At 36.2% G+C, this 72089-nt stretch overlaps 4 protein-coding genes across 4 annotated transcripts; 2 read left to right on the forward strand and 2 right to left on the reverse strand.

Moving 5' to 3' along the window:
• Window positions 1-6934: 6934 nt before the first annotated feature.
• Window positions 6935-11129, reverse strand: LOC126714739 (protein SIEVE ELEMENT OCCLUSION B-like). Its single transcript, XM_050415021.1, has 7 exons — window positions 10316-11129; window positions 9924-10031; window positions 9344-9792; window positions 8969-9078; window positions 8644-8786; window positions 7977-8459; window positions 6935-7825 (listed from the first exon to the last, which is right to left on the reverse strand). Exons 1-7 carry the CDS (start codon window positions 11051-11053, stop codon window positions 7166-7168), a joined length of 2691 nt encoding a protein of 896 aa, XP_050270978.1. The 5' UTR covers window positions 11054-11129; the 3' UTR covers window positions 6935-7165.
• Window positions 11130-17399: 6270 nt separating this feature from the next.
• On the reverse strand, window positions 17400-18062 carry LOC126702371 (probable WRKY transcription factor 33). Its single transcript, XM_050401067.1, has one exon. The coding sequence runs from the start codon at window positions 18060-18062 to the stop codon at window positions 17400-17402; it is 663 nt and encodes a 220-aa protein (XP_050257024.1).
• Window positions 18063-29782: 11720 nt separating this feature from the next.
• Window positions 29783-37770, forward strand: LOC126702383 (serine/threonine-protein phosphatase 7 long form homolog). The gene is made up of 5 exons (XM_050401074.1): window positions 29783-29908; window positions 30509-31272; window positions 34405-34492; window positions 35149-35547; window positions 37498-37770. Exons 1-5 carry the CDS (start codon window positions 29783-29785, stop codon window positions 37768-37770), a joined length of 1650 nt encoding a protein of 549 aa, XP_050257031.1.
• A 12611-nt stretch (window positions 37771-50381) lies between these two features.
• On the forward strand, window positions 50382-52346 carry LOC126702393 (uncharacterized). Its single transcript, XM_050401081.1, has one exon. It carries the CDS (start codon window positions 50382-50384, stop codon window positions 52344-52346), a length of 1965 nt encoding a protein of 654 aa, XP_050257038.1.
• Window positions 52347-72089: the final 19743 nt, after the last annotated feature.

Genomic DNA, 72089 nt, shown 5'->3' on the forward strand with positions numbered 1-72089 from the left:
CACCAATCTGCTTGTCTTTTAGCTTGCAAAAGTCCTTCTCCACTTGTAGGCTCTTCTCCTAGGCTACCACACGTTCTTTGTCATTTTCAGCTTCGACGATAAAAATGGCAACCTTGTTCTTAAGCATCTCATTCTCAGCAGAAAGGGATTTGATCATAGGCTCAGACGTGGCCACCCTCTTCTCCAAATCCAGAAGTTTCCCAGAAATGAACAGGGACTCCCCCAAAGCCTACAAGAAATCTCTCTTAGCAAAAGCAAAGTCAAGAAAAAAGAAAGAGAAAAAAAAAACCTACATTATCAACATATACCTGCACCAACTTCTGAATATGAGATGATATCACCTCACTGGACGACTTCGCCATTAGAGGACTTAGCTCATCCACAAAGAATGCCTCGTGGGCCTTCAGAGCAGCAGCATCAGCATCATCCCAGAAAGTTGGGAGAAAAGACTTGCCAATCACCCTCTTCTTCTTCTTGATTTCTTCCTCTAAGGCAATCACCTTCAGAGACGAGGTGCGAGAGGTAGGATACTTAGCAGGTGAATGGGCAAGAGGAGGAGTCACTACGGTATCATCCTTGGAAATGTCACCTACCTTTGAACACTTCCTTGAAAGGAGACCACTGATGAGGCCACCTTTGGCTTTCTTCTCTTGAGCCTCGGCCAACTTTTGCTTGCTAAATCTGGTCATCATTCCTACAAGGTAGGAGAAACTACATAAAAATAAAATAAAAAATAAAAAAGAGAGAAGAAGGAACACTTACTCTTTTTTACAACTTCAAGATTTCTCCAGACCTTACTCGACGGTTCTAGACCCAGGAAATGAAGGAATAGTGATTGGGGAGAAACGAGCTCGTCAAAGTCATTGACGGTCTCCAAATATTCCTTTACCTTTTCAGCATAACGTTGATACCTCTTCTTCAAACAAGGACGTTGGGAAACTGCAAAAAAAAAATAAATAAATAAATAAATAATATAAAAAAAATAAATAAATAAATAAGAAGAAGAAGAAGAAGAAGCAAGTATGTCACATCCCAACATCACTTACAAAGAATGAAAAATAACAGAAAGACGCATCAAACATGGGGGTTCCCCAACTAGAAAAAAAATTTGGGGTTTCATCTAGGTCCTCAAGGACGAACTCCCAACCATTGCCAAAAATAAAAAAGAAGTTTGGTTTCCAATTGCGGAGAGATGATGGGTAATCAATTATTAACCTAGAAGCCCTATCCCACAACTTAAATTCATAATAGCCAAGGTCTTTTGATTTTCTCAGACGATAAAAATGAAGGAATTTGTCTTTCTTGATGACATCCTGTCATTGGCGGACATCCACACCACCATACAAGAAATGATGATCCACCAAGAGTTGGGCACTAATTATGTTGGAGCAAGATGCAAGTACGCAAAAAGTTCCCTAACAAAATGGTGAACAGGAAGACGAAGACCGCTAGTAAAGTCTGCCTTGTAGAAACAGACTTCATCAGCATTAGAGTGACAGGCCCTATCCTCATCACTCAAAATTCTAATCCTGACCGAATCAGGAAACTAAAACCTATCCCTAATTCGCTTCTCATCTTTTTCTAGGAGGGCACATGGGATGCTCCAAGCTTTGTAAGGAGTGGAAGGGGAGATAACCTTATGGATCACATGATCATCAGAAGAGGATAACCCCATCTCTAACTCACTGGACCTAAGCTCCCTAGACATCTTTGTTAGGACATATGTGTTTCACATGTTAAGAACATATGTCTTGATTTTATGTAATTGGCTTATCCTTTGACAAAACACACTTTACTTGTATTGGGGTAGATTTAGGATGTTTTAAATACTTCAAGAAACTTTGTTTCAAGATCACGTATTGAAGCTTTCAAGTCTGTTCAAGAAAACAAGTTCAGAGTGCAAAATCATTAAAGCTCGACAACTTGTCGACAGCTGCATCTATTGAGCTTAAGGAAGATGTTCTTCATTTAGTGCGCTCGACACCTGCTCAACACCTGTTATCTGTCGAGGTTTAAGATTTTCAGAATTTCAATATGATTTTCTTGGGATTCGTGAATATGTCTTTGGGCCTTCTTTTCTCCTAAACCTAGACATATAAAAGGATCAGTTTAAGGGCCGTCAAACAATTCACAAGTTGCACAAGCTTTGAGCAAACTCTGTTCAAACAAATTGTGACCGGAGACGAAGTTCTTGCCCTAGTTTATCTCCTTTTCTTGAAGAAGTTGCTGTGTATGTGCACCGTAGGGTTTTGTGACCAAGCATCTTCTTGATCTTCATCGTTTGGATGAATTGAAGAACTTTGCAACCAACAACCTTCTTAGTTGGTGATTGAAGTCACGTACTGGGATCCGCGCAATTGGTTAGTCACGTACTAGGAGTCGTGCATCAGAAAGGGGAACTATCACTACAGAACAAGTCCAATTGGGTATTGGGGTAAGAGTTCAACTGTAGGTTGGTAAGGTACATGAATTCCTTTACTTGTAACCGCTTGTTGTGATAATAGTGGAGTTTCGAGAGTGGTGACCTGAAAATCACCCGATGGGGTTTTTGCCTTTAGGTTTTCCCCATTCGTAAACAAATCACCGTGTCTTTTATTTTCCGCTACATATTTAGTTTATTGGTGATTTGTTTGTGCTACTAGGGGTGTGCATGGGTCGGGTTGAGGGGATTTTTTGACCCAACCCACCATGGTGGGTCAAAAAAAATTCAACCCGACCCAACCCATCATATAAGTTCAACCCAACCCAACCCAACCCACATGGGTCGGGTTGGGTCGAGTTGAACCCATGGGTTTGACAAATTTTTTTAGTATTATTATTAAATTGAGTAGAAAAAAAATATATATTAATATATTAAAAAAACCTAAATATTAGTATCAATGTAACTCTTTAAAGACAAACAATACTAATAACAAAACAACAATAGTAATTTATTAGGATTTGTGTGAACTAATTGACTTTTATATAAGATAGGAAGAACTGGCTATTTGAAAAAAATTTATTAATTATATAATATATTTTTTATATATATTAAATTAGTATTAGTATGAGGAATTGAGGAAATGCTGCTCTACAGCTGTTTTTTTTTTTAATTATTAAATATAATATATATATATATATATATTAATATATATATATATATATAAATATAAGTGCCCTACAATTGATTTAAAAAAAATTATTAAATATAAAATATATTTTAAATATATATTAAATATGGGTGGGTGGGTCGGGTTGGGTTTGGCGGATTTGTAATTTTATGACCCAAACCCAACCCGACCCGCCATAAAAATTTTTTTTGTAACCCAACCCAACCCACCAAGCCTTAAAAACCGACCCAACCCGGCGGGTCGGGTTGGGTTGGGTCGGGTTTGGCGGGTCGGTGGGTTTTCTGCACACCCCTATGTGCTACCATGCGTTTGCATAATTAAACTGATTAATTAATAACTTGGCTAATTAATTAATTAATTTCTATCACAAGGGGTCATTCAGTTTGTGGCCTATCAATCTTTAATGACCTAGCTACCCTAGCAGAATGGGAAACCAGAGGAAATAAAGAAGAAAGGACAAACTTGTGTGGACAGTCCTCCCCCATGAAGGGACTGACCCACTTGAGACACTCTCCCTCTACAACCTCAAGTAAATAACCTAAGTGAGCGAAAAGAAAAGCTACTGAGGGACAATCAACCCTAACAAAAGAATAATCTACCATGGAAGAACAGGAAAAGAGAAAGGAGCACGAGGAACTTACCAGGAAACGTAGAATTGAAAAATAAAACTTGAAGGAGAGAAAAAAACCTAGAATGCCAACTGAACAAGGAAGGAGTATGAAGAAAAAGGAACAGGAGGGAAAAATGCGAAATAAAAGGCCAAAACGTGCACGGGAAAACCAAGAAAAATTTGCATGTTGAAACCATCCTGACCATACACGTGGCACTCAACTGGTCAAACATTAACTTGTCATAAATGCGCGGTACATAGAATATGAAGCATCAAACGAATATGTTCTCATCTCATCTAACAGACGAAAATTCGAACAAGGGGGCAACTAATGAGTCAAAAATTTACGATCGTCACTAAGTTGAAATCGTCATTAACCAAGAGACAATGTTACGCATTTATTACGCTTATTGATGACAAAGCGTAATGAACTGAGCAACAGTCGTAGAATGAGCTGTGAACTTCTGACAAAGATTTTGTAACACACTAGCCGTTAAGCATACATTGCCCATTAATGAGGCACACAACTATAAAAGAAAAAGCAATAGAAGTGAAAGGGACACATAAAGACTCTACAAAAATCACTCTCCAGTCTATTTCTCTCTAAAATCTTTCTCCCTTACTAACTTAAGTATCAGAGGCGATTTGTCTAATGCCACACTGGCGTGTTACTCTTCCACCCAGTTTACAGGTTTTCCTCCAACAGAGACGACCTCAATCACAATTTCCTCCATCCGCTACAACGACGAGCTCAACTACTGATTTTTTGCATCATCACTATTTACTAAAACGTGGATGCCAAACTAATTGTAAGTGGGATAGTTCTGGGAAAAAAAATTGGAAACGAGATAACTGAATAAGGGGATTATAGGAGAAAAATTATTGGAACTTGGAAGTCTAAAACTAAGACTTGAATTTAAACAGCTCTAAAAAAAACGTGGATTAAAGGAAGAAACTGCCTTCTTAAAATTTAGAAGTACCGTGTTTTGATAGGAGTGATTATAGCATATTTTGAATTCCTATTTTGTAGCAGTGTTTTATGTGGAGTTGGAGATGTATTTTTATTAAGAAATGCTATGTCCATAACATTTTCACAACAAATCTTATGTGGCAAGTTGTTACAGGTTGTTATTGGTAGAGTAGAAAAGTAATTTCAATGATAGGTTCAAATTAGAACCAGTAACAACTAACCACCTATGATTTGTTGTAAAAAAGTTGTGGACGTAGCACCTCTCATTTTTATCAGGTTATTTCCAAGTTTTGCCTTACTTAAACTTAGGGGTGTAGAAGTATTTATAAACCACATAGAAGTCCAATTCAAGAAAATGAATTCTATAGGGAATCTTGTGACGTTATTGACCCTATTCTTAAAATATTTGTTAGAGGAGTCATTAGATACTGTGTGAAGTATTTTTGAACTTTAGAAAAGTTCAAATCAAAGAAGAGAATCCTATTATAGATAGACAGATAGATAATATCTCCAATAAAAATATGAATTTAAATAATATGACAATATAAATATATTTAGATTCATAAAGTGTTAAATATTTATCTTAAAATTGACTCTCATGAGTTCTAAGAAAATAATGATTTCAAAAAAAAAAAAAAAAAAAAAAAAACCTCTAAGAAGATAATGATAAATATACACTTCATCTAGTTAATTTTATAATTTTTTTTACTTTTATACTTTTATCCTCTTTTTTATTTGAAAATAGAAAAATACATTAAATAACATATAATTAATTTTAGAAAATAAAATTTTAGACTTTTGAGAAATATCTTTTTTTGCTTCTTAATATCAAAGAAAAGAGATATGCAGAATGTGGTTTTGTTTTTTTTTTTTTTTTTAATGTTATATCAATTTTAATTTTGTCCTTAATTTTTTTTATCATAAAGTGGAAAGGTCCATTATACCACTTATAATTAATGAAAAAAAACTAAAAAAACAAAATGTTCTCTTAAAAAAGAAAAACCAAACGTTTTCAAAAATAAAAAACCAAACGTTAAATGGCCCCGTGAAAAACCGAACTAAGACCTTCAAATTTACAAGACTCTCTCTCAACTATATTTATGAGTTATGACTCATTGATATTAAAAGTATTATTTCATCTATTTTCCGTCTCGTGAGTTCATGTCCTTCTGCATTTCTTTGCTATGCATTAATAGCTTCTATATATTTGATAAATAAAACAAGTTTTGGGCTTGACTGCCTTCTCTTTCGAATCAAAGTTGATTGGGCCAATTCTTATTTTGTTTGGACTTACTAAAATCAACTCCAACAAAAGTTTATTTAATTTTCCTTTAAATTAATTAAGTGAATACTTCGAGTAAATCACTGTGAGATTTGCAACTAGGAGATTGTTCTCTTTATCCATTGAAAATGAGAATTTAAGGCAGTCCACACAAATCGCAATTCTCACAATCAAAAATAAGAATTATAAGAAAATAATTATATATATCTTATAGATAGTTTTTTTGAGGAAGATCTTATAGATAGTTAGTTTTATAATAAATTTTAAAATTTGTCCACAATTTTTTTATTTGAAGATATTTTGAAAATCTATGAAATAAAATATAATTTATGGAAAATAAATTAAAAGAATTTTTAGACATTCAAGAATTATCTTCTTTTTCTTTTTTTTACTCCAACATCAAAGAAGAGAGATGTGGCACCCTTTTAATAGAGGGAGAAATTAGCAATAAATACTTCTTTACTTAACTTTGTACAATTTTAATTTTGTCCTTAATTTTTTTTTTTCTAAAAGTAGAAAAAAGTGCATAATATCACTTATATTAATGGGGAAAAAAAAAGTTTTCCGAACAAAAAGAAAAAGAAAATCATATGTTATATGCCACAGGCAGGATTAAACTATAAACCTTCAATATACAAGACTGACACTCTACCACTAAGTTATAAGTTATTGGGGGCAAATGCTGATGATGCTTTTGCGGAACCATTTTTTTTTTTTTTTTTAATTAGCCTTTTCTTTACCAAATGTGTAGCTCCTTCAGGTCATATTCGATTCAACCTCCGTGGGAAAATACCAAATCAAGAAAAAAAAAAAAAAAAAAAAAAAAAGATTTGAAAGGAATGAAAAGATATGGAAGCAGTGTCATCAATTTGTCATGCAAAGAAAACACTCAATTGGTTTTTATAATCGTAGTGTAGTTTACCGTATAATAGTCTTCAATATAAGTACATAATCATAGAAGATTATTGCAACACACATAACTTTTATTTATTCCTTCAAATAGGATACATAAGCCGCTAGAAAGTGGCAACTGAGAGGACATCTCACACTCAATTCTTTTACATATAAAAGATGAAAGAAGAAAAAAATAAATAAATAAATAAAACACACATCATATATATATTGTTCTCTTATTTAGCACCAGCAGCAAAAGCATATAGCTGCTATGGTAATTAAGGAAAATGCTACTAGGTTTAAGTATTAGTAGTTAGTGCAAGTAAGCTTGGAACAATGCCTTCATCGTGGCAGCAGAGGAAAGTGGTGTATTTCTCCATGTAATGGTGACACTCAGGACACTTCATGCTTTCTGGGATTTTTCCAGCATAGTGTGAGAACTCAAAGCGGCAACAAGGGTGAGAATTACCACGAAGCGTGGCAACATAGTTTTGAAAAGCAACGTCAAAACCCTGCAGTGGCACATTTTCTTTCCATTGATCATACTCAAACAAGGCAGACCAGAGAAGGTTTCCATGCTCATTAACCAACACACTAGACCCTCTGCTAAGCACAGCCCATGTACCCTCTCTGTCAAAGCTAAGCACCCTCTTGATTTGTTGCATCACAAGGTCATGTTCCTCATCCTTGCCTAGCTGAATCTTTGAGAACAGCATGCTCTCAAGCCTGGTCCAAAAGAACCATATTGTGGCTGGGTCTTGCCAGCAGGTACTGAGCTTTTCCTGTACAATGTTCGCTATCACTCGCTTTACTTGCTCCTTTTTTGCGGCTTTTCCTACGTACACCATCTCTAAGGGTATGCGTGCAGCCGCTGCAATGGCTTTCGCTTCCTTTGTAAATTTCCGAATCCACTCCATATCATCCCCTCCGTACACGAAAATGTATTTTCCTTCTTTAATCTGTTCAATGAAAAAGAGGGAAATGTGAATTACTATGATAAATCATTATTATCCAAAAAATTTAAACTGTTAGGAAATAGTTAATTTAATTATTTCATTTTTTCTTAAAGAATGTGTTTGCGTACAAACACAAACGCATGTGTATAATTACCCAGTTCAATATAGTTGCATCAATGCCATCCACCAATAGCTCAAGCCTCCAAGCCTCTTCTCTCCAAAGAGTTTCTTCTTTCAAGGTAGTGAAAGGGAAAGCATGGCTCCCCCAAATCCACATCATGTGAATTGCATTGGGGGAAACCACTCTCCCCTGAGGGTCTAGGACTACAAGGATGGGCTTGTTCCTGAAGTTCCACTCCTCCCTGATGAACTTGACTGATGCCTTTGATATTATGGAAGGGTGGTACACTGAGTACCATGTCATTGGATTCTGCAGCTCCTCAAAATGCCTTTGCTTGGCATCAGTCAACTGATCCACAATGGGGATCCACACAACCTCATATGGACTCTGAAGCCTCATTTCATGGACCCTAGACTCATTATAACTTTGTTCAAGAACCGACAACTCATCTTGGGTGATATCTAGACTTGAAATGAGCAATAGCACATTCTTCCTCCTAAGAACATCAAGGTTAACCTGGTTTTACCAAAATGAAACAATCAAATATAGATAATCATATAACTAATTATATTATCACAACTTAAAAATTAAGACCAAGTGTGTATATATATATATATATATGCTATATGTTGATAGTAGAAATTGTAATGTCGATAATTGTGCAACAACAATGATAATGATATGTGTTAGAAGAACCGACCCTTTTCTTGGTGTTACCATCAACAAGTGCCAACACATCATCCCTAGGGCAAATCAAAGCCTTGAGAACTCTCATGTTGTCAATGTGGATCATTTTGAAGAGTTCAACAAGCATTTTATAAGATTCAACATCCCTCCTCTCCTCTGCATTGAATAGGAGAAGTTCAGCGTATATGAGCGGTATCTTATGTAACGGAAATATATCAAGTCCATGTATGTGCAAAAGAGTGTTGTACCAATTGTATGCAATTGTATAAGATACTTTTATGTATTCATTTTTTTATATGGCATTGCATGTTCTATAACGCAGGATAAAACTGGCTTACCAATGTATCGAATGCATTCGTCCATCTTCTTCTTAAGATGTTCAAGTATGGTTTTGAGCTTGTGAGTCAGGGTGGATAGCTCCCATGCTTCTGAGGTGGATAACGCAAACCTGCAATCAATATCCATTTTGCATTGTTAATGTTAAATGCCTTACTTTTTTTTTCTTTTTTCTTTTTTTGCTGAGAATGTTAAATGCCTTATAAACATTTTAGTATTTACACTACTTATAAAACAATTTTGATCTTTCTTTTTATTAGTGTGTACAAAAAATTTCAAGAAATGCTTAACAAACCTTTTATAGGCCATACTGTATCTAAATTTAAAGATTTGCACGAGAATAATAGTAAATTGGGATGGAGAGGAAAACGGCATACTCGTAACCAATGGTAGTGAAACTAGAAATCTGAGATGCGCAGGCCACAATGCTCCTGATAGTCCAATACACGGCAGTTGGAATATGGGTCAAGGCTGAGGCTAATGCTGGGACGTCCGTTGTTATATAAATGGATGGTAGATCTCTAAACTCAATGACACACCAAGTCACTTCTAATATGGTCCTGATTAGCTCATTAAGTGCATCGAACCGGGGTTTCAGTGGGACTGCGTGCTCAATGATGCCAGGCACTTGTTTCAGGATTGCCATTGCCTTGGCAAGTTGGTTTGTCGAGTAAATCTGTGCAAGAAGCCAGAATTCTCCATAGTTCAATCCAAATGCCGCTAGGGCCAACACCAACTTTGCGTCCCATCCATAGTGAGATACCATGTTAAATATTGCCACTGTGGTTTGGTGTGCATCTGTGCTACCCAAAGCCTTGTATTGAAGCTGAAAAAAAAAAACAAAAAAAAAAACTTTTAATTTATTTATTTTTTGATAATCAGAAGATTCTAATTTCTATTATTAAGTTGATGTAAATATAGATGGGGCAAGATTTTGTAATCGTGATTTCTTATAACCTCGCAAGCAATTCGGTCAATGGTATATGACAGAGCTTCCAACATGGCAAGAAAACTGGTATGGTGAGTCTTGTCATCAAAGCCTGGATCAAGGTATGTTTGGGAACCCTGTACAAAAACACAAGCAATAATTAGAAAATGAAAACAAAGAACAACTGGATGCTTTCAATTCAAATAAATTACATATATACATTTCCAACCAAAAATTACTTGTATATATATATATATATATATATTTGCTGCATCATGCTTGATGGTGTGAACCCGCATACATATAAACTTACAAATGAATGTAATGAGTTTATAAAAATATGATTGGTATAAGTTAAATAATATAATAAATGAATATTTGAATTTTTTTTTTTTTTTATTGATGACACTTCAGTTTATACCGTTGTTAAGAGGGCGTCTGGAGTGAGAGTGGCGCGTCTAAGAATGTCTTCAACAAGACGAAGAAGGGGTTTGACATCAACGTCTCGGCCATCTGGACTATGGGATCCCAGAATATGACTGACCAGAACATTGTCATCAGACAATGTAAGCATGCTTCGGTCACCTCTGATCAGTTGGTTCATAGCACTAGGTGCCAGCTTACTGAGCAGGCTGGATGGCTGAGAAGAACCCAGTGGGTTGGGTTGGTGCCATGTGGCTCCAAGGTTGGTTTGTGGGGTGGGTTGTTGCCAAGCCCCAAGATTGGTTTGTGGGTTGGGTTGCTGCCAAGCACCGAGGTTGGTTTGTGGGTTTGGCTGCTGATAAGGAACAAGGCTGGTTTGTTGGTTGGATGGCTGAAATGAAACTTGTTTGGTTTGTGGGTTTGGTTGCTGTACTGCACCATAATTGGATTGTGGGTTTTGTTGCTGCAATGAACCATAATTGGTTTGTGGGTTTGGTTGCTGCACTGCACCATAACCATAATTAGCTTGTGGGTTGGGTTGCTGGTATGTACCAGCTGGGTAGCTGGTTTGCTGCTGAGAACCCAAGTTGGAGGTTGGCTGCAAAGGACCAAATTGTTGGCCAGGTTGCAACAATGGATTAGCTTGTAATAGCATATTGCTAGTTTGGCTTGGTTGCTGGGCAGGAGTGGTGGCATTTGGTTTCTGCTGAGGACCAGTTACTGCCTTGGTATCCATGTTTCAGAAAAAAAAACAACAAAGCAAAAGAAGGTTGGAAACTCTTGGATAACGGTAAAGGGAGAGAAGATTGCTTGTGTGTTTGACATCAGTTTTGGCTGGCCTATATATAACCTTGAGAAAAAGAATAAAGCGCAGCTAGCTGCATCAACTTCCTTGCTTCCATTGCGGTTAAAACTAAACGTTATGTGGAAGTTTTAGCTTCTGTGGTCCCAAGTTGTCGCACCTTCATTTATCTTGACCCTGAATTAGCAACATTAAAAAAGTAGGAACCAAATCTGGATCCAGACCATTTTGGGTTCAAGACCATTTTACCATGGGTCTAACACTATTTTACACTTTATTATTACTCGGTATGTATATACATACACATATATTGTTTCCAAAAAAAACATGTTTTTGGAAATGGAAGAAAAAAATATATATTAAGAGTGACAAAATTCGAAACCACCCGCAAACTTAATACGACACAAAATTAGCAAATTATGAACTGAGCCTTAATGGGTTCATGTTGTATTAGGGTTGATATGACTGGTCCATTTAATAAACGTGTTGTGCTCTTATCTAACTCACAGAATTCATTTTTCTCATTTAACTAAATTTCATTTTACCAATATAATCTTCAAAACTCTAAGTATATAAATTCATTTTCTTTTGTATTGCATTCTCCCAAACCTCATGGCTGCCTCTCAGTCTCAGATCTCAATCTCATCTCACCTCACCTCACCTCACATCACCTTATTTTCTTAGTTATCATCACCCTTTTATCACTGCAGTGTGAAGCTACCACTACCCCCATCCTTCACTTCTCTCTATCACTCAAAATCCTAGTCGCTATTGTCCTTTACTCTCATTTTTTTTTTTTAACTCTCTGCACCATCACATCATCGATGTCGTCCTTTACTTTTACCTTTATCTATTTTCTTTAAATTGATTGCTAGGATATGACATTAGCCATTAAAGTTTATTTTGTTTGACATATTATGATTAATTATTTGTATATTTAAATATGTTTTAGTTTTGAATGATTATTTGTAATGCATATACTCTATTAATTTTGAATCTTATATTAAAAAATCTTTCTTTTTTCATAGTTCAAATCAATTGAATTAATACTATTTCTCTTTTTTTTTTGACTTCGATAAAATCTAATAAACGGCTTGACATGATTGACCAATTTAATACATAGGTCGAGTTAAGATTAAGAAAATCTAACCATGTTTAATAAATATGTCGAATTAATGTCAAATCATATAATCAAATACTCATGAATTGATATAACACAAATTCAACATATATTTTGTTTATGGAATGGAATGTTTTAATCAATGCCAACCAATAATTAATAATAAAATTGTTGGACATTCCTGGATCAAGATAAGACACAGGTTCGGACCTTAGGATTTGTTAAAAGTGGGTCGGTTTTGACCCATTTTCCTTGGCTCTGTAATTTAAAAGCATGGCATGCATCATGCGGTATCTAAAGCAAGATAGAATATACAGTATAAAGTATAACTATTTTAAAAATGATCTTGGCCGTTAATTGTGACCAATGGCAATGAGAAACATGTAAAGGGTTTCTGTCACCTGTGGTCCGCTTCCTTGCTTGATTCTCTTTCCTTTTTCTTTTTTTGTTTTTTTTACTTGTAATGATAGTTGAGAATTTTTGTCCATTAAACACAACGTGAAAAGGACAAAAGTAAGATTTGATTCTTTGCTTTTGTCTTTTGCGTGATTAAATTAGAGATTTACTTAAACGTTAAAGTAAGATTATATTAACAACCAAATTCACCTTTTTAATTATCAACTAGACCCCAGCTAGCATTTTGAACATCCAAAAAAGAGACTGTCATACCAAACTAATATGCTTTTTGGTCATACCCAAATATGGAGTTCGAAACTGCTTTGAATAACGTCCTCTTTAATCTTTATTATCAAAAATAACACCCTCGTTAAACTTTCATGCTCAAAGGGTCTCAGGCTAAGAACAAGATCACATCAATTTCAATTAAAATAGAGAAAATTTATTTTATGCTTAAGAATTTTATTTTTTGAATTCTAAGTGCCACATCATTTAAAATTTTAAATAATGCAACACTAAATATACATTTAGATTTGTAAAATTAATCTGAATTATGAAATAGTGCTATTTCATATGAAGAAAATCACACTCCGTTTTGTACCATTTAATAATTTGAATTCCCAATCCCCAACGATAATAAAATATGGTTGGATAGAACCTTGTCTTAAGAATCAAAGTAGGAGCAACTCAAAAACTGTTTGAAGTTGTGCTGAATTCATCGTTGAATAATGATATTCGGTCACTCTTTTACCCAAATCTCCTCAACCACAATGAAATTTTGAGTGAAACATATATTTCTTTAGAAATTAGACATCCATAGCTTCAAAACGGACATAAATTTGATTCAATTTGGAATTAAAGTAAGGGAGATATGATTATTTGAAATTAGGGCAACTAATTTGTCACAACTATGAGTGAACTTGATATGCTAAGGACAAAGTTGGAGAGAGAATCTAGAGCTGAACTTGATGAAGTTCTAAATTCTCAAAAGCATGTTTATGATAAGCCCGGTTTAGGTTACATTGAGTTGGGAATAATATGTACCTCCTGAACCTCAAAGTCCCCCACTCCTAAATACAAAATTGTAAATGTACCCCCAGTTGATAGTACTGAGAAAAAGACTAATTAAGCTAGGATAGACAAGGGTAGAAAACTTATAGATAAAATTCCAAGAGGATTCTGGCCTTTTGCCCTTTCTGGGAAACATATTTGGCATAATGCCCCTGTTTCGAAACTATATAGGGGCGTGCCCCTGTTTGGATACTCGATCTCCGTAAAGGCGAGTTACTTAAGTAACTCGATTATGAAGAAACCGAGTTGTGGCCAGGTTCTTGCCACGCTGGTGTTCCAGCTTGGCTTTTGGGGAATAAAATATTCCCGCGTTACTGTTTGGAACTCGTCAATGGGGAAAACGAGTTATATGCGGAATATGAACCAGTTTTTAAATGTAACGTCTCTAAAACTGTTTGTCTTCCTTCCTCTGCAGTCTACAGTCTCTCTCCCTTCCTCAGTCCGATCAGTAGCCACCGCCAGTCTGTTCAGTAGCCACCGTCAGTAGCCACCGTCAGATTCTCCTGTTTCTACCCGCACCCAAACCAAACCGTTCAGTAGACCCTTTCCGAAGTTGAATCGAAACCCATACCCATACCCATACCCATACCCACACTTATTCAATCTCACCACAGCCGAAACTCAACCCAATCTGTCTTCGGAGTTAAAGGATTACAAACGTATTAAGGTAATTTGTAAATGCTGAGTTCAAATTTTAATTTTTTCCCTTTGCATGTAATCTGATTTGAGTGTGGCTTCCTAAGTTTTTCGCTGTTAGATTGTTGTCTATCTGTATTCATAATTATTGTTGCTGTTTTAGCTTTGTTGGGTTTGGTTTTGAAGTGGGTTTGGTTTTGAAGTGTTTTATGACGCACATCTAGGGCAGAAATTCATGTAAAATACAGTTAGCATGACAACGGTGTTCATTGTTAGGGGAAATTGGTTTGTAATTCATATAGTTTGAAAGTGTATCAAATCAATCTCTATTTTTTCCAGAAATTATGTCACAAGTTATGTCATGATTTTGAATTAGGGAAAATTTCTTTTTAATTCAATGCTGAATGATGTTGAATTGAGAAGCTATTGGTTTTACAAGCTTCAAAGTTACTGGCTTTTACAAGCTTCCACTCTGTTTAGTTATTATTATAATAGATATAATATGTGTATAATGGATATGCACGCATATATCTACACACAGACCATGGACATCCTAAAACCTTTGCTGCCATTTACTCTGCTTACGGCTGTAACTGTGCCATATTGTTTTTATTCAACATCTAAGTTTTGGTTTGTAATTTTTTTTTTTTTTCATGTCATTATCCTTGTAATATCATATGGGAACATATAAACTTACTTACCACATCAGTTGAAAGTCACTTACATTTTGTGTACAGATGCATAATTGATTGTCTTAAGAGACTAGAATTGTCTTAGAAGTTTAATTACTTTTTTTTTTTTTTTTTTTTTTTGGTTATTAGTATTCCTAGCCTTTGTAAGAAAGGATTTAGAAGTAGCCTATATAATGAACATTCCAACTTTTTTCAATCGCAATTGCTATCTCGTACCTAAATGTGAGTGCTTAGGAAAGCCTACGTGTGATTGGCCAATGTTTTATCTTTGTTTATTTGATGTTCTTTTTATTGTTTAAATACCAAACAGCCATCAACACAATCAATATGTTATCAAGAATCTAGTTTAGTGTTGAAATTCCTAAAAAGGTTACATCAAATTTGGTATTAAAGCCCGTTCAAGCTCCTGTCTTGTGTCAGATTAGCAGCTTCTGTGGGTTATGTTTGTTGACTAAGTACATCGAATTATTATTATTATCATCTATTACATTTGGGGTTGAAAAGGGAAGTTAGTGGCCTTAGTGGCCTTTTAGGGTCACCCAATCCTTTCATAATAGGTTGGGTTAGGTTAGGGAGCATTGAGATTTGTGGTGGCTTTTGGGAATGGAAATAGTACATCCTCTAGGGTGCTTCTGACGGACCTAGGGCTTTGTTTATTTATTTATTTTTTTGGTGGTTTGGCCTACTATACTTATTTCCCTAGGGTATTGATTTCTGTGTGTCAGAATTAATTTTTGACTCTATAAAGTGTAGGCTTTTGAATGGGGTTTGATATGTAATTTAATTAATGGAAAATAATGGAATATGAATTGCCACTAGGCTTTTGATGCAGATGGAAAATTGCAATAAAGAAACAAAGATGGAAAATGATAAAGCCTCACATGAAATCCATGTATTAAACCACTCTCCTCAATTTTCTTCAATATCTTGGGCGAAACCTCCATGATTACATGAAACAAAAGAGGTGACAAAAGATCTCCTTGTTTCAAACCCCGTGTGCTTAAACCCAACAGGGTGGAGCCATTAACCTATGTTGAGAAATGAACAGTGGTGACACAAGGCCTAATCCACCTCCTCCATCTATCCCCCGAACCCATTCTGCTCAAAAGATTAAACAGAGAATCCCAATTCACATTATGCTCTTTCTATGTCCAGCTTGTAGGCCACATCCGGGATACAACTCTTCAATTTTCCATCTAGGCACTCATTAGCAATGAGTACTAAATCTAAAATCTGCCTACCACTAAAAAACATCCATACTAGGTGCTCAACAATCTCAACCAAGTATCAATCATAACAAAAGCATCCACTTTGATATCACAAATTTCGCCACAGGGATTGATAAAAATCACATAAATTCTTCTTAATTACATATAATTAACTCACATAAATTATGCCAATAAGCATGCCATGAAAAAATACACAAAAATATTACAAAAGTAGGAATTAAATTGAGATTTTGAGAGAGAGAGAGGTCATGTGGGTTGGCAGTGATAGTGGGGCAGGGTGGGTTGGTTGCTGTGGGGGGATGGGGGTGGTCAATGGATTGGGAACAAAAAACAGCAAAAATAATTACAAAAAAAATGTTCACTGTGGGTTATCTTGGCTAAAACTGGTGGATTGCTGGTCTAATCTTTTGTGTTGGAAGAGCTTTATTGGTGGACTCGTGCAATGGTTTCGCTTGTGGTTTGGAGTGGTTAGCTTGGGGGAGGGAGTTGGCTACTTACTCGGGGGTTGGAGGTGTTCTGTTGTGCTCTCTGAAAATGTTTTATGTGTTTTAAGGCCAGGCCTAAAACATTTTAGGCCTCTCTTAATTGTGTTTTCCCACCCAACCTAAAATATTTTCAGGAAAACTAGGATTCACCTGCACCAAACACATAAAAACAATGAAAACATTTTTGGAAAGCGACAATCTTTTGCGTTACTGTCAACATATTAGGCTTCACGAACTATTCCTTGGTGGACAAAATATACAACATTTTTTCTTTGACAAGAAATACCGATTACTTCTTTAAAACAATACTATATTTTATTTATTTATTTATAGAGATTTTTTTTTTTTTTGGTTGTTGGCCATAATAGAAAATGCTTTTTTTTTGGGGGGGTGGTGGTGGTGGTGGTGGTGGTGGTGGTGGAAAGGGGGTTTATTCACAGTAGCCTTGGAACATGCCTTCTCTTTGGATTTGGCCCATTCCCCTCTTCTATTTTTTCTGCATTGCCTACCCCCTCACTGTCTCTTGATCCAGTTAACTGAGTGAGTGCTGTTTGAGCAGATTCTTGATCTCTCTCAGGAACTGTATAAGCTGGTACCACTTGACTTGACTTGGTCCAATTTCCAGCCTGGCTTTTGAAACCCAGATCTGGCTTAGTTTTCACTTAGATCACTACCTTCTTTTGCTCGCTTAATACTGGGTTGAGGCTTTGGATGATTATGAGTGCCTTTGTAGACAATTTCAATTATATGTCCTGCATGAGAACGCTCAACCTTTTTATTGGCAGGGCAATTCGGATATGTACATTTGTAGTAGCTTCGTGGATATTCACTGCCTTTAACTTTCTTCTTCCCATATATACACCACTTGTAGCCATCATTGGCAGGCTTATCAACAGCAATAGTAGGCTGGTATGTCCTATCAGAATGAGAAACCTCTTCTCTTGTTTCTGCAACACCTTCCTCCTCACAGTCACTTTTTGTTTCCAATTGACTTAGAATGTTCATATTTCCGGCCAGATATTGCGAATCACTAATTTCTTTTGCAAGCTTGTTAGGCATTTCATGATTATGTTTGCCTTCGTACTTAATTTTAGGCATTTCTCTGGCAGGAGATTGCTCAACCCATTTTCTGACATTACAACCCACACATGTACATTTGTAGTAGCTTCGTGGATATTCATTGCCCTTAACCACCTTCTGCCCATATTTACGCCATCTGTACCCATCATCGAAATTGAAAGGATTAGCAACAACAATGGTAGGCTCACTATCCTGGTATTTCTTATCAGAATGAGATGCCTTTGATGATTCCATCCTGGAAAATCTTTGATAATTGATGCTAGTGTAGGGACTGAGTAGCTGTGAAAAGAAAATTTTTTGTTAGGAAAAATTACACTGTTCGATCCTAAACTTTTACTCTGATTACAATGTCCTCCATGCTTTCGAAATTCATTAATGACTCCCCAATTTTATAACCTTGCTACAATGTCCTGCTGTCTGTGTTGGTGTTATATTAACAAAAAAAGTGGCACACGTGCATCACACTTGACATGTGACCCCACTTAACCAGCTGAGTCACAAATTTCCATGTCTGTTTGTAAACTGTAAACATTTTGCAATAAAATCGATAGCAGTTTTTGATGCAGGAGCATCTAAGCTTGTAAATGTGAAATGCTGCTTTGTAGTTTTTGTAACAGGTTGCTGAATTTCCTTTTTTTAACTAGTTAGTTGTTAAGTCTTTTGTAACAGCACAAGATTGAGAGCTCTTTTTTAACCACTTAGTGAGGCTATTGATTAAACAATTAGAAGGCATTACCATGGGTGAATCAAATGAGAACAGTCAAAGATGAAAAATGATAAAAAAAATTAAAAAAGTACGAGTCAGTGATGGGAATGTAATTGGCTTAGTCTATTGGGATGTTTCAGATGATGAAGAGTTCTATCGGGACCTTCCTTAGTCTAAACTTGAATGTACTGTTATTTGATTGCAGTTTTCTTTAAAGACCTTTTAATTTGGGAATTTTAGATGATGAAGAGTTATCTTGGGACCTTCGTTGGTCGATCTGAAGTTGAATTGACTTGACACTTATTTGATTGTTTGTTTTTGTTTTTCACTGTTGGATTGCTTTTAATTAAGTTCTCCCAGAATGAAGACAATTTGGTAAATTCTAGGTCTTCTGGAATGGGCTGGCCTTGGCTGCACCAAAGGCCTTGTCGCCTCACACCTTAGGGCATCGGGCCATATAAGGCCTTGGCACCTTAAGGTTGCCTTTCACCTTTAACTACCTTGACCCTATTTCTAGTTGACTTAGGAAAGCCAACTATTGATTTTAAAAAATCTACTTGATTTGAAGAAAAGAAATGAATTACTAATAACCTAATTTACGACCAAGACTTGACCAATAAAAATATAATTGACTTCTAAGAGAAAAAATAATCGACTTCATAAAAACAAATGAAGGAAAAAAACCCAAAAGAGAAGAAAGCAAAGGTCTTGGACTGTTATGGTCACCAATTCAGTGTTCATTTGACACATAACTATGTGAAAGTTCAAAAACGTGTACAAAACACCTTTGAACGTTTAGACCCCCAAATTACAACTTAACCAATTCAAGCAATATGTCAAACAACTAGTGTGCGGAAACTTAACATATGCTATAATATGAAATTGGTTAAAAACTATCTAAGCCAAAACAGAATAAAATCCACAGCAGATAATATAAAGGCAAAGATAGAGAGGAAGGAAGATGCAAACACAAAGACAACACGCGATGTGTTATCGAAGAGGAAACCGAAGCCCTCGGCGTAAAACCTCTCCGCCGCCCTCCAAGCGGTAAACAATCCACTAGAAAATACAGTTGGGATACAAGGACAGCAATAGACCCTCCAAGCCTAATCTACCCAGTGCACCTAAGCCCTCCAAGCTTCTTGCTCCAACGAGGTTGCGCCGAACCTTTTTCTTTTCTAGCTTCCCGGATTCCGCTACTAGACCGTAGCATCAACCAATGAAGATTGGTTCCTTCCTAACTGCTTCCCAGAAACCCAAACAGCTGTCTCACAATGATGATGATGGTGAGAACCAGGTTTGGTATAATGCCTCTCAAGGATTTGACAATGGAGAGGAAGAGAGTTGAGGAATTTGAAGAGACTCTAAGATATAGATTGTGGGTGAAACAATCTGGTTTTTCTTTAGGGTTTCTCTCTCAAAATTCTCTCTGGAAGCTCTCTTTCAATCGTGGGTAAAAGGGGTATTTATACTGGAGTGGGAGAGGAATGTGAAACATCAGATTTTACAAAACAGGGGTGGCTTGCGGCTTGACCTCGCGGCTTGACTAAGTCGCGAGATCCAGTCGCGAGTTAACCGTATGGCCAGTTGTCCTGTTTTGTCCTGTAGTGCTCCAGCTAGCATAACTGTTCATCTTCCAGCATGCTTGGCACGTGTGCTGCTTCTGGCGGCTTGCAGCCGCGAGTCACCCGCGAGTCCCAGCCGCGAGTCTCTGTTTTCTTGCACACTCTTGAGCAATCTTCACTCTATCTCACTCACTACCCTTACAACAAACCCACCTAAATACAGGGTTACTAAATGCTGAATTACAAGCAAATTTGGCACGGAATAAAGCCAATTAGATGGTTGAATAAATTCAACCTTACAATCTCCCCCTTTGGCTATTCCGTGACAAAACCCTAAAACAGACTCTAGACTTAACATGTGAGTTGGGAACAGTTGAACAAAACTCACTCACACCTAACTCTAGAAGCTGTGAAGCACTTGAATCATATGAACATAATACTCCTGAAACACAACAATACACCATGATCATTGTAAGCAGAAAATTATAAATGCATATGAAACAGGCAATATGTGATCAAGCAAAGATGGAGTTAAGAAACAAACCATGGCTTGATCAACCAAGTGAACACCACAAGGTAGTGATCACAGTGCTCATTCACACTTGGAATGAACACAAGGACATACAAGTTAACAAGCACAAGGCAAGACACTTGTATGCTCAACACTCAACCAATGCATAACACACAAGGCATATGCATCTAGGAACAATCCTACAAGGGCACAAGAGTGACAGTACATAAACCAAAATGCATAACATTTAGATTAAAGTACTGATTTCAACATAGCATAAAGGCTGCATTAAGCAAGGTACATACCATAAAGCCTACAAACTATGCATAAAACATTAACCCTAAAAGCTTACAAAAGCACATGGGTACAAACACAAAAACATCCTGAATAACAGTTTACAAAACACAATATATCAACTTAAAGAGAAAATTGAAACTGAAGAAGAATGTAAAGACACTCCCCCTTAGGTAATATCCTCCCCCTCTGATCATGCCTATCACTCCCCCTTTTTGTCATGGAATAGGCTAGTCATCCTTTTCCAGCTTTCTCTTAATTTGATCCAATTGAGTTTGAAGAGAAGTAAACTTCATATCCCATCGAGTGCTTTGATGGTGTAGAGAAGCTGTGAGTCCAGACATCTTTGTATTCAACTCGTGGACAGAGGATACAATGCGATCAAGTTTCTCATCTAGGGAGAGAGTGCTAAACTGAGAGTCACTGTGAGATGCAGAAGTTTCTGGTTTGGCTCTCTTCCGACTATGTCCAATGCTTGCATTGAATGTACGCATGTTGATTGGACTTGGTTTGGAGATAGGAGATTCATTAGCCGTTGGATAAATTCCCTTGAGCTTCAAGATCCGTGAAATGAGACTGCAGAAAGGAACGCATATCCGAGACTCAGTTCGAAGAACCGTTTTGCGCAAAACATGAAAGATATGAGCACAGATGTCTATTTCCACATCAGAGATTAGATCATGAAGAAACAAAGCACGTCCGAGGTTCATATACCCAGTGCTTGATAAAGGGTACAAATTGTGAAACATCACAATTGTAAGCACTCTCAGTTTTGGAGAAAGAGAGGAAACACTGATGGATTTGCCATTGGGTGAGAACTCCAAGTCTTGACCAAGACTTTCTTTGAGAAGCTCCTCATCAGGACAGAGATCATCATAAACCGGTGAATGTCGGAAAATGGGTCTGTTGATGTGAAGAATTTCTGCCAGATATGTAGGAGAGACAGAAAAGCTCTTTTTCCGAACCCAGCACTTAAGTTCATCTCCTTCCACAATTGCGTTAGCATAAAATTCTTTTACCAACTCTTCATACGCGTCATCCGGATCAGAGAGAAGGTAATTCCAATCCTTGTGAGCAAACCATTTCGGAATGTCAGTGTCATGAAGTGAGGACTGATCCAAAGCTCTTTCTAGTAATGGTTTGGCATGTAGAAAGAAATTCTCATAAGACTGATAGGCTGCATATGATCTGAACTTGTTGGGATCGAATCTCTTTGATGAAGAGCGAGTCCCTTTTGGTTGAGGTGGGTAATCATCAACATCAATTACTGGTTCCTTCCCTTTGGAACTACCTCCTTCCACAGCAGCTTTCTTGAATGGTGACATGACCAGTCTGCATTATGAACAAGGGAAATGACAGAACACAATCCAACAGACTATATTAGCAGTGGGTTAGTGGAAATTTAGGGACAACGAAGAAACCCTAATAGCTGGATGAAAATGGTCAGAAAATAGCAATGAGGGACACAAATGGCCCAAATTGAACTACACAGTAGAGGGAGTCCAAATAGAACCACATAATCAACTGAAAAAGGACCCACATTCAACAACACATCAACAGGATACCACACAGGATCATAGTGAAACACGACATCAACAGCAGATCAGACAAAAATAGCTAACCCTAGCTAAGCACATGATGAAGAACACAACCACCAAAATAAACTGGCTCAAAAACAGAAACACAAGCTTCCATAAGCTAAGCATGGACAAAGAGTAATAGTTGAGCTAAAAACCCATCACAAAATCACAATCAAATGTGAATAATCCAGAGGGAAAACCATAACAACAAGTAAAATAGAGTTCAAGACAGAAAAACCATACCTGTTAGTCGACGATTTTGAGCTGAAAAGAGGCAAATAATGGAGATCGAAAATGGAGGCACGGTGTGAATGGGTAAGAGCAGATGAGAAAGACAATGAACAGTCACAAAAAGATCGAGGGAAAAACAAAAAGTTTAAAAACTGCCCCTGTATGTCCAAAACATGCGATTTTCGCGACTGAAACGAGTCGCCAAAAAGTCGCCAGATCAAGCCGCCAAAACACTCAAGGACAAAAATTTGAAAAATTTTTCTAAGTGTTTTTCGCGACTAGAAGGTCTACCCGCGAGTGAGTCGCGAGCTGAGCCGCGACAATCTCTGAGTAAACCACGCGACTGGACCTTCCACTCGCGAACAAGTCGCCAAAAATTACCCGCGAAGACGCGACTGAGGCACGCGACTTGACATACCCGCGACTGAGCCGCCAAAACAAGGCAAAACTGGATTTTTGAAATTTTCAGATTTTTCAAACAAAAGACTTTCCAAAAATACCTAAAACACTCAAAAATCTTTTTGTGCTTAAATTAACACAGATTGAGCATGTGAAAACACATTTCATCAAGTACAATCACACAAATGAATATGGCATTTATTGAACATAAACTTGTGTGTTGTGTGTGGATATCAACAATGAGATAGTCCTTCGTCTAATGTGAAGCTTCAATGATCAATTCAACCAAGGCATACACAATTAGCACTAGATCATGTGACCCATCTCAATTATAGAAATATGTATATATGACCTCCCACACAAGTTGATAACATAACTTGGAGCTTATCATTTGACTCCACTTTCAATCATAACATTTGATCTTTTTGATCTTTTGAGGCAATCATCTCTCATTGTGAGAGTGATATATGACATTTCACTTTAAAGAACAGGCCTTTGGCCTTTTTTGAATAAACATTCACTTTAATATAAGGTCACTTACCCTTTTTCCTAGTCAAATACTAGAATGTGCGACAGGCTTTTGCAGCTCAATATCTCTTTTCATTTGGAGATTTACATTTGGTGAGCTCTTTATAGCAAAACAAAAATAAAGAGTGGGAAGATATATAGACACAAGTCTATGCATGTCTCAAGATCAACAAAACCATTCACTAATCATTCATGACAAGTTTGAAGATCTATTTACAACAATCACAAAGATTTCAAGATTTCTCCCACAGAGATATGAGTGCAAAGAAACAAGCAATGCTCGAAAATGCACAAAGCCATTAGCACAAAGGTACAAGGCAAAACAAGTTTTGAGAAAAAAACTCAACAATGTCAATCAAGCTTTCTGATTTTCTAATTTTTATGTGATTTTTGGATTTTTGACACAAAAGAAGAAAATGATTGAACAAACATAAAAAGAAGCAACAATATTCACAAATGGACAAACAAACAATAAACATGTTGCACAAAGAGCTAATCAAAGAGGTGTGTGCCCCAACACAAACAGACTTATCATATTATAAATATGTGAAGCACACAACACACAAGAGAGTCAAGGAATTGTACCAACACCAATGGTCTTACAGAGTGATTCAAACCGTGGACCATCGAGAGGCTTGGTGAAGATATCCGCCTTTTGATTGTCGGTGTGTATGAACTCAAGACACACAACTCTTTCCTCTACCAAATCCCGAATGAAATGGTAACGTATCTCTATGTGTTTGGATTTTGAATGCTGGACAGGATTCTTGGAAAGATTGATGGCACTGGTGTTGTCACAGAAGACACACATCGTTTCTTGAGGAATTCCATAGTCATGAAGTAATTTCTTCATCCAAAGAAGCTGAGTGCAGCAACTTCCAGCAGCGATGTATTCTGCTTCTGCAGTAGATAGAGACACTGAATTCTGCTTCTTGCTCATCCACGAGACAAGATTGTTACCAAGATAAAAACAGCCGCCTGAAGTGCTTTTCCGATCGTCTACACTACCAGCCCAGTTAGCATCTGAATACCCAGCAAGACAAGCATTTGAGTCTTTTGAATACCACAGACCATAGTTTGCAGTACCATTCACATATCGAATGATTCGCTTAGCAGCAGTCAGATGAGATTCCTTCGGATTAGCTTGGTACCTGGCACAAACGCCCACACTAAAAGCAATGTCCGGTCTACTGGCTGTAAGGTAGAGCAAACTTCCTATGATGCTCCTATACAATGTAGGACTTACTTCAACTCCCGACGAATCCACATTCAGTTTAGTGGAAGAGCTCATGGGAGTGGAGGCATGTTTTTTGGAGTCTAGTCCAAACTTCTTGACAATATTTCTGGCATACTTCTCTTGAGATACAAATATACCCTCCTTCTGTTGTTTGACTTGAAGACCCAAAAAAAATGTGAGCTCCCCCACCATACTCATCTCAAACTCCTTCATCTCCTCAGAAAATTCAGTAGCACGATCTTCGATGGTTGCCCTAAACACTATGTCATCAACATAGACTTGTGCCACAAGGAGATAATCTTCATCATTTTTGACAAACAGAGTTCGATCGGCATACCCTCTCTTGAAACCTCTGTCTAGAAGATAATGTGTAAGATGATCGTACCAGGCTCTAGGTGCTTGTTTTAAGCCATAAAGGGCTTTCTTCAATCTTAATACATGATCTGGAAAATGAGGATCCTCAAATTCTTTTGGTTGCTCAACAAATACTTCTTCATTTAGATATCCATTCAGAAATGCGTACTTTACATCCATTTGATAAAGTTTGAAATTCAAAGTGCACGCAATGGACATAAGGATTCGAATGGATTCGAGTCTTGCCACCAGAGCGAATGATTCATCAAAATCCACTCCTTCTAATTGAGTGTATCCTTGAGCTACTAACCGAGATTTGTTTCGAATTATCTCTCCATCTTCATCAGTTTTGTTTTTAAAAATCCACTTTGTGCCTATAACATGAACGTTCTCAGGCCGTGGAGCAAGTTCCCACACATCATTCCTCACAAACTGATTCAGCTCTTCATGCATTGACTCAACCCAATTCTCATCTTGAAGAGCCTCTTCAACCCTTTTTGGTTCAAACTGTGCAAGATAACAGTGATATGTTACATGATTGGCTAGCAGAATGTTTCCTTTCCTGAGGCGAAGACCGTCATCAAGAGATCCTATGATATTACTTTCCGGATGATTCTTGATAACTCTTGAAGATGGCCTTTTTGAAGTGGAAACTTCATCACTACGAGAGATAGGAGGATGAACTTCTGGAGGAGTAAGAGGACTTGAAGTTCTAGACATCGATCTCGTTTCCATTCTTAGGTTGATGGGAGTCGATTCTACTTCTGGTATAGGTTCTTCACCTTCTATATCCAAAGCTTCTACCTCAACATCGGGCTCTTTGGTGCTCGGCCCTTCTACATCATCAATCATTTCCACCTTAGGTAAGGCATCATCAATCTTGACATTTATGGACTCCATCACAGCCTTTGTTCTCTTGTTAAACACTCTATACGCTCGACTTGTAGTAGAGTAGCCAAGAAAAATACCCTCATCACTTCTCGCATCAAACTTCCCAAGATTCTCTCGATCATTTAGGATATAGCATTTACTTCCAAACACCCGGAAATACTTCACTTTAGGCTTCTTCCCATTCCATATCTCATAGGCAGTCTTCTTTATACCAACTCGAAAGAAAATCCTATTGCCAATGTGACACGAGGTGTTGACAGCTTCTCCCCAAAATTTTTGAGGTATTTGCTTGTTAAGCAACATGACTCTTGCCATCTCCTGAATCACACGATTTTTTCTCTCTACCACTCCATTTTGTTGTGGAGTTTTGGGAGCTGAAAACTCTCTTTTAATTCCATTCTTCTCATAGAAGGACTCGAATCTTGCATTCTCAAATTCCCTCCCATTATCACTTCTAACTTTGGCTATCGGAATCCCTTTTTCGTTTTGTAGTTTCTTGCACAGAATCTCCAACCTCTCACAAGCTTCTGATTTTTCTCTAAGGAATTCAACCCAAGTGTATCTTGAGTAGTCGTCCACAATGACCATAATGTATCTCTTCCCCCCTAGGCTTTCAGTTCTGGTAGGCCCCATTAGATCAACATGAAGTAACTCCAAGCACCGAGAGGTGGCTATCACATTCACCTTGTGATGACTTGCCTTAGTTTGCTTCCCCATTTGACATGCACCACAAACGGTCTTCTTCACTTTTCCAAACTTAGGAAGTCCCTCGACTGCTTCAAGTTTGGAGACTTTTGCTACTTGTTTGAAGTTGGCATGCCCAAATCTGTGATGCCACAGCTCCAACATATCCACACGAGCACTTCTACACGATATGGGTGCCATGGGAACTATTCCATAACAGTTATCTGTAGTCCGATTTCCTTCCAAAACCTGAATCCCCTCTTCATTGATGATCAAACATCCTTTCTTAGAGAATTGTACCAGGAAATCATCATCACAAATTTGAGTGATGCTCAGCAAATTCGCCTTCAGCCCTTTTATGAACAGCACATCTTTCAACAAAGGCAAACCAGGTATCTCAATGGTTCCTTTGCCTAGGACTTGAGCATGACTTCCATCACCAAAGGTCACATAGTCACCAACCTTTTCTTTGAGTGTCTTAAACAGTGACTTATCCCCTGTCATATGGCGAGAACACCCACTGTCAAGATACCACAAACACGCATTAAACACCTTCAATGAGGTATGCACAAATAGGTTCACATGTGACAGACATTCTTGACCTTCAAACACAAACTCATCATCAGTTTTCATGCTTCTTTCAGATTGATTTTTCATTTTCAGATTCTCAATCATCTCACACAACATTCTATTCTTTCTTTTATATTTCTTAATCAATGATTTAGATTCAGATATGCTACTGTGTAAGACAAGATTCTGATTTTCAAGATATTCCAGCATGTGAACAAATACTCTAGCATGTTTCTTAGTTTTTAACAACTCTACAAGATCATCAGTAAGACACCTTTCAGACATATGCATAGAGTCATTTTCACAAACACTTAAGCTACAATTTAGCATGGTATATTCCAAAACAACAACCACAACACAGGGGTCTAGGATCACACTTAGGTAATAAAACCACAACAAGTGTACCCGCTCTGATACCAATTGAAAGTTCAAAAACGTGTACAAAACACCTTTGAACGTTTAGACCCCCAAATTACAACTTAACCAATTCAAGCAATATGTCAAACAACTAGTGTGCGGAAACTTAACATATGCTATAATATGAAATTGGTTAAAAACTATCTAAGCCAAAACAGAATAAAATCCACAGCAGATAATATAAAGGCAAAGATAGAGAGGAAGGAAGATGCAAACACAAAGACAACACGCGATGTGTTATCGAAGAGGAAACCGAAGCTCTCGGCGTAAAACCTCTCTGCTGCCCTCCAAGCGGTAAACAATCCACTAGAAAATACAGTTGGGATACAAGGACAGCAATAGACCCTCCAAGCCTAATCTACCCAGTGCACCTAAGCCCTTCAAGCTTCTTGCTCCAACGAGGTTGCGCCGAACCTTTTTCTTTTCTAGCTTCCCGGATTCCGCTACTAGATCGTAGCATCAACCAATGAAGATTGGTTCCTTCCTAACTGCTTCCCAGAAACCCAAACAGCTGTCTCACAATGATGATGATGGTGAGAACCAGGTTTGGTATAATACCTCTCAAGGATTTGACAATGGAGAGGAAGAGAGTTGAGGAATTTGAAGAGACTCTAAGGTATAGATTGTGGGTGAAACAATCTGGTTTTTCTTTAGGGTTTCTCTCTCAAAATTCTCTCTGGAAGCTCTCTTTCAATCGTGGGTAAAAGGGGTATTTATACTGGAGTGGGAGAGGAACGTGAAACGTTAGGTTTTACAAAACAGGGGTGGCTCGCGGCTTGACCTCGCGGCTTGACTAAGTCGCGAGATCCAGTCGCGAGTTAACCGTATGGCCAGTTGTCCTGTTTTGTCCTGTAGTGCTCCAGCTAGCATGACTGTTCATCTTCCAGCATGCTTGGCACGTGTGCTGCTTCTGGCGGCTTGTAGCCGCGAGTCACCCGCGAGTCCCAGCCGCGAGTCTCTGTTTTCTTGCACACTCTTGAGCAATCTTCACTCTATCTCACTCGCTACCCTTACAACAAACCCACCTAAATACAGGGTTACTAAATGCTTAATTACAAGCAAATTTGGCACGGAATAAAGCCAATTAGATGGTTGAATAAATTCAACCTTACACTATGCACACACCATCATTTGATGGTATAGGTCTCACAGTTGTTTAATCCATTTAATAAAGCTCAATATTAATTTGACTATTATTAGTTGCCTCCAAAGCTGTGCTTGTGAGTGAGATGTTCATTGCAGTAGAGTCTCTAATGGAACCTTTACCTATTTCCATGTTTGTCTCCCCCTTTTTTTTGTTGAAAACACACCTCAGTAGCCACTAAGTTACAATGAACCCTTTTCAGTTCTTGCTTTATTAAATAAAATTTCTTTTAGAGTGTGATGTCAAGTACGGGAACAAGCAAAAGCAAAAGGAAGGAACTTTACACTTCGATTAAAGAAGGGAAATTCTAGTACTGATGGGTGGCAGGGCTTGTTTAGGGGTAATTGGTAATTGGGTACCTTTTAATTTTAGAGCTATGTTTTAGTGTTCTAGAATGGTGTTTTTTGTGGTGCTTAATTGATTGTTTGGTTTGCATTCTGCTTTGTTCATTTGTTGGTTTACTTTGTTTGATTTAGACATTGAATCTCACCTTGGTTGGTTGGTTAGGTTGCTTATACAATTTGCAACTATGTGTCTTTTATGTTTATGCCTTGCAGCCATGAACGTTAGGTTGTTTATATTTTAGTGTTTTACTTTAACTCTTCCTTGATATGATTAAATCGATTAAAAATCAGTGTATATAGATGCATGATGTATAATTCAGTTTAGCAATTATATGTTTTCAATTTTCTGTGAAATCTCTCTTTCACTCTGTCTCTCTGTATTTGTTTCTGTGAGTTTGTTGTAGAACATTCAATTACTTGCCTGTGTTTACTTGCAAAAGCCAAGCTTTTCTTCACTATTACTTGCTTGTGTTTACTTGCCTGTGTTTACGTGTCTAACATGATTGCATGCGTGTCAGATATGCAGCAAGTGGGAAATGTGGATCCTGGACCAACGGTTGGTACACAGTTGACGCGGCAGCCGGTTCATCGATCCACGCTGCTTTGGGAGACGCCAGCCGGTCAGGTGTGTAGTTGTACTGAACTTTGGACATGTCGAAATCATTTAATTTTATTTTTGTAGGGTTCTTTGATTCTTAGCAAATAGACGTTGGACATGGTAGAATGTTTTGGTTTACGCAGAATTGTATTTAATCCAAAGAGAAAATGGCATGAAGCATAAATAATCAAGAACATTGTATGGAGCAGAAATGTTCAAAGTCAGTACATGTCATTTAGAAGCTATAGTAATCAATAAAAAATTGAATCCGCTACTATTCTTTTTTCCAAACATGCGCACACAATTACGCGTGGCTACACATAAGACAACTAACGACCTTGATTCCTAATTCCCTACTCCATTTGACATAGTGAGGCACTTTGTTCATTCATTTCAAAACATGATGCCCATCACCTTAATGCTAATTTTAAACAATGTCATTGATGTTGAATTTGATCCTATCTGCTATTGAGGTAGAGCGAATAAGCAATTAACATTGTAACTAACGTTTTGCAAAATGTTCGGGACTAACTAGTTAGCCTACTGTTTCTTGCATATTATTATTATGTAGCATTGTTATAGTTATTTCGTGTGCACTATCCTAAGACAATGCTCTTTCGTGTGCAGGTAGTGCCAGGCGTGCTAAACTGCAGACGCCGAAGTTGCAAGTTACCCGAGCATGGGCTTGACCCACGGATTGCTCGGTACATAACTGAGGCGGGTTTTGAAGGGTTATTCAAGGTCCCAAACTTGGAAATGGATCATGCGTTGATCACAGCACTAGTTGAGCGTTGGCGTCCGGAGACGCACACATTCCACCTACCGCATGGAGAGATGAGCATCACCTTACAAGATATTGAGGTGATGCTAGGGGTTCCTGTTGATGGGTTGCCAATTACTGGGGCTGTGAAGATGGATTGGCCTACGTTGTGTCTTGAGTTATTGGGTCATCGTCCACCAGACCTGATACCGCATCCCCATGAGAACACCTCTATCCTTGCTGGGGCGAGGCTCAGATTCACGTGGCTGGATGCACTATTTAGTGGGCCCCTAGCTGCGGATGCTACTGATGAGGTAGTGCAGCAACATGCGCGCTATCACATACTCGATCGGTTGGGGACGATTTTGTTTATGGATAAGTCGGCAGACCGGGTGTCGGTGCTGCCTCTACAGTTCCTAAACCCAATCAGCAACGCGAAGAGGAACAGTTGGGGTAGTGGGGCATTAGCCTGGTTGTACAGGCACTTATGCAAGGCATCGGAGTCGAAGGCGAAGCAAATTGGTGGAGCAGTGATGTTGGTGCAGCTGTGGGCGTATTCGAGGTTCCCATTGATATGCCCTGTTATGAGGTTGCCACTACCGCCAGTGGAGGCAGGTCCCCTTGCCAATCGGTATGTCATTTGAGTAGTTTGATACAATTGTCAAGTACTATTATTTTTTTCAATAAATGTTTGGTATGATTTGTGGTGCCTACGTATATTTGTAAGACTGTGTTGCTTCTATGATTAAAGCATGCTATTTTGCGAAAGACAAATTTCTTCACCTTATGTCAATCATTATATTTGCATTATTATTATTTTGGTTAGTCTGATTCCAATTTAAATTCCAATATCTTACTACATTTAGTTAATATTAGAAATGCTAAAATGTATTGGCGATGCTAAAGCATAGTTGTTTTGGCCAATGTCCTTTTCTGCCTGGTAGTAGTTCTGAATTTGCAAGATAATTAGGGCCATAACCTAGCCAAGAGCCTTGTAGTTTAATTGGCACCTCCTAGTGTTTCCGACGTAGACATCCAAGGTTCAAATCCCCCACTCCAACTATGAAATTATCAAAAAATAAAAAATAGAATCAGGGCCATAACTTAACTTTACCCTATGCTTAACTATTTTTATATGGTAAGACGAATAAGTATATATCACACCTCTAATACAAAAGAAGATAGAAGAGATTAAATCATATACTTTCAACAAATCCCTAAGTCAAGAATCTCTCTATGTCTAGATCTTTCTAATTTTTAGTAAAATAAGTGGTGGAAACCCATAATGATGGTTGGATATCATAGATAACCTTGGGTTTTCACTTCTCAGATGGTTTGGGTTTAATATTCCTCCTTCAAATTTCAATCTAATGTATTTTTGATAATTGTGTTTAGAAATGAAGTATTGGTTTTTTGGTTTTCAAAAATCATTCATCATAGAATATACATAAATTGATATATGAGATGTACATGAGTCAAGAGCTCCTTGGCACTAATTGTAGGACTTGGCTAACCAATATGCATCACGGTGGGTTAGTAAGAGCTTAGAAATTAATTTAAATCCTCTTAGCTTTTCCATCGATGATTGTTATTCTTGGAATTCCTTTATCTCAGTCTCTAGATTGGGTGGTAGAATATTTTTCTGCCGTATGTCATTGTTGTTTAGTCTAAAGGTTAAAGACCTCATGAATTATTTGGTATCACTTTTGATGTGTAGCATAAACATTTTATGTGGATTGGTAGTTGCATACATTGCCAAGTAAATGGTTATGAAGGTAATGGAAGTTCTGGTAACTTTGATTTTTTTTTTTTTTTTGGGTTGATGGTAACTTTGATATGTTAATGAAGCTATAGGCCTATTTCAAATCAAAATTGCCTCTATTAGCTTAGGGACTGGCCTCTTGTCCTAAAAGGGTCCATGGTCATGAGATGCTTACTAATGCCATAGGTTCAATCTGCCTTTTGTAGCTTCTAATGCAGCATTTGAGGAGACAACTGCAAATAGATTTTAAACTTTGGTAGAATGAATTCAGTCCAAATAAATTTTTTTGACTACATTCTTTTGAGAAATAAATTTTGGTATCATGCTAAAACTCTTACTAGAAAGTAATTATACTAAATGAAATTATGTACGGTTATGTCATTGGAGAATTTATATTTTGTCAAAAAAATAATATAAAATAGTATTCAATGTGACAATTTCTCCAATTTCTCTATAATGATCCACAATTTCTATAATTGCTCTACTACCCGGTGAAGGACAAATACCAAACCAACCCCAACCAAATTATCCAAATCCCAACTTTATCCACCACCGTGAACGACCCATATTCCCTAATCACAAGTTGGTTTTGTGATTGTGGGGTTCCATTGTCGAATCAAAATGTTACAAATGAAAAGGGTAAAGAAAATTCAAGAAATTGAAGATACATTCACATGGAGTTAGTCACCATTTCTATCTAGTTTCCAATATGCTGTCTTCTGTCCAAAGCTGAACCCATTGAGAATACAGTAAATCAAACAGGGCAGGGAGACAATAATTCCAAATCCTGCAATTGCCTAACATAGATAGGGTACTAATGCACTACTTTACCCCTAACATCCAAATAATCACTAACCCTAGCATGTTTGTTAGCTGCAATTTGGAAAGGATCATAAACTAACGTAAACTAACCAATTAAAAGACTTGTTCCCACACCATGCATCAAGCCATATACCCTCACCATCATGCCATCCCCAATTTGAAATCTAATAAATTTATAAGACTCCCAAAACCTGCTCTTATTCTTTTCCACAGTCCCACTCCGTGTGGAAATTCTACTCCGTCTGTAGTCCACTGGGAATCTTGCTCATATTTAATTCTTAGAAGGCATCTCCACAATTGGTCATTTCCCTGAGTAAAGCACCATATTCACTTATCCAACAATGCAAAGTTGAAGGAGCTTAAATTTTTAAAGCAGACCAGAGCGGCCAGTGGACTACAGACCAGTGAACTGGGACCTAGACTGGTATGGTCCACATTAAAAAACCAAGAAAAAATTGGAAGGGCTCAAAACCAGTCAAACCGCTTCCTGGTTTTGATCAGTTTGATTAGTTTTGGCCCCTTTTTTAATTACTAAATTTTTTTATTCTCTTACAAAAGAAAACCTTGTATATTATTTTTTTGATAAGTAACAATCTAATATATATATATATATATATATATATAAATAACCCTTATATGTTAGGTTTACACATAAACTAGCCCAACATTAAAAACTAAAGAATGTCAGGCCCTTGCAAAAACTAAACAATGTATTCATGTTTGAAATTCTTGATGGAGAGGTATTTATTGAGGAGGAAGTATAGTATCCCCTTTCATTTCAATCTGGGACTTTCAATAAGTCTTTCTTACAAAACAATAAGCCCCTCATTGATTTTGACTTGTTTTTATTTTTATTTTTTTAAATTGGTAAGTTATAGGTGCACCCAATGGGAATCCAAGATTGAAAAAAAAAAAAAAGATATTAAGAATGCTTGTAGTAATAAAGGAGCCACTCTTTTTCTGTCTTTCATTCTAGAGAAGAAAAGTTCCAAATTTAGCATGATATTTTTTATTTTTTATTTTTTTGATATATAACGTTAGAACTTTTTATTAAAGAATAGGCAACCCAAGTACACTGAAAATGTACTACAGTGGCATGAATATTTGCATGATAATTATTTGGAATCTATTATTTGCATGATAACTAATGAGCATTGTTTGAAATTATATGTTTACTAGATGGAAGGGGCCGAAGAGCACGACAGAGCATGCGACACATGTGCTAGTTGCGTATCGTGCGTCACTGTCGAGTATACGGGCACACCAGGTATTCTACCGCTTCATGTCACAAGTGATACTGTTTGTTCTATCGTGCTTCACGTTGTCCACATATGATCGTCGAGTGATACTGTTTGTTCTAATTGAAGTGCAAAGAATAATATGTTAACTCATAAATCCAGCACTATAAGAAATTCTTGGAGAAGAATTACGTTTAATTTTGATTGTGAATCAATGTCTGAGAGTCTAAATTATATATCAGGATTTTCTCAAGTCACCTTCACTTTATCCGACAAACAAATCTTTGCCAAACTTAGAGATAATTAGTGGGGAACCACATTCATGCATATCATGATTCATGACCATAAATATAAAATTATTGGAAATTCAATGATACATAAAAAGTAAGCATGCATGCTATAATTGTAGACAGATTACTGATGGCAACTTATAGCTCGAGCCAATAAAGGAATACGTATACAGATAAGAAAATGTTTTCGATGACATGAAATAACAACTCTATCTAAGAAAGAACTCAAATCATACATAGGTATAAGGTGACAGCCATAATTAATAAGTAATTCTCTCCTTGATCATATTTTCTGATTCAAGCATCATAGCTTTTTATTATGTGGCTGCCACACTGGTAGCACTCTGAGCTTCTCTTATTGTTGGCAGGCATCTTATTGTTGACCATTTCTGCAGGTTGTCTGGGAGCCCTACAGCGATGTCCTAGAGTTGTTGCCCCCATATTGCACTGCCGGCCGACAAATATGGAGGGCCGATGTGCCATTGATCTATTTTTGGATAGTAAAGGATCATCATCCCGAACGTGTCTTTCGTCAGTTCGGGATGAAGCAAGTGCCACCGGATATTGTAGATACGTCCGTTCATCTCCACAAAATCTCCCTCCAAGGTAAACTAGATAAGGATTGGGTGCAAGAGCATGCTGTCTACATTGACCGATGGGCCCATAGAGAGGAACATATTGCTGATGTACCAGCATTGGATGGGGACACGACATACCTTGCTGCTTACATGGAGTCGTACCGAAAGACGACGAGACGGTACATTACACGCGACTCGGTGTATTGGGAAATCATGGTAAGGCAACAATTCGATTCTTCTTTTATGGATTGACAATATATGTGTGTTGCTGCATGCATTATGAGAATTTATTGATTCATGGAGTCATTGGATCAATATTTTGATATTCATTTTAGAGAACATTTCATTTTAGAGAACATTTTCATATTCATTAGGGTATATTTATTTATTTTTAGGTTTGACAAATTGTTTTTGAACATGCGGTAATGAGTACCAATTAGTTATGGATACTTTAAAGTACCGTCCCTAGCTAGCTTGGTGTTTTCCTCGGAAAACCCAGTCCATATCTTGCAAAAGTTGATTGAATTACACAGAATTGTAGGATTTTTTTTATCATAATGGGCTTCCTAAAAAATTTCTTGAGAGAGAGAAGAGGAAGAAAGTAACCTAATCTTTTTTCCCCCTTCTTTTGAGATAAAAATTCTACATGAACCTAATTTAAGTGTAGTAAATTTGTGGAGTGACCATCACACCAAGAGTGTGTAGTGGTAAGTTACTTGGTCATGTTAATTTACAACGAAAAATTTGGTCAAATAACAGTGAATCAAAGTTGCATTTTAAATTAGTACTCATGATAGAATTTAATAATTAATCATTGGCTTTTTCCTAGCTAGGAGCTCATTGATGTGGTTGTTGTAATATCACCCCACTTAGTTTTCCATATGAAATTTGCCCTAAAACTGAGATTGTTAGAGGCATGGTATGGTCACAAAAGTAAGCGGCCACACTATATAAGTGGAGCAGTCTCATTGAATTAGTATAACCGGGTTGGGTTTAGCACATCTATGGATTATCATAAATTTGGGTTTGGTCCATAGACAAAGAGAATATGATATTGCAACACGATTGGGATTATGGCCAGCCCTGTTCCTCATAGTTAGGGCCCAACCCATTATTGGTTAATTTACATTTATTTAGGAAAACAAATGTAATAATGATATTGTTTGTACCTCTGATTCTTTAAAAAGACTAGACAAATATTTAAAAAAGGAACTAGCCAAATACTTTATACTGCAAACTTTGTTGCACATTTTATAACATTGGGTTCCATTGCAATGTCTACTTTTACTCCAACCTATTATATATTCTTTTTACGACTTATGTTAGTAGGTCCATAGACTAGAAGGGTTCTCTTGTCTGGTACCCATTTTATACAATTCATATATTGCTCATCAAATAGAAGAAAAGTAATTAAGGGATTCTTTTTCTACAGATTTTGATATCATATAATTAGGTTATGCCAAATTCGTTATATAAAAAATACTAATCAGTGTATGACTCAGCAGTCGGTAGAATACTTAATAATCGCATAACATTGCATGATTTGCACTTTGAAATAAACTAACATAAACCTTTTCATTCACTTTTATAGTCTCATTTTAGTGGGGCAAGCATAAGATGACACAACTCTCAAGACTCAAGCAAATCCAAACTCGCATTTGATCGAACACTATAATTCTTGGTGAAAGACCATCTTATATAGTATCTTACTAAATTATTGACATGACCTTCGCCAATAATATGCAAACAAAATGTTAATGCTGTCATCAAACAAGTAAAGCCTTCTCTGGTTCCTTAAGATTGTCTTTTGTCTTGTTTCTTCATTTAGTTTTTAAAGACATTGCAATAGTGTGCGATACCTTGGAATATTGTAAAAATGATAATTGCAAGTAGGATTAGCTCTTTCAATATCTTATAGATCGCAATGCTTTTTTCACGGGTATGCATAACCCCAAATTTGGTTCGTGTTAGTCTCATTAAATATTAATAGTATATAATTTCAACGACAACCTATTTGGGGGACAATAAAAATTATATATATATAAATTATTTGTTAAAAAAAAAAAAAAAAGATAAAACAGATTTAGTGCTTTGGACTTAAAGGCCTAGTGTTGCACAACACAAAACTAAACAAAGAAGTTTTAACGGGACTCCTTTATTTCGCAGGTTGAGTCCACTGTGGAATTACTATTGCAATGCGAACCAAACTCCGCAATGTACAACCACCTGAAGAGGACGCTGGATCTTGTCGGAGAGATGAGCCGAGCGGCATTGGAGAATGCGCGTGCCACGGTGACTGAGGCGAGCACACAGGCCACAGGCCGTGGTGGGGGAGGTCGTGGGTCTAGAGGGCGTGGACACAGTGGAGGTCATGCATACAGTGGAGGTCGTGGAGGTGGTCACGAGGATGACGATGTCTTGGGTAACTTCCAACTCTAATACCTTCAATTCTTACTGACTTTAACTTCTACTACTTTCAGTTGTAATTTATTTAGAGGACATATTATAGTAGCAAAGTATATATTGTTTGGTAACATGTTTTTAGTGTTAATTTTCACTTCCTTCTCATAATTATGGTATAATTAGTAGCGTTACAATGTTCTGCAATTATCATAAAAATTAAGACTAAGCACTTTAAATATTAACCAATGGGAATAAGCACTTTTTTCTTCCAAGCGATATATATATGTATTGAAATGTAAGACATGCAAACTTGTTTCATTCATTCCTTATCAACTACAATCACAATGCTATTATCCACTTTTAACATATACACATCAATGCTAATATATTATGCTTATGTATGAAAACAAAAGTCCAGCAAAATCATTTTTTCATCGTATAAAGCACAGACCACTATGGATGCCAATGTAATTCCTTTTAAAAATATTGCTACGCGACCATGAACATAAAATTAGCATTATATGAGGAAATTCAAAGTTGTGATCACACTATGACGTTCATAAAATTAGAGTTTAAAAAATAGTAATAATAACAATGATAGAGTATAAACAAGTAAACAAAGCTGGACTTTGTAATTCAAAGGTTTTGTTTTATAAATTTTATTATTATAGTTAATTTAATATGCCAATAATGAATTAAAAACAAAGTTTTATTAGATTTTACCAACAAAACAAGGTTTATATGTAACTCGTCTAGGTGGCGTAAGTATTAGTTTTATTGGGAAGGGTTTACACTAGACAATAGTTATTGGATTCTATGAACGACATGCACTAGGTGCGGGTCAAGCGATTGCTTACGCATTTGGCCCTTGTCTGATGTTGGGTTTGCACTTTACAATAGGGTTTACACCGTATTCACTTGGCCCTTGGTTACACTTCACATTTTGAATCTTCTGTTAGAAACAATGTTTTATTGTTATTGTATCATCTTTGTAACTGCTATGTGTTTTCAAGTCTGCTCTACCTTTGTTTTTGGACTTTGTTGTCTTCCATTCTCAGTTGAATGAATACAGAGTGTTGAAATAAAGAAAAAACAAAAAAACAAAAACAGTGAAAACTGATTTTTATGAACATTTTGTAATAATTGATAGTGGAAGTAATATTTCTCCAGTCTCAGTTAGAAAATTTTTCCATCCTAAAACGCCAACTTCATTTCTTAAATGTTATTGTTAAAGTTGAAATAATTATTGTATGAAAAAATTGGCTTTTGCCCCTTTCAAAAAAACAATCTAGCATTTTACCGTATTTTCCAAATTAATTAGGAAATGCCCCTCTGTTTAAAGTCGATTTTCTGAAAATCAAGTTAAGCTCTATAGTGAAGTTTTTTAGGATTCTATAGTGACGTTTTAAGGACCTATAGTGGCGTTTTGTAATCCGATTTCCATGAAGTCGAGTTATAGGTAACAAAAAGAGAAAAAAATTGCATGTAACTCGACTTCATGGAGATTGGATTATAAAATGCCACTATAGTTCCTTAAAACGTCACTATAGGATCCTTAAAAATGTTACTATAGGGCTTAACTTTGTTTTAGAGAAAATCGAGTTTAAAAAGAGGGGTATTTCCCTAATTAATTTGGGAAAGACGGCAAAATGCTAAATTGTTTTTTTGGAATGGGCATTTGCCCATTTTCTCTAGCTTGGGGCAAAATATGATACTGTCATTGCAAATGGAAAAGCATTCAATCAGAATACAGAGTAAGAACATTGGACCGAAAAAGAAAGCAACCATGAGGCTTCATTTTGTATGATTGGTTGTGTGCATGTGAGTGTGTATATGAGAGGTCTCATGCACCCAAATTAAGCGAGTTTAAAGGGTCAAATGCCATTGAATCATATCTAGGCTGCAAATAGTAAGACATTTTATGACTCAATCCCTTGTGGTTATCTTAATAAATGCAACTGTTTTTCTGCAGATGATGAGGCGTTAGAGGGCGACTGGGGCACGTACATGGATGGTGTCGGGTCATCGCGATGCACGTCTGACGCTGCTGCCCAACCATCCCACCCCCCTGGCCATGAGAATAGTGCAGAACACACATCTTATGCCCAAGCTGGCCCTCGGTCCCCACCACCCACTCGCCTGTCTCCCCCATTGTTTGCCGACTCTGCCCACGACGGTGGCTGTATATTTGTACCCACCCCTGGCCTACCGACACCACCTGTAGTTCAAGCTGAGCCCACCCAGGACCCTTCACTTCCTAACCCTGACAAACCGGCTGCACAGATCGAACAGATACAGGGTGAGAATATAGTGCCGGTACATGGGTTGCGAAGATCACTCCGCACTGACATACATCCCCCTGGTTGTGGGACCGGTGACGGTAAATAACATGATTTATGGAAACATGGAAGCTATCCATAGACTGCGCATAATTATAAAGGACATAAAAAACTCATAAAGGAATTATTACTATGTCATTATATGTCCTAGTCTTCTATTTTCATAATGATAAAGTAATTATTTGCATAGCTAGGAAGGCATCTTTCTTAACTGCTACATGTTCATCAGATTGTTCAGATTAACAATCTTGTGCTTAGTTTGCATTATATTTTATTATTTAGGCAGTGCACCTCCATGCTATGTACACTGTATATCATTTACCTTAATAGAATGTCACAGGACTTGCATATGATGTTGTGTGCTTTAAGTGATGATCATACTCAGATCAAACATTTTCTGATAATTAAATTAAGCATAGGGAATGTGTGCATTCAAGTAATGTGTGATCCCTTTGAATTTCAGGTAAGACGAGACCGGCGAAGGCAATTGTGAGGAAACGAAAAGATCGTTGAGCCGTTGATGATGTGGAGCTTATGGGGGTAAAACCTTGCCCAATATCTGGACTTTTTAATTTATTTTAGTTTTTGAGGTTCAATTTCGATAATTACAATTCACAACCAAAAAAAAAAAAAAAAGAGAAAATAAATGTCCTCATTATTAGACAGTTGGGATATATGGCATGACTTAGGTGTGCGTAAACGTTAAGGATTTTTGTATAGTTTAAACTTATATTGTCATTTAGTTGTTGGTTTTTGTTTTTTATTTATTGATTCATATTTGGTGGCATATTTTGCAGGCTTCAGTGGTTCCTACTATTGATATTAAAAGAAACCTGACCACAATTTGTTTTTTTCTTTGTTTTTTGCACAGTAGTTGGACGATGTGTTATTGTTCATGTAACAGCTAGCAGATAAAACTTTGACAACATTTTTTGGACATAAAAGACTGACAGATTTTTGGAGAGCATACATGACAGCAGATTTTTGGAGGGCATATATGTTAACAGCTGATTTTTTGGATATGTTAGACACAGCTTTTGGAACATATTTTGTAAATGAACCTACTTAAGCATGTTTATGACGTACATGAATATTTGAGTCAGCTTCAAGTTAGGTACCAATTATACCAATTATATTTGCAAAGGGTGGATATTTTCATGTGCGATGGAAAAGTTCATTTCTAGATTTTTGTATCTATGTATCTGCATATTTGAACAAAGGCAGCTTTAGACGAATGCAATATAGTGATGATGGATGGAGATCCCACAACTGAAGAAGTTTAATTTATACATTACATTTGTTGAAATTTTCCTTTTATGTGGGTCTCTTTTATAAGCAAAAGACTCTAGTGTAAATTTAGACAGTTGGGATTTGTTCAAGATGAATGCAACTTTAGCTGATGAATTACTAGTTCTTGTTCTTGTTTCTCTAGTACCCATGAGGATTGTTCCTATACCCGTCATGTTACTTGGATTATTTACAAGCAATATTCACGCTCTTATTTTTGCAACTTTAACTGTGGCTTATATAGGTGAATCCATGGAGGGTCATCATTGACTAGTTTGCGTGATTTATTTTTTAAGTTTAACCCTTACGCAAAAAATGTGCGTATCGAGATAATCTGCTGAATGAGCATAATATATAAAAACTAAATAGATAAATCATATAAATATAAACTATATAAAGTATAGAAGTAATATTGAAAATACAGATTTTAGCGGTCTTCGGGAACTGCAACAAACAAAAGGGGAAGTAAAAAAAAGGAAAGAGATCGAGAAGATATTTGTCCTAAAATTCCAGTTCGGTCTATTTATCCCCCCCTAATGAACTACTATCTTTATATTGTTTTGTTCATTTAATTCCAATATTCAATATTATTACATATTTGTAATCATAATCTTAGTAATAATTACGATTGTAATACTTAGAGTATTATGGTGTGCTATCTCCTACAAAAAAGATGCTCTTCATTAAAAGGTTTGAAAGGGTTTAAAGCTTAATTAAAAGTTTGGTCAATTCTTACGAAATTCATGTCTTAGCTCCATTCGGTAGTCACACATTGTATGTGCACCAGGCTGTGAGAATGCAAGTGACTGAACTTGGTAGTGTCAAGGGTGAAGGTAAAGCCTACAACCAAGCTTCATTGAGTTGGGAAGTAATAATTATATCCACTAGCTGCACATACATAATACAACCGAAAATTGCCACCCTAAAAAAATGTCGTGTTCTTTGGTTACTATATATGTCAACGGACTGATTGAACTTGGTAGCAGGTAAAGCCTACCAATTTGGTATCTCCTACAAAAAACTGGCTTAGTGAAAACTTATATAACTCGACATAAAAGTAGTCGAGTATTTCTTAGTACTCGATTTCCTTGGAAGCGAGTACTAATTTAAAACCAAGACCTGCGTCAGTCCATCCAAACTTCTCTGTACAAATCGATTGCTGTTGGATTGGTGTGTGATCGGTCAGTTTTCATATAACTCGCTGATAAACTTGTCGAGTAATTTTACTCGAATATGGTTTAGCCGAGTAATTCGTAATAAAATTCCTGCGTACCATACTGATTACTACTCGAGTATATTGTAAGCGAGTACTGATTTAAAACCAAGAAATTCCATCAGTCCATCCAATCTTCTCTGTACAACTTGATTGCTGTTGGATTGGTGTGTGATCGGTCAGTTTTGATATAACTCGGTTTTACCGATGACGAGTATTTACAACTCGCTTATATTGTTATCGAGTATGTTACTCGAATATGGTTTAGCCAAGTAATTCGTAATAAAATTCCTGTGTACCATACTGATTACTACTCGAGTATATTGTAAGCGAGTACTGATTTAAAACCAAGAAATTCCATCAGTCCATCCAATCTTCTCTGTACAAATCGATTGCTGTTGGATTGGTGTGTGATTGGTCAGTTTTCTTGTAACTCGCTTTTATAGTTATCGAGTATTGTACTCGGCTATATATATAGCGAGTATTGTTACTGGTTTATTTGATAACTATGTCTAGGTACCTTCCCCCCAGAAACTGAACCCTCACGCCTCTCTGAAATTCTGAATCTGAAGACTGCCTCTTCATTTTCGTCGTCAACCATTACTCTCTGTAAATTTTCCTCTTATCTCCTCAAAACTCCAATCGCCCCTCTTTGATGTACACAGTACACTACAGATTCATTCTTCACTATAAAACCAAAACCCTAGTCTGAAAATGTCTCTCAAAGTCGCTATTCCCCTCAAATCCGTAGGCGACCCCTCTGATTTATCTTCTCCTCACAACCGGTATTCCAACCGGTTATTTTTCTTCAGCTATGAACCACCGAATCCAGTCTAGCAAGGTATGTCCTGGACATAATGAATGTCCATTATAATTTTTGTTTTGTTTAGTTAGAAGTGAAATTGATTCATTAAAGTGTAGATGTTGTTTGCTGTGTTACTCATTATCGTAATGTCCATAGATTTGTGATGTTGATTTTAAAATAACTGGGTCTTGCTGTCTGATTTCTTTTCAAATTTCTTTGTATCTGTCATCTTCAAACAAAATATTTGTAGATTCGTTCGTGTGTGTCCATCATAATGTTTGTTTTGTTTAGTTAGTAATGAAATTGCTTCATTAAATTGTAGATTTCGTTTACTATGTTAATCATCATCATGTCCATTTTTTAGTACTTATAGCAGACTTTGTCGTTTATTTTGTATGTTGATTTCAAAATAATTGGGTCTTGCATGAGTCATTTCAAATATATCCATGAGTCATTTCAGTTAACTTATCTTATTGTCATGCAACATAATTTGAGTTGAAAAAAGTCACAGAGAAAATGTAGGGACACAATGTTTGTGTTACAATTTTTACCACAAATTGTGAGTGTTGGAGAAAAAGTTAGAAGTTTATATGAAAGTGATAGGAAGCAAATAATAGTCTATCACATCAAAATTGTGGCACAAAAGTTATGATTCTAGAAATAACTCATAATGCAATTTATTGGGAGTAGTAGACCAAATACATTTTTTTTTTTTTTTTTTTTGTGTGTGCCTAAAATGTACTTTTAATCACCTTTAAATTGGACTCTTGATTTTTAGTCATTTAGGATTTTAAATCTCGACAATTATAATGATGTCAATTTATTTCTTTTCTTGTGGTCAGACACATTTTTACCATTAATGTTACTAAAAAATACATTTTTTAGTAAGATTATCTAAAACGATGTTGTCTTTATTAGTGTCAAGATTCTAATAGATGCTAATAGATGTTAACAAAATGTGCACAATAATATGGTTGTATACTTACAAATTTTTATAAGTAAATCGATTTAGAAGAGATCATAACAGTTAAATTATATGATGTAAAACAAAAAAAAAAAAAAAGTCTAGAGACACAGAAATTGTATACCTAAAATTTCACCCTTTTTGCCTTTAGAGGGTGCTAAAGTTATATGATTCAATACTTACAAAAGTAATGTTACAAAGAGGTACAAATTTTAACACATGTTAAATTGGTAGGTTATTATTGATTCTCATGTTGTTTAATATTGACATTACTTTTATTATCCATAATGAACAATATGCCACGTCATACAATTCTAAAATTTATTATGAATTTTAGTATGTCTACATACTTATTGTATTAGTCCCAGTGTTCTGGGCTCGGGCCTGTGGCCTTTGTCTATGCTTGCACAATTTTTCAGGGTGAGGTATACGTGGGTTAAATTTAGTCCAAATTTGGCCAATTAAATCAGTTGTGTCTAATTGTTAAGTAGTAATAGTAGATTGTTTGTTCCTTTTGTTGATTTTAAATTAATTTGTCAGTCTATTGTATTAGTCCCAGTGTTCTGGGCTCGGGCCTGTGGCCTTTGTCTATGCTTGCACAATTTTTCAGGGTGAGGTATACGTGGGTTAAATTTAGTCCAAATTTGGCCAATTAAATCAGTTGTGTCTAATTGTTAAGTAGTAATAGTAGATTGTTTGTTCCTTTTGTTGATTTTAAATTAATTTATCAGTCCTTACTTTTTCTTACAATTACTGAATTTGTTATCAATAATTTTTCTTTAAATTGGTCTAGATGGAAAGTGATCAGATGATTCGCACTGACATGACGAAAAAAGGAAAACAGCCTGACTTAGATGCCCAATTGGATGAAGTGTCTGACCTTCCCGAGCCAAAGAAGGCAAAGACTGAGCTCAAAGTCTACAAGAGGAGGACTTCAGCTGTTTAGCGTGACTTTGAGATGCTTCCAACAAAAGGCAAAGAACGGCCTTCATGCAAATGTAAGCAGTGTGGAAAGAAATTTATTGCTGCCGGAGCATTTGTTCAGTATAATTTGAAGCGCCATTCGGAGTTATGTCGAAAGAAATTGGAAGTGCCATTGAGCATTCCTGTTTCTACAGGTAATGCATTTTTTATTTATATGTTGGCTATCCAAAGTTATAAGTTTATGATTTAAAAAAAAATAATAATATATATGTCCAAAAGGTTCTGGATTTCCCATAAAGTACAAAAATGTTTACTTTAAATATTAATGATGAGGTGGTGTAGAGAAAAGTTGAAATGGCATTGAAGTTGCTATATGGACGGAGGATTTGAGTTATGAAAATAGAACATATAGAATGTGCACAATCTTGGCGAGAATTTAAATGGAATAATCTGATGAAAAATTATGCATGATGGTATGGTTGATACCAATGTAATACATTATATTCATGCATATTTTTTAGAATCGTTTTTGGATTTTGTTGGCAGACAGTAGACACTACAAAAAATTTACCAATCATTTTTTTTCTTACTACTATGCAAATGACTTATTTGTTTAATTGATTCATTGCTTACATTGCTTCATTACCCATAGATTTTAAATTTCATATTTATATCGTTTATACGTTTTTAATGTTTCATTCAATTCATTTGATGTAGACCTTGTACAGCCACAATTGGAAGAGGTCAGTGAAGATAAAAAGAGCATGGAGATCAATAACGATGAGCACAAGGAAGACAGCTCTTCTAATCCAGTCTCTTAGTGATGTCTGAAGGCTTTTTGATATGGCACTTGGATTTTGCCATGAACGATAATTTTCATATGCGGTGTAATCATTTTGGGTTTTTATTATCTTAATCTGTTATGTGTTTTAGTTTTTCATATGGAACTGAAAATGGCATCTAATAGGAGAATACTTGGTTATTTATTATGGAACTTTGACATGGTATTGTTGTTTACTTAGTATGGACTGTGGAACATTTTGGACTACTAGTTGTTTTAGTGGAAGAATTGCCGAAGTATTTGCATTTGTCGTTATTTTGATTTTTTTTTACTTGATTTATGGTTGAATTCTGAATGTACATACATGGGCAACATAACAGGTTATTCAACAATGTGGGAGTGGAATTCAAACGTGTTAAGTGTAATTTTTTTTATTATTATTATGTTTTGAATTTGAAACAACAAAGAACAGGCCGAGATAGTTTTTATTTATTTATTGTTTTTTCAAAATATAACCGTGGTACATATGTTTTTTTTTTATAGAAGTTCACTTTTTTCATTACATTGTTTGCTTTCAATTTTTATCAATTTAAGAGTTTAAACCATTTCTTATGAATTAGAGATAAAGATAAGTTTATTACATTAAGGGTATTTCATAATTTTCATTAGTTGTTTAGCGCTTTCCCTGAACATCAGGGGCAATCTCAAAAAATAAAATATTATAAAATTTAGTATTTAGTCGAGTTTTTATCATTTTGTACTGAACCTGAGGTTTTTTTAAGATTATGTATTAAAATAGTCTAGGGGTTTCTCTTATTTGGAGTCCCCATTTATTAATTAAGTGAATGTCCTTAACATCTATATTTAAGTTCTGACTATTGAATGAAAGGTAAAAATACATGTCTAACTTGCACCAAAACATTGCCTCCAAAATAGGATTACTCTCCTGATGGTATTCAAATTACTTTATTCACTTATAAAAAAAATTTCATTAAAACAAACACGTTTGTTTGAGAATACATCTGCCATGATAACTGATTAAAAAAAAAAATTATAACAATGTGGTACCAAAAAAGAACACACACATCTGCCGTTATTGAAAAAAAAAAAAAATCAATTACCTTTATTTAAAGAAAAATAAAATTTTGTAATAATCGTAGCACAATTCTTATCTCAATCCAATTATCACAACAATGATGTTTTGAACAATTACAAAAAAAAAATAAAATAAAATAAAATAAAATAAATCCATAAGAAATAAAAACAATAAATAAAAAAACCTTCAAAAAGGTCATCCACTCTTTCTTACCTACGTACAAGTTTAAACTCTCCTCATATAAAACAGAGAAAATAAAATTCAGTTTCATGATCATGAAACAGTTACAGTCTATCAGTTACAATATTATTTGACTCTGTCTATCCTTATCCTCATGTCTCATCTGCAAAAGGTCCTTAGAAAAAATGGTCAACATTCTTTGACGCTGAGTCAAATGATCAATTCTGTCGAAGTAAGGAATGAAATGGTCTTTTTCTTCCCAAGTATGTTTAAATTTATTTGGAAATGTACATTTGTATATGTTAAGGTCGAATAACTGCATATTACGTAATTAAACAGTTTGGCAAATGCCCATACATGTTTCATTGCTAGGTGGTGTGCATATCTGGATTTTATGTTCCAATATGGCTCAATGTCATGCTGCAAAATCATAACCGACACGGGGTATATTACATTAGCATTACGACAACTAACCTATTGCTCGTTATATTCGCAACTTAATTATATACAAGTTTTTTTTTGTTTTTCCTACGCAAAAAATATATAGAGAAAATACTTATTGGCTATCCAAAGCCAAGTACAGTTACCAAAACAACATACCCAATGTTAACAACAATACAAGCAATTACAGGCCAACAGGCTAAGACAGATTCCAAATTAACGTTCAAAAGGGAAACAAAAAAGATATTCAACAACACTTTAGCCCATCTGTACTGCAAACGTGAGCCATAGGGGTCATAAAAACACATATATTTATATATTTAGTATTACTAGATTCATAAATGCCACAAGCAAGAGCCATAGTTTCACCTTCATTTCGTGCTTCCTTGTCGTGTCGAATCATGAACTTCATCATCCCCCATAACATGGGCTACCACTTCACTTAGCATGTTAGTACTCAAGGTTGCAATCCTCCTTGCGTGGTCACGCTCCTCAATAGCAACGTTTAACTGATACCTCAACAATCTGTTCCTAACGTCTCCATCGCAATAGCTAGTTCCTTCGCTTTGAGATGCCATTCCAGAACTTGATGGCGACATGGTAGGAGATGTCCACGATTGGGAAGCACCATACTGCACGTTCCTACCATTATGTTGCATGAACTCCATGTATGCAGATTCTGCTTCCCGTCGATCCTTGTATGACTTGTGTTCAGCGTTCGCGAATCTATGAACTTGTCTACTTGCTTCTGCCCAATTGTCGTATATGCCAGGAGCACGACCAACGAAAACAACATAGTATCTGCCACCCTAAAAGAGTTCGTACAACAACACTGTATGTTAAAACCATATTTGTTGTGCTAGGGTTAGAACTTACGAAGTTTCGAAATTGAGGTATTAGATAAAAATGTACCATGTTGCTCTACCAACAGGTGCCAGTGGACTGCAGCAACGTTGACGTTTCTTGTTAAAAGATCTGACAAACAGTTGCATAATCAGCATTTGGTTTGTACAGTAGTAAATTATTTAATGACAAGTACAAAAAAAGGTGGGCATGTTACCTCTAGAAGCGAAGGAGGCTTCTCTTCTCCCTGTCTGAATGTTTTCCTCTGCCAAGGTTCCAATCCACAAAGAGAGGAAGCTGTCATCTTATATAAAGTGGAATACCTGTTGTACTCGATTGTACAAATATCGAGTAAAACATATAACTCGCCTCTCCAAATGGCGAGTATAAACAACTGTCCTAACGACCAGTTTGGTGAAGTAAATAATACTCGGTCTCCTCAGGGACGAGTTTTATTTAACTCCATTTCAGAATCACTGTGCGTTCTGCTGATAGTTGTAGGTTTTAATAGTACTCGGTGTTTGAAGAATCGAGTTATATGTAACTCGATTTGTGCAGAGACGAGTTATATTCATGACGTACACGGTTTTAATAGTACTCGGCTTCAGTATAATCGAGTTATATATAACTCGATATCCTGAATGCCGAGTATTGTCCAACCATAACACACCCCCCACCCGCCCAACTTTCTGGGACCACTTACCAATTATATTTGATACTGTCGTTCTGAAGTCTGGACATGGACCGGTCTGCGCTTGCAACCATTGTGTCACAGCTAGTGAGAGGTTTCACCTTCAATTAACCATCTGCACAAAGCACGCTAATTCAAGAAAGTGCACTTCATCTTTGTTCTGTCAACATCTCAGTTGATAGGTAAATACTACTTGATAACACTTTACAACAACACAAATTTTTTTATTGCTGTTGTGGGTGTTGAATTGGGGTATCTGAACAAAATTATGTAGTACAAATTTTGAGAACAAAAATTATTTCAATGTTGTGGGTCTTCAATGCTAAGTATCTGAACATAATAATGTGGTACATGTTGCATGCTAGGAATTATATAACTGATATTTGCAATGCTTTTGCATGCTAGGAATTATTTCAATGCTTATGAATTATCTCCCTTAGAGCAACACGAATTTTTTCAATGTTGTGGGTCTTGAATGGGGACATCTGAACATAATACTGTTGTGGACAATTTTTGAGAACACAAATAATATGAATGTTGTGGGTCTTCAATAGGGGGTATTTGAACATAATAATGTGGTACAATTTTTGAGAACATAAATTAGTTGAATGTTGTGGGTCTTCAATGGGAGGTATATGACCATAATAATGTGGTCCATATTGCATGGTATGAATTATCTCGCTTATTTGCAATGCTTTTGAGTTCTCATTTGTTGAACAATAGCCAGCATGAAACCCGACCACATTGTGCAAACATTTTCGTTATCGAAATGAACTCTGATGGAGTAGACGATATAATTATTCAATAGTAATTTTTAGCATGTTCAGCACAATTTGCTTAGGTACATAGGGCATGTATAGTTAGCCTATGCTTTCACAATATTACGCAGCATGATACAATTATTACTATTTGTGGTTTAGGTCCGTTATGAGTCCACATTACTTCTATGTTTACTACAACAGGGAGGCATATATTAATGATTTGCACGGGCTATCATACCAAGGTCCGAACCAAAAGCAGACGCTTATTGAAGTGAAACGTGGGATACACACGAGAAAACTTAAACGGAAGATAATGTCAACTATGGGGTTAGACAAGGATACCCACGACATCTCCATTGTATTTCGGGCTCCGCAGCAACTAGTAGGTACCCAAGTGTTCTACAATTCAATTCCGTTACAATGCGACAATGATGCAAATATAATGTGGGGAGTGATAAAGCGGGCAGGGCAATTCATAGGTTCTGACTTGTATGTAACTGTCCACACTGTTGGGTTCAATGTCGATGGGGGTTCGCAATATGGCAGCAGAGTTGGAGAGCAAGAATCAATTCCTGTAACCATTGTGCACCCATCAGTTACACCCGAGACATCTTTGCCCTACAACTGTCAACCATGGAATGGGGTTGCTATGGACAATACTGAAGACGCCGAAGTGTTAGGGTCTATCCATACCCATGAGGATGAAGGATATACTCACCGAAATGAAGATATCCAAACCTACTTGGACGAGGCAACCGAAATGGATGAGACTCGAGATGTGTATGAGGAGTTCATTGATAACGATGGACCGGTAGAGAATCCAGAATTGTTAGATGAACTACAACCAGAAAATAATCCGAACCTTAACCCCGAATGGTTCACGTCAAACACATGGGATGACATTAATGACCCATCACCTTTCCTGGAAACAGGTCTGCTGAGTTGGCGACCGGGGGACGAACCGAGCAAGGGGATGCTATTCAAGAATAAAGCTGCGATTCAGCACGCGCTAACCATGTTCTCCGTTGGGCTGAATAAAAAATTTAAGTACATGAAGTCAGACCCCGAGAGACTGGTTGTAACGTGTGTACACGATGCATGTCTGTGGTCAATTCGAGCTATCTACAGCAAAAGGCACAAGCTGTGGATGATCACAACATCTAAGGGTCCCCACACTTGCTCGACACTCCAAGTGGATCATGATGGAAGGATGATGGATTCGAAGTTCATTGCCATCACACTTGAGTCATACGTACGGGAAGACATTTCAAGAACAGTAGCAACCCTGCGTAGTGTTCTTCATGCGAAGCACGGCCATTGGGCGTCTCACTATAAGGTTTGGGATGCAAAACAGAAAGCCGTTGCAGCCATCTACGGTGGTTTCGATGAGTCATACGCAGAATTGCCTCGGTTCCTGGCAACGTTAAAAGATGCAGATCCAACCACAGTGACACAGTTGAAGTGCGACCACCGTAGTGTGCCGGGAACTTGCACATTTAACTGTGCCTTTTGGGCTTTTGGTCCGTGTATAGAAGGGTTCAAGTATTGTAGGCCGGTGATAAGCATCGATGCAACGCACCTCTATGGCAAGTACAAGGGGAAGTTGTTGATAGCAATGGCAACGGATGCTAACAACGAGGTTTATCCACTCGCGTTTGCCGTTGTTGAGAGTGAGAGCAAGGAGACATGGGGATGGTTCTTGGCATGCCTGAAACGATATGTTACGGACCGGACAAATCTTTGCATCATCTCTGACCGACATTCGGGTATAAAAGCTTGCTTTGATGACACAAGGATGACTTGGTTGCAGCCTCCCCAGGCCCATCACCGGTATTGCCTCTGCCATGTAGTTAGCAATGTGAACACAAAATGGAAAATTCCGGAGTTGAAGAATATGGTATGGAGGGCCACAAGCGCGAATCAAGTTAGAAAGTTTCAGGCCACACTGGATTTAATTCGCAATGTCAAACCGGCTGCACACAGGTACTTGGAAAATGAAAACAAAGAAAAGTGGACACTTGCACACGACGGAGGGCGTCGATACGGAGCAATGACAACCAACCTATCGGAGTGTTTTAATGGAGTACTGAAAGGTGCACGCAGCTTGCCAATCACGGCAATGGTGAGGTACACCTACTTCAAAGTGAACTCCTACTTTGACGCTCGTTGTAATCTCGCTCTAGAGCAATTGGAAGCGGGTCAAGAATGGTGCAAGTATGCCATGGACAAGTTCGAAAAAAACCAAGCGAAGGCAAAGGACCATATGGTGACACGGATGTGCACATAAGCACGATTATATCAGGTTGACACACCGGGTAATCCTCTAAGTAATGGGGGCGGACAACACACACACAGGGTTGATCTTCAGGGTATGACATGCACATGTGGAAAATGGGAAGCATACAAGATGTCGTGTTCACACGTAATAGCAATTTGTGCTAAGTATAAGCACGATGCGCAGCAGTTTATTGATCCTTGCTATAGCGTGAGTCATAGGTTCCATAGCTATGAACCGGTATTCCAACCGTTGAAAGACAGATTAGCATGGCCGGATCCGGAAGAAACTAGAGTAGTGATGCCCAATCCGCACCTGATCCGGAACAAAGGTCGGCCAAAGTCCACACGAATCCGCAATGAGATGGACGAGAATGATAGGGAGTTGCCGACCTCCCTATGGATCGAGAATGGACCCAAGTCAAGATGTGGGTTGTGTCGCCAAGAGGGGCACAACCGTAGAACATGTCCTACTCAAAATGCGGAGTCAACTAGCGGTGGAGCTGCATCATAGGTAAAGGTCATATATCTCCTACAACTTTTGTCATATATAAATTGGCACTATTAAGAACTCAGTAGTAGTGTCTTTGTTCTCTATTGCCATAGTAAGTATTTGGACTAGTCATGAAACAAACACTGGTGTTCATGCATGTATAGGCAAATGAGGTTGTTTAGTTGTTTTTGTTACACTATTCGTCGTAAGTCTTGTAAATTTTTCCTGTTCTGCCTATGTTGCGTGTTAATAACTTATATAAGTCCAGTGTACATAACATTTTTTAACTATTTACAGTAGGTACGGCAGCCAAGGTGGATGGGTGCTAACGGACATACGTTGCGCAGCCAGGATGATCCCTACCTCTTTAATTGGAAGCAACCGAACGTCACCAGTTGAAGAGGCCCATGATGAGAAGACAAATGATATTGGTCATTTTTTGCTTAGAAGTTGATATTAAAGTTTGTACTTATGTAGTCATGCACTTTGTTAGTGCCTTTAATGTTATGTACTGATGGGGGTTTTACTAAGCCGGTCAAGCAAACAATTCAGTTAAAAACGAAGTTATTGCAATGGGGTTTCACTAAGCTGTTTTAGTATGATTTCCAACTTCTCCAACTTTGTTGCATTCATATTTATATAGCAGTGGCAATCTCAAAAGCAACAATATAGGAGTGTGTTGCATGCCATGCACTTGTTGCTTCAAGAACATTGTAATAAACAGAACATACCTGGTGTAAAAAACTGACTGAGCTGCAACAGGAAAAAACATGCAGGCCGAGTTGTAATATGTAGTGGAAGGTTGTTCTACAAAACTCGATTTTGTTAAAACCGAGTAACATTAATAACTCGGTAATAGAAAATTCGAGTACCATGTAGTCGTCTTTGAACACACACTGGAAAAAGACGTTACTCGATCTTATATTAAGCGAGTTAAATCTGTAACTCGACTTTAGAAATATCGAGTATTACTGGAGAATTACTGATCAGTCGAACTGGCTGCGACCCATCGAAATGCATAGGAGTGTGTTGCAATGTGTGACTGTAAGAATCGATTGTTATTCGATCGCTGCGCGACCAATCGAGGAAGTCATGAGTCCAGCCATGATTGTCTGAAAAAACCGACTGTTGTCCGATTGGTTTCGATTGGTCATAATATAAAACTCGATTATACTATTATCGAGTACTAACTAGTGTCTGAAAAATATAACCAGCAAGTACTCGCTCTCCGAGAAAGCGAGTTACTTTAAGTAACTCGATAATTTAGTTATCGAGTACGTTGTATTACTCGCTGTCCTTGAAAGCGAGTAGATCTGCGATCCATCACAACTCCAGCCAAAGTTGTCTGTAAGAATTGATTCTTACTTGATTGGTGGACAATCGGTCCAAATTATGTAACTCGGTTTTGCGTTAAGCGAGTAATTACTTGATTTTTACATTATCGAGTTATTTGGTTCCTCATTTACACAGTTCAGTGTTAACTGTTGTTTCATAAAAAGAAAAAAAAAAAGCATAGCTGATGTTGTGTGGATGCACTGGACTCCCACGGTAGCAGCAGTCGATTGCTCTCGATTCCTCAAGCTCGTAAGCGACTTCCCGGGTTCCAAACATCGATCCTCAATTGTAGTATGACTCTTTTATCCTTGCTTCCCATTGAAATTAATTTCAAATCCTGCATTAATCTCCCTGTGAAAGCTGAAATTTCGAACTATGCAAGTGTGGGTATTTTCATGATTTTGGGTGTTGTGGTCTGAAATGGGTCATGGGTTTTTACATATGCATGTTGTTCATACGATTTGTAGCCTTTAATTACATAAACATAGCTGATTTCTACAAGCCCATTCAATTTAGGGTTCATGTGTTAATATGGAATTTGGGGATTTTCATGGGTGTTGGTGTTTTGACATGAAATAGGTAATGGGTTTTTTTGTATGGATGTTGTACACACGTTTTCTACCCTTTAATTGCAAAGAACGCATGATTTGTGAGAAATGAAAAATTAGGGTTCATGTCTTCATATTGGGAATTTTGGGATTTTGATGTATTGCTTCATTTGATCTGAACTGGTTCATGGGTTGCTGTGTATGCATGTTGGCGAGATGTTCTCTATCGTTTATATTCAAAATTTTCACATCTTGGTATGCATGTTGGTTCATTCGCCAATCTTGTTCTTCGTGGAATTTGGGGTTTTGTTGAATTGGGTATAATTGCCTGAAATTGACCACATGGTAAGACATTGATGGATGGTAGTGATTGGTTTTACACCCGTTGCACCATGTACACTGTGGGTTTGCATGGTTCTCAAATAACTTGACTGTATGGGTCAATGTTCATGTACATACAGAAAATTTTTCATTTCAATGCATTCATTCATTGACGCTTATTGTGCATCAATATCATGCAGTCTTTTTGTCATGCATATGTACATTGTGTTTATGTGTCTCTAACGCAGTTCTAAATATTGGTTTTCTGTTGTGCTTTCATTCCCACTTGTACATCCTAGTTATGGCTCCTAAGAAGTCTAAAACCATTAAAACCAAAGCCAAAAGAGTGTCTGCCTCCTCATCTAAGCCTGCCAAAAGAGTGTCTGCCTCCTCATCTAAGCCCGCAATTGTGTTTGATGAAACAACGTTTGAAACGGTTACGAAGGTGCAAAGGTTTGAAAATGTAATTCAGTATTGGACAATTTGGCCGGAACGAGAAATCAATCTAGATGAATTACCACTTGCTGTCCATAGGAATCTACAGTGTAGGAACTGGTTGTCTCTATGTAAAGGTTTACAACCCCCTCCAGTTGCACTGATTAGAGAGTTCTATGCCAATCTCGAAATTCGTTCTGATAATGATTTGGCTACTTGGATTCGAGGTCGATACTTTGTCATAACTAAGAATGATATATCCAATGCTCTTGATGTACCTCGTGTTAGAACACCTACTTATCCATACTCATACTCGAACTGTCTAGAAATCTCTGATGTTATGACTCTTCTTTGCGGAAGATCAATGACATTGGGATTTGAGCCAAGAATTAACTCGAGTGACTTAACCGAGCTTAATTATATCTTATTTAGGATAGCTTGTCACAACATCTTCCCCATCTCCCATGTCCATACTATTCCTAGAGAGAGGTATTTCTTTTTGTATGCCCTCGTCACTGATGCGTCCATTTGTTTTGCTTCCCTTTTCTATGAAACGCTTGTTCGGGCGCATAGGAGTAAGAGTAAGAAGCATGGTCTATTCTTCCCAGTTTTCATCTATAGGGTTCTATGCTATGTAGGGGTAGAGAATTTTGCTTCCCTAGAGTTGATCCACATCACAGCCCCTATAGGAGCCACCTTTCTCAAACAACGGACTGCACAAAAGAGGAGTGTTGGACCGAGTGTTAGGTCATCAAAAAGGCCACGAGTACAGTCCACCACTAGAGACGATCATGCTGAGCAGAGTCCTGTTGATCCTATAGGTACCGTTGCTGACATTAGTGATGATGGGGTACATGCTCACAGCACAGCTGCAGACCCCACCGTTCCTCCTCCCCTATCTCTTCGTGCTATGATGGAGACCATTATGACGACTCAAGCAGCTCATGGACAGCTTTTAGATGGCCTTATTGCTGAGGTTGCTGCGTTGAGAGCAGATTTTTCAGAGTACAGCAGTGCTTTTCCACCTCCACCACCGTCTGACTCTTGATGATTGCCTTTGGCAATACATAACAGACAGGGGAAGTAGGGATTGTAGCGTAGGAGCTTTAGGGTTAATTTGTAGCTTCCATAGATTGTATGAAAGTTTTTTTATGTGATTCTCAAGTATTTGTATATTATTATATGTACTCTTCAAGGTCCACAAACATGGTTTTAATTTTATGATAATATGACCATATTCACAATGTGTGATGACTTTTATATTGAATGATCATTTGCTTTCTTTCTTTTTTTCCTTCAACTGGAATGTTGATATGCATATTTGAAGAAAAACTACAATCATTGAAATGATAACAGAAAGGAACCTACCTCGTTATATGCATTATCGATTAGTTATGCAATGGCTACACCAAAAAAATAAAAAGAGATCATAAAAGTAGATTAAACACATACTAGCCTCTGAGCACGCACGTGCACAGAGGTTGTTCTAATTTTATGGATTAGGATTAATTTAAAGCATTGATCATAATTTGGGATTACTACATTTTCCAAACAAAAAAAAAGTACGGCATTGTGAATTACCGCACATAATACTCATCACACCCATACGTTTTTTTTATTTGTTTCATTCTTTTTTATTTATTTTTTTTTTATGATTGGAAAATATAATAATCCAATATTACAATAAATGCTGTAAATTAACCCTTACCCAAAAAATTGAAGAGACTCTGAGCACGCGCATGCTAAAAGCCTAGTTTATAGTTGTATTTGATTAAATTTCCTATGCCGTACTCATACACGTTTATACTTTTTCGATGAACGTTATATAGATTTTTTTTCATAATTAATACCTACGTTTCCTGTTTCCGATCACTGATTTGTTTTGTGTTTCCACTTCTCCATCCATATCCTTATATTTAGGGAAAATTTTAAGATTACAGTGGGGAATTCATGTGACCCTATCCTTATTTAAAAGTTTATGAAAATAAGGAAAACTACACGTTTTAAAAAATCCCACTTACTACACATCCATAACAAAAGTGAAAAAGAGTTGAAATTCAAAATATACTTATTTCACCGGTGAAGGAATCAATAATGGTTAGCCACTTACTACACCCCCATAACAAAACTTAAAAAGAGATTAGATTTCAAAGATATCAATTACCCTTAAAACTGAGAAAATGCACGTAACATTGTTAATGGAGCAGTAAAGTAATAGTCTATAAAAGAGGAAATGTAAATTGAATTTCACATAGAATTATACAAATGATAAATATAATTTATGTTACAAAAGAAATATGTTTACAACAATTTCTTAGATAACAACCGCTTTAGGTGAGGGTTAAATTGGGTAAAATAATATTGATTCTCAAATATATAATATAATAATACCCTCTAAAATAAAGTGGCATAAATTACATTTAAAAAAAAAAATACCGTAAATTACATGGAAAACTTGTTTACATAATACCCTCTAAATAAGAGTAGTGTAAATTACTTTAGGGAAAAAGTAGCGTAAATTACCACTTCAAGCAGCCTAATTCCCTTAAAACCAAACACCAAATTGGCCAATGATGAACACAATGCCTCCATCAAATAGGTTGCCAGGGTCCACTTCACTTCTACAACACATCTCTACTTGAGTTCGGATACCTCTTTTTCTTTTTTTCTTTTTTAAATCAAACGCCTTTTTGACCTTCTAGCTCGTGCTTCGTCCATAACTATCTCAAATAATATACTTGTTCCATAATTATCGAACCAGTAACACAACATTACCGCTAACCACTCACCATATTTGTTAGTTACTTGAAAATTAAATAACTGGGAAAATACAAAGTTCTGGTAGTTTGTCAATACCATAAAAAACGAATATGTTAAAAGCTCTAACGAAAATCATATTAACAAGAAGTCATATAATTTACGAATAATAATAACAATAGTATCAGTAAAAAAGTAGCTAACCTTTTTCAAGAGAATAAGAAATTTGTTATACATTATTAGGGTTAAATACTAACCACATTGCAATCACAACATAAACAGGGGAAAAAATTGACCTTTGTTAACAAAATAAGCAGGTACTATGGAAAATCACAACTAACTACTTGTCACATAAGGCATAGGAATAATTGACCAATAACAAAGAGGTAGCCTTTGGTAAGGAAATAAGTAGTTAAAAAGCCTCAGTTAATTGGCAACAGAGTTTTCCATAAAGTGTAAAAACATTGATCACGACCTTTGTTGAGACAATAAGCTGTGTAAAGACCCTTTATCATATAAGTTACCGGGCATGTACACACATAAAACTGTAAATATACTATTACGCAATTAGGGGAAGAAGAAGATGTTGAACCAAATCTGTTTTGAAATTCATTTTCTAAACAAGTTTTTTGAAATACATCATGGAAATATTAATGCATTATCAGAACTCTCAATTTCAATTCAAACACTACTACAGTTTCCTCGCAACTTGTTATGAAACAGAAAATATACATGCAACATAAATCATAGGAAAGAAAATAATTATATAATTACAGAATAAACATTCTTCACCAAGAGGAAGGAAAGCATAGGCAGATGAACGAAAGGAGTAATCAAACCTTAGAAATGGTTGGAATTCGTTCTGCATAGCATAAACCAGGAGCAGTTAAATTCTAAGTTTCCTTGCAACTTCCTATGAAATAGGAAATAAACATGCAACATCAATGCTAGGAAAACAAATAAATTATACAATTAAACAATATAATTTTTTTACAACAGCGAACGAAAGCATAGGCAGATGAAAGGAAGAAGTAATCAAACCTTAGGAAGCATAAACCAGGACCATTAAAATTATCAGTTTCCTTACAACTTGTTATGAAACGGAAAATAAACACACAACATCAATCATAGAAAAACAATCAAATTATATAATTAGACAACAAAATTTTTTGACAAAAAGGAACGAAAGATTAGGCATATTAAAGAAATGAGTAATCAAACCTTAGGAATGGTTGGAATTGGTTTTGCAGAGCATAAACCAGGACCATTAAAGTTGTAAAGAAAAGTAAAATCGGAATAGATGGAGAACCTCTTCCTATATAAGATACATAAATAGCATTCATTGAAAAATAGGGGAGCTGTATGTTAAGGTGACGTAATCAGTGTGGTAACTGCGACCATGCACCGCTAGTTGAGTAGGAGAGGAACAATCTTGGGTTTTGATTATTGTAGAAGGAGAGGTGAACCTGAAAATACACGGGTGTGGGGGAAAAAAATTAAATAAAAAAGGAGCACAGCTAACTTTCACCTAACTTCTATCAGTAATAGTAGCGTAATTACAATTGATCCCAGTTAAATTTAGACAGATGGAGGAAAATTAGACACCAATTTCATATTTAAATTGGTGTCGTCCCCACAAGAATCTAGACACATGACATTGGTAGCAGTTATGACCCTCTTCATACAGTGTTTTTCTAGCCTGTATTGACATGACAAGCTCTACTAAATTTTGATTGTAATGCTTGAACCATGAAATGAGGTTATAAATGCACCACAATAATGACTTTCTTTCTACTCCCACTAAATTCGTAGATTGAGTAAGCTATGAGTCGCAGCGTCTCAATGTCAAAGCGTAAAATGCGAAACAAGTTTGGATCTACTTCAACATATGGATCATCAGAAGCTCCAGCAGATCAACAACTACAGACATACACAGACCACTATGGAGGGAAATGGGTCGGAAAGAAGAGAGATTTCATTAATATGCCAATATACACGTACGAGAGTCTTGGAAGCGTTGGACACATCATGGTCGGCAAACCCACAAAACTAAGTACAGATACAACCGCAATAGAGTTCACCGTAGCAGAACCACCATGGTCAACCCTATACGAGAAGAGGTGTGAGTTGGAGGTGTATTGTCGATGGCACGGGTTACGAGTTCCTAAGGCACACTCAGCCGAGTTACCTAGAGATGAACCTGCCAACATACTTGCGCATCTTGAACAAGAGAACAATCAAATGCAAAGGCGACTAGACCGTTTTCACGCAATCCAAAAAGCTAGGAAGCATCTAAAGGGGAAGGCGCAAGAGCGAGCCATGAAGTCTATTAATGAAATTACTGCGTTAGATGATGAAAGAGATATTTTAGACTTCTCAGATTCAAGCAATGATGACTTCCAGAAATTTCTACCTACGAACATTAGACGTTGTTGTTAATGTCTACACATTCTGTGCAATACAAAATGTTGTTCTTAACGTCTGACAAATGATGATTATGTACGTTCAACTTTTGCATTACTAAAGAGAAACTATTCATTAGTTTTCGCCAAGTTTAAATGAAATCAGTTTATCATTTTTTACCTGCTATTCTTTGTTGCTACATATGAAAATTTAAACTGAAAATTTCATACATTCTACAATACAGACTCTTCCAAACCACACACACCAACCACTCTTTCACAGAAAAACCATATGGTTCCTAAAGCAAGGACTTGCCGAAGTAGAGTAGGGCCCAACTGAAACCATCACCGGCGAGGTGTAATTGGTACAACATGCATTCCGTGAAATTGGTACAATATTACATTGTTATGTCAGTATGTTGCAATGTTTTCAATGGATTAGCTAAGTGTATATGAAATCGTAATTCATTCTTTCCCTGTTGTTCTTTGTTGCTACATATGATTCTTGTGCTTTGGTTGGAAAATGTCCTCTGCTTAGATATGTTGATGTTTCCAATATTCTCTCTGTGTAAATTGAAATGTTACCCACATAACACTCATCACCCAACTTAGATTTATTGCACATTACTTGTAGGAAAATTTAATAGATCCAATACATACAGACTCATCCAAACCACACATACTAACCACACATATGATTCAATAATACAAATAATTCATATATATGACACCATCAGTTGCTGTATCATATACCCGAATTCGTGTATCTTAGTTCTACAACTGTCCTACTTTATATAAATACATTACGTACAGACTCATCCAAACCAGGCCAACCATTCATTCTGTCTTCCTCTTTATGTAGAAGAAAGTTTTTTGTTACTTTCGTAACAAACTTTTGTCTGGCTTCATGTTTTATGGGCAAATCAGCTAAGGGATATGTTTCTATCATCTTCATATAAGTCTATTATTTATAGCTGATGATCTTCCAATTTACAGTTGTTATTAGGTGGATATTGAATCTCAGTGGTAGTCTTATCAAATATAAGAACATGGAAGCTTGATTTTCCTTCACATCTGAAAACTAGAAAATAAACATAACAGATAGAATGGTATTCAACGAAATCCTGCCAACCATTACAAAACCAAATGTTGTTATCAACTTTCTTCAATCCCACTTGCCAAATACCACCATAGGGAACAATGAGTGTAGCTACCATGGATAGCTCAGCACTGTTGAACCCTGACCACAAGTACCCATCCACACTCACGTGAAAATACAGAGCATCCCTTCAAAGTTTATGCATTAATTTTGGGGGTGAGCTATCCACCATTTCTACTTATACACTTTGCAGTGCTGCATGTGCTGCTCAACAGTGCGTCACATTGTTGAACCCTATCCAGTCATATCACTTACACACACATGCGCACACAGATATGCATCCTTTCGCAATGCACCGTTTTCAAGGATGCAGAGCATTCCTGAAAAGTTTATGATACATTTAACAAAGCTCGGCACTGTCTCATCAAGTCATGTCAGACGAGGCACAGGAATGCTGAATAGTCTTCACGTGAACCCTATCCACTATCCAGTCAAATCACCTACACGCTCGTCAATACACAAATATGCAGATTTTTGCAATGCACCGTTTTCAATGATGCAGAGCATCCTTGAAAAGTTTATGAAACATTTAATGCAACTCAGCACTGTCTCGTCAAGTCATGTCAGATGAAGCATAGGAATGCTGAATAGTCTTCACGTGAATAAACACACAACCTCCTTTGCAGTACACATCACCTGCCTTCTACTGTAGCATAAGCTATAGCCATATCAAACAGTTGCCTCAGCGAACCACGTGCACCAACAGGTGCCACTGTATAGCCAAGTCATGTTCGCAGTTAGTATGTGCTCCTCAACACCTCACTAAACAATACAATGTCGAGACATATCATCTTTATTCACGTGAATACTTACCCTTACATATAATCACATCCACGTGAATATTTACCCTTGCAAAACTCTTGTATAAAGTCCTAGTCCCATTTACATCTACCCTTGCAAAACTCCTATATAAAGTCCCACTCCCATTTACATCTACCCTTGCAAAACATCTACAGATACCGATCATAAGTCACATTTTCCAATGTCAATGCGCAATTGGATGCTACCTCGTTTTCCAGATAACTATAGGAGGGAGAGAGATTCCGACGAGAGGGAATACTATGCCGGACTGCGGCGGGAGTGGGACTTTCGTGTGAACGAGTCCAACGCTCTGCACGATGATCTCGTGCGAATCGGAGCGCCTCTTGTTGATCGTGTCTCACTCACACTATCACGACAAAATATGCATCAATATGAGCGTGCAGTGACAAAAATAAAAAAAGAGAATAATCTGATGATACTGCGTAGGTCCAGGTATCACATGCTACAGCTAGCGGAAGAGCTGGCCGCCGCCACGAACCCGCAACTCACTCCGACGGAACGTAACAATGTCCTCAACTACGAGGACTACCTGTCAGCGTGAATGCCTATGTGGTATGTGTGTTATGTCTAGGTTAAGTCAATAATGTTAGTAGCATTAGTGTTCAATATGCAATGCATGCATATTGGTGACATCGTGTAAGTTACTTTAAGTTTTCTGTGTTATGTTGTAGGTGCTTATTGTTATGTTCTAGGTGCTTATTGAAAAACATCAATCATGTGTGGGAATATTTGACTTTTATGCGTTCTGTGGGAATAAACTAGATTACGAATAATGTGCATGGTCCTCACAATCAATAATAAGGTTTACATAGTACAAATGCAACAATAGTGACCCACATACATTCAAAACATAGTTAACAAAAATAGTTAAATAACAAAGTCTAATTACACCACGACCCGATTAGTCTTCATCTGACATCTCCACGTCTGACTGATAAATGGGATCAGCAAGAAGTGATTGCATGAATTGTGTGTGCTCGTACCACCCTCCCTCCACTGACTCTCGAATCTCGACTTGGGTCCGATATCGATTAAGACGTATCTTCATTCGATTATTTTCTTCTCTTATGCGGTTCAATACTTTACGAAGTTCGTCAATCGTGTCTCTAGGCATCTGCGATGCGAGTCGCCGAGGCACTGGCAACTTAAAACCAGTCAACTCATCATAAAACATTTGTTGTTCACAAAATAACCAATCCCACTCCTGTCTCATGGTATTGTGAACATAAGCACTATTTCGCAGATTTGGATTGATTGGATAGCTAAACTCATCTTCCAATACCCAGCAATGACCCATAGCAGTGAACACATCGTGAGGCCTATAGAGTTGTGGGTTGCCAGAACCAGACATTGACACTGAATACAATAACATCAACTGATCAAGTTAACAGTGTGCATCAATTGTTGGTAAATAATGTAATGCTGCATAAGATGGTACATGACAGTGGCGGAGGTATGATTTCAATTCAGGGGGGGCAAGCTTAGAAGTCAATATTAACAAAAAAAAAAATTATATATATATTCAAAAAAATTATAAAAAAAACTATAAGTGTCATACAAAAACTATGTAAACTATATTTACACATTTAAGTTAATACTATAAAATAAATTGTGGAAATAAATAAATTTTAAAAATATTTAAAATATAGCAATTTACTTGCAAAGTTGTATACACATCTCACTATCTTTTCTTGATTGTTTTTGAAACTATAGGAAAAGTTCGACTTTCTTTTTATTTTACAAACTAATTAAAATTTTAGTTCATAGCATAAACCCACAATTTAAAACTGAAATGTCAACAAATTGAGGACCAAAAAACAAAAAAAAAAATTGTGTACAATATAGGACTATCGATTGACATAAGAAAGACACTACAATGCATTATTATTATGCTAGGCTTAAGTGCATGATAATTAAAAGCTAACAGCTAACAAGTTAAAGCTCTTGGTGTGTGTTATTGTGCTTAACGGAAATTCTTCTAATTATTTTTGCTTCTGTCACGAAACTTTTTCCTTGTTTCCTATTTTTTTTCCTTACACGGTGTCATTGACTTAGGTAAGCTTGTCATTTTCCCTCTATTTCAACAGGGCCAGGAAGCTTTTTTCCTGATTTGTGTTTATTTTTTGCATCAAGGAGGGTAAAGCATTCTAAATATTCCCTAATAGTAGTACATATGGAATATTTTTGGACAAGTCAAGGGGGGCACTTGCCCCCTCTCCTCCCCCCCCCCCCCGGCTCCGCCTCCGGTACATGACAAAGACATTCATCAATTTGTGTACTATTACATGCTAAAAATTAAATACTAACACTCAAATTTTACCATAAGCATTACACACATAACACGCAATATAACCCAATGTACACACATAACATTTATCACCATTTCTATAGCTTATTGTACGTTTCTTGTAACATCAAACAACACCAAACAACTAATATACCTCTAAAATACCATTCAAGAAAATACACATAACACTCATTCAAGAAAATACCAAAGCATAAGTAATACAAATTATTAAATGAAAATTATACTCTAACAAAAAACATACATTATGATTGATAAATTTTTATAATATCTACAACTATGTTTACCAACACAATAATAAAATTCTCAATGTATTTCAAAGAAGAGAATGAGTTAGGTAAACCTGAGATGATGGAGAGATAACACCAACTTCTGACCGGAAATTCTTAGAATGAGGAGAATATTTGAAAATGATGAGGAGAATTGCATATAGCAGAAGAACTCGATTATAAAAGAATCGAGTACTATTAATAACTCGATTTCCTATTAATCGGGTTCAGCTTCACGTGTGAACAACTGATGTGAAATGGCGTCAGAATAGCATAAAACTCGGTTATATGAGAACCGAGTAAAACGAATAACTCAATTATCGGTTATTCGGGTTTTAAGTACTCGTTTTCCCCATTGACGAGTTCCAAACAGTAACGCTGGAATATTTTATTGCCCAAAAGCCAAGCTGGAACACCAGCGTGGCAAGCAGCTGCCCACAACTCGGTTTCTTCGTAATCGAGTTACTTAAGTAACTCGCCGTTACGGAGATCGAGTATTCAAACAGGGGCACGCCCCTATATAGTTTCGAAACAGGGGCATTATGCCAAATATGTTTCCTAGAAAGGGCAAAACGCCAGAATCCTCAAAATTCCAATTTTAAAACTCATTTTTACATTCCTCCTTGGGCAACAAGATGGATCCACCATTGCGGTTTTGTTGGTCATATTAGACCAAACTATTTTAAGCTTAGGTCTCAACCAACATCCCTCTCTAGACCTCCACGTAGGAAGCAAAGAAGTTCTAAGACTACTTAGTGCCCGTTTGTTTCAACGTTTTGAGCCCAAAAAGCATGTTTTGAAAAAAGCCAGCCCTTTATATGCGTTTGGTTCAGCACAAAACGCAACTTTTTGGAAAAAGTTTGCATTTTATATTTGTGAAGAAACGCGCATATCACTGAAAGGAGCTCAGAGCTCCATTTTGGAAAAAGCTCCGTGGGCATTTGAATCTATCTGTTGGACTCATAGGGCAATTACCAAATTACCCTTTCACACCATTCCTCATTCCTCTCATCTCTCTGCTCTGCCCTTTGCCCTCTCAATAATAAATTTCCAAATCCAAACACAAAAAAATCTATAACAAATTCCCAAATCAACTAAGGGAAAAAAAAAAAAAAAAAAAATCAATCCCTTGCAAATTAGGATTCCTCAAAATGCAAAAAAAAAAAAAAAAATTCAGAATATAGCAAAATCTTTCAAATGGAGAAGTGCATGGGTGTTACAGACGAAGTGCAAAGAAAAAAAAAAGGTGAGCTTTGGAATGTTCTGGAGTTTGGAGGAATGGTAGGAAAAAAAAAAAAAGATCATGGGTGTTACAGACGAAGTGCTAAGAAAAAAAAATAGAGAAAGAAGGAGAGCTCTGGAACGTTCTGGAGTTTGGAGGAATGGCAGGGAGAAAAAGAGGAGGAAAGAAGGAAAATAAAGAAAGGGTAAGGGTACGTGTGTGTGGAGGAGAAAAAACAGAGGGAAAAAAAAAGGAAAAAAAATAAAGAAATGTCGAGTGTGGAGGATAAAAAAGAGGGGGGGGGGGGGAAATGTTATCACAATACTTTCACAATAAATTTTAACAGGTAGGTTATTATTAGTTAATATTGGTGAGAAAAAAATAATTTTAATAGTACGTTCAAATTAAAATCAGTATCAATTTTTATCACAATATTTTCACAATACTTTCACAATAAATCTTAAGTGGTAGGTTATTATTAGCTAATATTGGTGAGAAAAAAATAATTGTAATAGTACGTTCAAATTAAAATCAGTATCAATTATCATAATAATTTCACAATACTTTCATAATAAATCTTAAGTGGTAGGTTATTATTAGCTAATATTGATGAGAAAATAATAATTTTTTTAGAAAGAGAAAAATTGATTTAAGTATATGAAGTAGTTGATTTAAGTATGAAATAAACTCTCTTATATATACATTGTATTTTTTTGGTAATTTATCCCTCAAACTGCCACTTTTATAAGTGCTAGCCAAACATTCAACTTTTTCAAAAAACACTTTTTAATAGCTTTTACCAAACACTCAGCTTTTTGAAAATGCACTTTTTCATTATGCACTTTTTGAAAACTCCACTTTTTCATTATGCACTTTTACAAAAATCTGAACCAAACCCACCCTTTTATTTTGCCAGTATTGTGGTGTTACTAGACACACTCATCCAAATTGTTTTAAATTAAAATCTAAGTGTTTTGTGTCTAAGGCATAAGAACCTGAGCCCTTTCTTGGAAAGCTATTAAAAGCCTTGAGTGTTTTTTACTACATTCCCTCCTCGAATTATCCATAGATGTTCTAGGATCAATGCCTTCCCACCTTACCGCCCAAGACTTGTGATGTGTGAGTGAGAAAGGACTCCAAGAATTGGGTGTCATTCTTCCTGTACTCTGCTTCAATACTTCCTATGTTGTGTCTGGCATTTCCTCTTTGACGACTCCTGCTACATTTCATTTTTCATTATTTATTCCAGGAGTATATGTACATTATTGCATGCAGTTCATTTCACAGTTTCTATTCACTTCAGTCTTGCGTGTGTTTTTGTTTATAAAAAGAACAAAGAAAATTCAGAAAAATGAAAATTCCAAAAAGAGTACTGTTTTTTTATGAGGATATAAATTTGTCTGGCCATAGTACAATAAGTCTATGTTAGCGTGCACATTATTGCTTAGACTAGCATTTGTATGCACTTATTACAATCTGGTTTGTACGTAACTGATCAAGTCAAGTTACCCACTAGAAACTCTTGAGGGAGAGGATTATCTCACACAGACTATTATGGATCTATTTGGATACAATTTATTTTGTTGAAAAATGAAAATACTGTAACAAAATAATTTGTAAATATGTGAATACTACCGTGGAACCCATTTTTAATATTTTTTTCTGAATAAAGTGTTTATGGGTCCCATGAACAGTGCATGAACGGTGCATGAACAGTAACTTTGTCTCTGCACAGTGTAATCATGTGCATGAACAATGCCAATTACTGTTCATAAGCGTTAAAAAAAATTAAAAAAAAAAAAAAGAGAGAAAACTCAAAACGTGCAAATGCACAAATGCAAACACGGATCCAAACCGCACCTATATGTAACTAGCCACAAACCAACGCGATGTGTAGGAATATAAATATCATGTAATAAAGTATAATATATAAAAAGTAAAATTTACTTGAAGTATTGTTTTTTGTTTAAAAGAATTCTACAAATATTTTTTTTTATCCTTTTATCTCTACAAATTTTTTTTTATCCTTTTATCTCTACAAATATATCATTTTATTATTCTAACTTCTGTTGTAGTGTTTTATATGTGCCTAATAGGCAACTAAACTTTATAAGTTTCGAATTTATTATTCAAATTTGTCATCTCTTAAGAAATAAGGAAATTATCATAATAATAAAAAATTATCACAAAATTACAATGTTATCTTAGCCAAAATTAAAATGAAACTAAAAGAATAAAAAGTAGACTTTATAATAATTTATTACTCAAACAATTGGTAGGCATATTCAAATTCCTTTTAAAATAAATAAATATAAACTCAAACCAAAATTTAACTAAACCTATAAAAGGGAAAGAGAAGACTTACTAATGGGAAATTAAATTTTTTTTTTTTAAAAAGAAAAAAAAACACACAATACCAAAACACATAAATAAAAAAGAAAAGGAAAAAGAACCATTAACCTTAATTAGAGTTATAAGAAATAACAAAAATCCACCAAAAGAAAGTAGAGAGAGAGAGAGAGAGTACTCACAATTTTGTTTGAGAAAAATATGGATTGGATTAGGAAAATGATATCAAATTTATAGAAAATAAAATGGGGAGAAGAAGAGTCAAAATATAAGAAAGAGGAATGAAATGTAACGGTAAAGTGGAGAGTAGGGAGATAAAAAGACAAAAATGAATGAGAAATGTTTGAAGAAGTGTAACTATAGGTGTGAACTAATAGGGAGAAGAAGAATTTTAAAAAAAAAATTCTACAAGTATTTTTTATCTTTTTCTCTCTACAAATATATCATTTTATTATTCTAACTTCTATTATGGTGTATTATATTTGCCTAATATACAACTAGATTTTATAAGTTTCAAATTTATTATTCAAATTTCTCATCTCTTAAGGAATAAGGAAATTATCACAATAATAAATAAATAAAATCATTACAAAATTACAATGTTATCTTAGCCAAAATTAAAATGAAACTAAAGGAATAAAAAATAGACTTTATAATAATTTATTATTCAAAGAATTGGTAGGCATATTCAAATTCCTATTTCTAAAAAAAGTAAGTATATATTAACCCAAACCAAAATTTAATCAAAGTTATAAAAGGGAAAGAGAAGACTTTCTAATGAGAAATTTAAAAAAAAATACCAAAAAACACATTAAAAAAGAAAATAAAAAAGAATCATCAATCTTAATTAGAGTTATAAGAAATAACAAAAATCCACCGAGAGAGAGAGAGAGAGAGAGAGAGAGAGAGAGTACTCAATTTTTTGTGGGAAAAATATGGATTAAATTGAAAAAATATATCAAATTTATAGAAAATAAAATAGGGAGAAGAAGAGTCAAAACAAAAGAAAGAAGAAGAAAGTATAATGATAAAATAGAGAGAAGTGGGAAAATAAAGAGACAAAAAGGAAGGGGAAAAGTTGAAAAAAGTGTAACTGTAGGTGTAAACTAACAAGGAGAACATTATTTTTTATTTTTTAGAATAGGGGGAAAAAGTTTAAATAAAGAAAGGAAAATATAGAAAATAAGTAGATGATGTGGCTCAACAGAAGTATAGCAACTATAAATGCTATGATATCAAATTTATAGAAAAAATAAAATAGGGAAAAGAAGAGTAAAAAAAAAGAAAGTAGGAAGTGTAATGATAAAATAGAGAGTAATGGGGAGATAAAGAGACAAAAAAGAAAGGGGAAAGGTTGGAAGAAGTGTAACTATAGGTATAAACTAGTAATAGAAAGAAGAAGAGTTTAAATAGAGGAAAAAAATTATGTAATTCAATAGGAGCGTAGTAACTATAAATGCTACGCTACATCTTTTATATATATAATATGTCATCATACTTTCTAATTTAAAATTATAAAAAAGTAAAAAAATACAAAGTCATTGTTCTTGTATTCAGAAAAAAAATAAAAAGGTGAATAGGAATATAGGGAAAGTCTATGTTGATAAATAAAAAATAAAAATAAAAATAATAAGAGTTAATGATCGTGCATGAGTGATAAGTGATCATCAAACAAATTTCACTTATGGAATCTTTAAGGGGCGTATGTATCTAAGTACCATTAAAGGATAGTAAGCATGTTTAGTGCATCAACATTAGTGGTGTCAAAAATTTAGCAATTTGACTACTTTATATATTTAATCATTTCACTTTACAAAACACCCAATATAATATTAATAAGTGGTTTTGTTTTAGCATTCAACACAATAAAATAATATAAATAACAAAATAAAATAATATATTCACTATAATAAACAAACAACCACTACCACTACCACCGCAGCCATGGAAACGACCACCAAAACCCACACCACACGATCAACACACAACCTGACCTCAGTGTCTTAAATTTCATCTTCCATTAGCATCAGTCAACTGCTTTGGTTTGGTTTTGCATCAAAAATGGAAAGCACTGACACTAGTTCGACAGTGAAAAGGTTTTTTTTTTTTTTTTTGTTTCCTTTAGAGTTATGCTAACGAGTGCCCTTAGGGCACTGGTTAAGAATCCATTTTAGGAAAGTTTTAACATCACTTTTATGGGAAACGAAAAAAACTGTCAAAACATTAATCTTTTTTTTCTTTACCCATAAAAATTTTCTTTAACTGAATTCTTAACCAATGCCCTAAGGGCGCTCGTTAGCATTTCCCATAAGTTTATCTTTGAGCTACAGTAGACAGACATTAATGACAATTCATTGTAGCTCAGTTGCTAAAAAATTTAGCAATAGCAACATCAATGTAGCTCTTTTTGTGTGATGTTGGTAGTTAAATTTAGCAATATAGCTTTTACCACCATCAATGCTATTATGCTTTATTGCTCTTATCCATTGTGTCATTAGCTATGCCAGTTACTAATTTCATATGCTACACCAATAAATTACTCTCGTAGTGGTTTTCCTTCAAAGCTTTCTCCATCTGCTTTCTATTTCGTCATTATATTAGTGTCTATTGCATTATGACTTTTAATATTTTACTGTTTAGATATGGTGACTTGTTGGTTCTATTGATTAAATCGATATAATTGTGAGTACATAATTGGTTTAATTGACAATAAATTAACAAAACCACTACATAATCAATTTGGGGTTTAAACCATTTCTCTCACAAAAAATTACAACAAATAAAAAACCCATATATTTCAAGAAATTTCATAACATTTGATGATACCAGCCTCCCCATGCTTTGGCTAAGATTAGGAGTCGCAATGATGATGCCTTAGTCACTATTGGTGTCTCGCCTTGCCTCATCGTTCTTTGGCCAAGATTAGGAGACGTTGTGATTGCAGCTCAACCATTGTCTGTTGACGACCTCGTCATGATTTAGGTAGATGGTGTTAAGAAATTATTTGCGCATGGACATGTGACACACATCACGCAACTATATTCAAATTAGGGATTACAGATAGGGTGTGTATGAGTTAAGTTGGATCAGTGGGTTATGCATACATGTTTTATATCTAGTAAACTATTAGACTTTTATTAATTATTTAATTTTTTTAATAAATTATTAGAATTTATACAGTATGCTTAAATTTTATTCCAAATTCATCAAAACTATTTCTTAAAATACCAAAATCAATCAAACTAAATAAAATAAAATAATGATAATAAAATAAACTTATCTACTTGGTGGGTTGGATTGGGTAAGATGATTTGAAAAAACTATCAACTCGAACCCAAC

This window comes from Quercus robur, chromosome 2 (genome assembly GCF_932294415.1).
Source record: "Quercus robur chromosome 2, dhQueRobu3.1, whole genome shotgun sequence".
NCBI lineage: Eukaryota > Viridiplantae > Streptophyta > Magnoliopsida > Fagales > Fagaceae > Quercus > Quercus robur.

Coding starts and splice junctions, on each gene's coding strand:
- LOC126702393 (XM_050401081.1), top strand. CDS start 50,382: ATGGGGTTAGACAAGGATACCCACGACATCTCCATTGTATTTCGGGCT.
- LOC126714739 (XM_050415021.1), bottom strand. CDS start 11,053: ATGGATACCAAGGCAGTAACTGGTCCTCAGCAGAAACCAAATGCCACC. Junction 9,793..9,923: donor TTGACCGAATTGCTTGCGAG/GTTATAAGAAAT, acceptor TTTTTTTTTCAG/CTTCAATACAAGGCTTTGGG. Junction 9,079..9,343: donor TTCACTACCATTGGTTACGA/GTATGCCGTTTT, acceptor TATTGATTGCAG/GTTTGCGTTATCCACCTCAG.
- LOC126702383 (XM_050401074.1), top strand. CDS start 29,783: ATGATTGCATGCGTGTCAGATATGCAGCAAGTGGGAAATGTGGATCCT. Junction 31,273..34,404: donor GCAGGTCCCCTTGCCAATCG/GTATGTCATTTG, acceptor TATGTTTACTAG/ATGGAAGGGGCCGAAGAGCA. Junction 34,493..35,148: donor CGAGTATACGGGCACACCAG/GTATTCTACCGC, acceptor CCATTTCTGCAG/GTTGTCTGGGAGCCCTACAG.
- LOC126702371 (XM_050401067.1), bottom strand. CDS start 18,062: ATGGAATCATCAAAGGCATCTCATTCTGATAAGAAATACCAGGATAGT.